This window comes from Arctopsyche grandis, chromosome 5 (assembly GCF_051622035.1).
Source record: "Arctopsyche grandis isolate Sample6627 chromosome 5, ASM5162203v2, whole genome shotgun sequence".
NCBI classification, from domain to species: Eukaryota; Metazoa; Arthropoda; class Insecta; order Trichoptera; family Hydropsychidae; genus Arctopsyche; species Arctopsyche grandis.
The window spans coordinates 30,764,596-30,836,684 of NC_135359.1; positions in this window are offsets into that span (position 1 = coordinate 30,764,596).

Sequence of the window (72,089 nt, forward strand, 5' to 3'; positions counted from 1 at the left end):
TCATATCAATTTTAAAACCAGCTTATTATTTATATACATTATTCAAAAATCGGTGCCACTTTAGTATGCGGTCTACCTTCACATATCTACTTTAGTATGCGATCTACCTTTATGTTTTTACTTTAATATGCGGACAGTGAGACTGAATTATACCGACCCTAACAACCTAATCTTAGTAAATGAATAGGGCCAACCTTAACTTAACCTAACCTAACTTGCCCCTTAAATAAATAGGTGTTGGCTGCTTATATATGTGTTATATCTAAGCAGCCAACACCTATTGATGAAACAAAACATATCTAAGCAGCCAAAATCTATTTATTTAAGGGTCAGGTTAGGTTAGGTTAAATTAGGTTTGGCCCTATTTTTTTTAAGATTAGGTTGTTAGGTTCAGTATTTTCTTCGCTGCTGACGATATTTTGATAGAAATACTTCGCCAACATTATGGGGCAAATTATAATAAACAGGTTGTTGCTACTATACAAATAAAAAAAATAGTCAACTGCGATTCAAAGGTAGATGGTAGACCGCATACTAAAGTAGCATCCAAAAATCTTAGGCACAATATTTAAATATTGATTTTTTATTTATGCTACACATTACTATATTACACAATAATATAACACTGATAATTCATTTTGTATTTTGCTATACGCAATACATAAAATAAAAATGTTTCCCAACAAACTTTAACTTAATTCGTCAATTCGACAAAGATATTCGTTTTTTTCCATACTGACTTCTTTTTTGCTAAGGAAAAAAAACTTTTACGAGAGATCAAATTAAATTTGTTCCTTTTGGTAGGAACAAGATGACGCAGATGTCGTGCTTGTCTTCTGATACGTTGAAAGCAACGTTGACAGTGAATTTCCTTGATAGTTTTTCCTCATGGGGGATCCTTTCAAAAATACATACGTATATTTGTGTCACTGTCGGGGATTTCATTTCTTTCTATGTGCGGCCGATCAGATTAAATGTGAAAAAATGATCGATCACATTACCCATTTTGTAAAATACCGGATTGAAATATTTACTCGCCTGAAATATTTACATTGTCATACAATATTTATATATATTTTTAACTTACAATTCAATATTTATATATAGTTTTTGGTATACATATTTACTTCATATAAATTTGTACATACTATGTATATGTATCAGTTTATGTTTGCTGTCACTGAATATACTCATAGCTGGTTCTAACGTTGCGGTTTGACGTAGATGGTCACACGTTTGAAAATTGGCTGTTTAATTGGCATCTAGAATTTCGTAGACGATCACAGATACTATGATGTATTCATGAATATCGAATTCATAAAGGAATATATGTTTGTAGTTGAGAAAATACACGCAAGCGGAAACTAGTTGGATATAATTACATAGGTGAGACTAAAGACAACTTTCCGCACAGTGATTTTCCACGGGAAATTCGAACTCTCATGGAAATTATATCACCGGTTGATGTATTTCAATTGAGGCTGTATGTTTTAATACGTCAATGTTGTTTTTTAATATTTTTATTGAAATTTAAATTGAAATTTTCATTTCGGTTTCATGAATTGCACTCTAACTGCATTGATGTATAATATAATACATTATTTATCTCGTTTTAATGTTATAAAATTGAATTTTTGGTTTATTATATTGTTGTTTGGAAGTTTTCCAATAATACTGCAATGAAGTGTTTAAAAGTTTTTAATTTGTTAATCCATTTAAGACTTTAACACGAGTAGTGCTTTCTGTAAAGCGATCTTAGGTGGCTTCTTTGCGAACCAAAGTTTGTTTTGTGAAAGTACTTGAAAGCGATCTTTGTATTCGTTGATTATTATTATTGAATACTATTTAGTTGTTATCTTCAAATTTTGAATAAATGGAATACTCTCCGTGTAATTCGTTTAACAAAGAACGTGGTTAAAAATAGTTCGCATAAATCGAGGGAAAGTTTTTGGTCGTAATCAACTAAGTAAAAACTGAGATAAAATAAATTCGCATCAAAGGAATCAAATCACTTTCGCACTTTATGAGTTTGTTATGTGTAATATATTTTATACATTTTTTTTTGCGAATTTGTGAAAATGAAATATATTTGCCGGAAAAAACATCTCGCAAACGAAATGTGACAAATTGAAAGGAGAGGAAAGTAGAAATAATAAAAAAATAAATAAATAAAACAAACCTCTCTCAGAAAGGAAAATCGCTTCCTTTCGATGCGATTCGCAGCGGAAATAAACGCGATTTAATTTGTTTTACACGCAATACCTCGTTCCTGAAAAATTAATTCACCTGCTGTTGAAATGCTCATGAATAAATCGATTATTTGTCGGGAACCATTTCGCCTAAAATATAGACGGAATAAAAAAATAAATCTGATTTACCAACCGTGAAACGAAATAAAAAAGAGAAAAACGAGCAGATTATGGTATCAATTTCAATGTTTGAAAAGAAAAGAAAGAAAACTTAGAGCTGCAGCAAAATCCCATATCGCTAACTTTCTTAAACAACAAACACACCTTGAATAGCGTACGTAAGAAAAGAAAACATATATTTTTCAGTTTCATTTTTAGTTTATCGTCCAATCCATACATGTCGCAAAACATTCATATAATAAATTTACAGTACATTAAACGTATTATTAAATAAAATAAGTTATAACATTACCATATTATATGTATGTAGATGCTTCAGATTTTAAAAATACATACATACATACATTCATTAAAAAAGGCTCTTAATATTTATGTATTGCAAATGATATCATTTTACACGATTTAATCTCTTAAATTTATATACAAAACGCAGAAGTTTGTAATACTCATAAAAAATTGTTTGAGATAAATTTTAAGTTAACTGTTATTTGAAGTCGCATTACAATTCCTTGGAATAATAAACATCAATAGTTTCCTAAAGGAAACTAAAACTCCATAAGAGTAAACGACTTGCAGTTAACTTAATTATCAGTTAGTCAACAACTTTTCGCTAATTTTCTTTAATAAAGTCTATCGTAAATCGAATGCATAATGGATTCGAGCGAGCACGTAATTGTTTAATTGAAAATGCTTCGAAGTCCTCTCGGGTGATCGGAATCTTTGATGTTGGGCTAGTTCGTGACTGTAATGAAAAAAAATATAATTAATATTTACTAAAACACCGTGAAGATTTCAATCGCTCATTAGTGAAATTCTTGTTGTTTTATTTATACATATTTTTATTATAATAATAGATTAAATCTAATACTCTAAACCGTGAAGTGGCTTTGTTAATTACCTCGATGCCGATGGTTATCGCGCTAACCGAGCCTGAAAATGTGTAAGTTTTTTACAGCACAATAGTTATATTTTATTAAGAGTCTATATATGTATACATATATATATGTATATATTTATCTTAATAAAATATACATATATATGTTGCCGGCAATGTGTGTAATCTTGCTGCTCAATATAACCGGAGTTTAAATGAGATAAAATGTATGCTTAAGTCGTTTGTTCAAATAATATTTGTATAAATTAAATTAACTTATATTAATACTATCAGCATATACAAAAATTATGCACTGTGAATTAGAATTCTAACTGATTATGTTATCTTAAATGTTGCATTTTTATATATTTTTTTCAAATGAGTAATTTATATATTTTATGCATTCATATTATTCTTAATCTAAAGAATAAAATAAATAGCGTTATTAATTATAAATTTAAATATCATCATGAAGTCTTTTACAACCCTTTTTATATCCACTTTCTGAAAAAGGTCCCTTTATTTTAAAATTTTTATAGATATTTGTAATTAAAATCACGCCTGCCTTTGTGTGAGTTTTTAACAAAAACGTATATAAAAATGACAATAATTTCATATGCATAGAATTTTTTATTTAAATAATTATTTAAAATTGGACTACATTCTTTAGATTATACGATGATTACAATTTATTGATTTTATAATTGAAACAAAAAGTAAAAAAAGTATTACAAAAATATTGAAACTGAAATAATTAATGAAAGGGTCACCAAACTTTTTAGGCCTTGGGCTGAATATAAATATTGAAAGTACTTAAAGGCCAGCTAGAAAAAAATTAAGAAAAATAAAAATAAATACTGCAATAAATTATATTATATATGTAAATAAATATGTACATGCGAATGATTAAATCTTTGAAGAAGTCAAGTAAATTTAATCAAAAATAAAATATACACATCAATATTTATAATAATGTAAATAAAAATTAGAATAATTTAAAAAATATAATTACCAAAAATAAATACAAACCATTTGCTTATTTTTTGGTTCCAATCATATATGTATACTAGTGTTTTTACCCGGATTCGCTCGTTATTTGTAATATAAACCACTTAAACATGGCCAATCTGATAGTAAACATTTTATTAAATTTATTTCAATAGTTTTATTTTGTTTAAATTTATTTGAATATTCATTTGCTTGATGACGTCACGGATTTATGAACCAACAATAGTTACATACATACATAGTTACATACAAAGGCTCTTTCGAAATTATATATTAGATATATGTAATCGATGTTTGCCACTAAATTAGTAAAATTAATTAACACATCATTATCTACATATGAAAATAAACGAGACTGTATTTTACGAGCATATCTTTGAATTTATATATGTATGTACTTTTGAAAACTGAAATTATACGTCTAATATAAATTTTTAGGAATTTACTGGTGTTTTTGTTTATCACTACACATTTTGTACAGAACTATAGATATGTATATAGGTATAATATCTAGACAAATTCTTCTCGGGTCAGATGAAACCGTAGTTTACGCCTACATATGTATTTTTTTGATTAATCAAAAAATCAAAAATCAATTAATCAAAAAAATAAAAAAATTGAAACATGCCTATGGTGGATATAAACAGTACATTCAAAAATAATTTATCTAGTGCCATAATTGAGGAAGGGAGAAGTCTAATACGTTTGTATGGACAAGGCGCTGGGGCCCAGCCCTCTTAACAAACCAAGATTTCTTTATTATCATAAAAACGTTATTGGTAGATATAATCGAAAACTACAGATTTAATTATGGAACGCTGATGAATTTAAAATGAGATACGTAGAACTTTATTTCACTAATTGACTTACATAGGTTCACTTTGTTCTGCTGCTGTGCTGACCGTCACATGCGAGGTCGATATTAATGAATACCACTCTCAAAGTCTCGATGGTGATGACTCTGATACTCTTGGAGTCTAATGTGACATATCTGACTATCCCTTTCCCGGAATTTGAATGGACTTGTTACTCACGTATATGAATGTGAGAAAGTGAATTTGATTACTGTGGGAACTACATACATTGATAAGCGAAGTACACATCAATACGTATAACGTAATTCTGATCGTCAACTGTGTCAAAGTATAGCAAAAACGACCGATATTATATAGAAATGTGAAAATAATTTTATAATCGTCAACTGATCTGTCTTACCCGTATCTACTATATTTTAAGTCCTCTTAATTAATTATAATACAGCTCAAACAAAGAGTTCTTTTGAGATACGATCAAATCCGATACGACGATTAGCAAACACAATGGAGCGATTCGCCCGCGGGCCGCGACCCTTCCAATTACTATCCGCGCACGTCTGCGATTATCCCACAAACCGTGAATTACTTATTTCGTCGGTTCGACTGACCGCCAGCCCTTTGTGCCTCGGCGTAATCAAAGCACAGCACGGAAAGGGTTAAGGGCTTAAAGATGTCCGGCCGAGATAAAGGTGAAAACGGCCGGGATGTTTACCCCCGCGACCCGATAGATACCCTTTGATATAAATCGTAATGCGTCTAGCTATCTTTCCAACTACGAGTGTATACACTATAATTAAAACAAAACAATATTTTGGCCCAAAACTACATATATTGGTTAATTTAGTAGTTAAGTCCACTAAATAAATTTTCACAAACCCATTTCAATCAATATTTTTAGGCCAGAAATTGGCAGGATGAAAATATCACCAAAATTATACGGAATTAGTTCGTTTATAATACAATATTATCTCTTATATGAGGAATTTAATTTTAAGTCTTGCATAGCAATAATGATGCGTTTTATCGATGATAAATTGTTGTTCTTGTGGCATACATATGTACAGTCAATATTTAGTATTGCGTCAAAGTTACGTGAAATTTTGTATGAAGTCTTTTATGAACGTTATAAATGAAACTATAAGCTAATTACAACGATATTTTCAAAGCAAATAAAAAGTAATAAAATAAAAAATGAATTGAACGAACCTTTGAAAAGAGTTTGTCTAATTTGTCTCCGGTATATTTTAATACTAATTATTTTTTTGTAACAAACAGTGTACATTGAAAAGATTAAAAAAAAAACTCATTTTTTTGTCTTTCATATATATTTTTATAGCTACTCAATTATAATAGCTACTTATAGAATAATCTGTATATACATATTATTCGAATTAAGTTTTTGGTAGAATTTATAGCATTGTCTTATTTTAATATTAGTATAAACAACATATGTAATAGGAAAAATGTTCAAAAACCTTTTATATAATATTTAAAATATACTTTAGACTTTAAATATATTTGATGATTGCAGAAATTTCATGCTTGATTTTAAAAGAACGTAAGCAAGCACGAAATTATGCAATAACATGATATTATTTTAATTGTTTTTTATTTTAATTTAGCTTTGAGTTAAGAGGGCTGTACACCCGAAACCTTAATTTTGTTACCGTTCCTTTCTTCGATATATATATTGAGTGAATGCGACAATATATATCAATATATATATTGAGTGAATGCGACAGTTGCGCTTCGACCAGATAAAACGTATTTTAAATTGACAAAATCGAGGTTTCGTATTCTCCTATTTTCTCCTCCAAAACTGGACCAATTTCTAAAAAAATTTCATCATCAGTATGAGAGAGATATTTTCTGTGCATTTATCGGCGTATTTTTTTAAAAATTGACCGTTAAATAAGCACGCTGGACTCGTTTCGTGGGTGTAAAAAAGAGGCGATTTTATAGATGTTTGGCGGCTTCTAGCTTCTATAAAAAATAATTAATCAAAAAAATAAAACGATAAATGCACTCCAATGGTGGATATCCATAGCATATTAAAAAATAATTTCTCTAGTGCCATAATTGAGGAAGGGAGAAGTATAGTACGTTTGTATGGACAAGGCGCTGCTGTCTAGCCCTCGCAAAATGAGTTGCATCAATATTTAAGCTTGTGTAAATTTAAATATTTTTTTTTGTTTATTAAATATCTACATACACATGTGTATATATATATATATGTACATACATATATTGAAGTAAATATTATATAAATATTATTTAATATAATATTTGTCACATCGTATAATCATTCCACGATTCTCCGTCTAAAAGTCGATACTTTTAACTTTTCGTACCATCACGATGATTGTGTCCATTCTGATGAACTTTTCAGCCTGTGAAAATTCCATCTAAAATAATAATATAACCTTAAAAAAAGGATTAATGATGGACGCCCTGTCGCTTAATTTTCCTCGTGGCCTCTAAAGTTATTATTTCTTTTATGATTCATTAGACTTTGAGGATTTTCCATCGCCGAAAGAAAACAGCGGACAAAAGAATAAAGCCTTCTTATGCATATTATATATGTACATACAATTTTTTCCACTAAGTTGAAGCTTTCACTCTTCTTCGCATAGCCCTCCTGTCCTTGCCGAAAGCTCGCGTCAAAATTATTAATTTAAATACTGTATTTTACAAAATCAAAATTCAATTTACCTATTTTAAATAATTATAATAAAATAATAATGAAATTTTCGTTCGAAGTGATTCTTTTCACATTTAACGAAGTTCAAAGATGAAATTTACACTATTTTCTTGACGCAAATGTTATTTTTATATAGATTTATCTGTATTAAATCAACGGCCGCGTCTAGACACCCCGCAGTGATAAATTTTCCACGTTCATCATACTCATCTTCAACGTCCGATATTTCACCCGAGTCAAAGCTTCATAAATAAAATAAAAACCACCCGATTTTGCACCAACTATCGACTTCATTTTGCCGCGAAAAAAAAAACACATCACTAACTGCCAAATAAAAAAGAGATTTACGTTTCGAACGCACTGTCGCAGTGCGTCCCTTCAATCAGGTGAAAATGAAACGAGACGCGAGACCGACAAAGGAACGCAATATTTCAACAACAACATTCACAATAAATTCGATAAATCAATAGTGGCATGAACTGCTCCTTTCTCTGCTTCGTTTCTTTCACATCGGCCCCGAGAGAAACGAGTTTTCCAGATTTATTTGTGAGAGCCCGCAGCCTCAGCCTTCATATGATTGCGTATAGTTTCCGAGCGAAATTACAACGGGCTTGTTTGTTTAAATCTGGATGTACCTAGATTTTTTTTTTAATTTAGCTACAAGCATTCTTCAATGTATGAACATATTAAGAGTAACCATGCCGAGAAGAAAACTGGTTAAATTTTGCTTCAAATTAAATCTAGTGAGAGATTTCTGGGGTACAGTTTTTGCGGCGGATGCACAAAATGCGTATAATTTAAAACTATAATAGAATACTTAAGAGGTAGGAGGAGGGAATTATTCAAGACGTTGTGCTTTCATTATATAAATTATGCGCGTATTTTACATAACCCAACTGTGGAAAGTAAATATACAAAACAAGCATTGAATAATGCAAAGGATATATTAAATTATTCAAGTTTACCGTATTTAAGTTTTATTACACTTCGACGTGTGTGCGTTTTAAGTATTTTAGCACACGTGTACACATTATGCGTATTTTTAAAATATTATCCCCGGGGAAATTTCGCGAACCAATGAACAGGCGAAAAATTAAATTCGTTCGGATCCAATACTCCAGTGGCATGTCGAAATAAATAAAACAATTACACATTCCGATAGAGAGAGATGTGTAAGGACTTAATCCTATCCTATCAAACGAGATAATTTTGTATTATATATTTATATATAAACATATGTACCTATACATACATATAGTTGTTAAATTTTTTTTCGAAAGCTAGATTTATCATCCTCATCCTGATTATCAGCTCGGGCGACTGCCAAATAATAGTTTTTCGGTAGCATCCTAAGATTAATTCCTTGGAATTTTCTGTATGTTATTAAAATGTCAGATGTTTTTAATGCCAAAACTATCACATTTTTTTAACTTCATTGCTAAATACACACACTGTTCGACAAATGACGACTTTTTTTTTTGGTTCAGAGACGAGATATGAATTTTCCTATAAATCTATGCCCAGTGAATACGAATCTGGTAATTAAAAATTTTGATTGGCTCGAGATCAGGAGATATATGTGTTTTTTAAATCACGCGATTTTTCTATATCTTGGTGTTGTTCGGTCGATGTCTCAAAATCTATCTGTGGCAGATATAAAATCTAATATTAATGTTTAAAGAAACAGTTTTGTTTTTTAGAAACCTGCCATTGTTTAATGTTTCAACAGAGGCTCAATGTTTGAATGGATATCAGTACTTTTTTAGACAATTAATAGAGAGTATAAAAAGTGAATCCACGCCGGATATATTGCTATTGTTGATGGCAACAAAAATTAAATATGAAGAGTTTGGTTGTGCAGCTCTAAAATATATTTGGTGTCTCGTCAATAGTGTGGATGCTGAAAGGTATTTTAGTAAATACAATATAATTGTTACCAATCGTCGCACGAATCTCAAAGAGAATCTTTAGAAATATGCTCTATGTTGAGTTTTAATAAATTTTAATTGGTATTATATTTTCTGTCTTTGTATTTTTTTATATTCATATTTTTTTAATTGTATATATGTACATATGTATATATATAAATTTTATTAAAATTTATCGAAATTGCAAAATGAAAATGCTAAAATTGACAAAAATAGATGCCCAAAATACGTGTCTCTAGTGATCAGTAATCGATTCTGAGTTCGAATCAGTCAAAATCTCGAGTTCGAATTTTTGCGTGGTCACAAAACTTCATCTATCGTTGCTACGTATACAGATAAAGTAATTACAATAAGAATATTACATACCATAGAGTGTTTTTTCAATTTAAATAATACTTTGAAGGTGTTTAATTGAACAAAAAAATGAAAAATTAAAATTCCTTTAGTTTTTGGGTATATATGTATTCTCTTGCATACAATACGGAAAATTCTGCATAGGTAGGCGCTTCGTTCTGAACGCATATATTATTCAATATCTGTCTCACCTTAATCGAAAAACTTTTGTTTTAATGCTCGTTTTGTTTAGCAGTCCTCAATTTCCCCCGTGGTGGCTCATCAGTGTCGTTTCGTTCGTTTTTGCAAATGTATAAAATCGCGAACGGAGACGGGGCAAAGTTACCCCTCGAAACCGGAACACGGGAGCCCCGATGGAATCCGTCGTCTCTTGCTGGGTTTCAAATTGGCATAATTGTCCCCCTTGCTGGGGAATTGACGTTTCTGGTACGTAATTAAATTCGAAACGTATGCAGATTGTATACGCAAAGTATCACAACTCAAAATCTAAAGGATGCCGGGTATATGAGCACCCTTGGGGTCAGAAGTAAATATAATTGCCGAAGTAAAATCTCACGGTTTAACCGACGTTGTTTATGACGTAACTGCTTCGCTTGGAATATTCTAATGGGGGTTATCCCCGTAATTGTACAAGTACATATATTGTATGATGTGTATGGGGAAAGCTTGAGGAATTTGAATAAATCGAGCTTTCGACATGGGCTGTAATTTGAGGTTAGTTTCAATGTAACGTATCTTCATTTGAAGTACCTTTTCATCGTTATTTATTATGCATAAAGTATGCCACGTTGTGTGATTTTAACTGTGAGAATATTTCTATTGTATTATGATAGGTGCTTTGGTATTAAAAAGGTCGAATTCGATGTTGAATTTTTAATTACATATATATGAACATCAATATTTAAAATTGGTTTCAATTACTAGGAATATCATTAATTTTCATATGATGTAAGTAAAATTCTTAATTAATATTTTATACTATTGAACGTGCTAAATTTGAACTATGAAATAAAAAATCATTTCAGCAACATTCCTATTTATGACCAAAAAATTATAATTGAATGACTCTCGACTTTGTAGAACATATTTTAGGGTTGAAATTATACAATAAACCCCAAAATATAAAGTGTATTGTTGTTGGGCAATCAAAAAAAATTTAGCCAACCTACATAAATAAATATTTATATATGCATAAATAAAAGTTAGTTAATAAATAAAAAAATAAGTGTTATTTTATTTGTTTGTATTTATTTTTGCTATGAAAATCTACAGTTTTCAATTGAGAATGACCGAATTTTGAGTAATGAAAGATGACTGAAAATATGCCAATTTTATTTGACGGATGTAAAATTTATTTCTTATATTATTAAAAAAAAAAGATAAATTGTTTGCTGTTTAATTATAAATTTATATTAATATTATAACCAGCAGTATAGCATATAATGCTTTCGAAAAGTCGCTACAGGCTCAAATCCCACCAATTGCTGCTGGCCAATCCTTGTTTTGTGACTCCAAATCGATCGTTTCTTATCAGAGTATGCCAATTTATCTGATTTTCATTCCAACAAATTGGCAAACTTGCCCATTTTCTCACAATTTTTGAGTTCTTAGCAATTTAAATTTCATTGATTTGTATAAAATTTCTGCGAATTTGACCATATATGTCGTGTTTAATGCAAAAATATACAGAGATACCTATTAGTTACATGTAAAATAAATAAATACATGTAACTAATATGTTTGACCACAATGCGGCATTGGACCAGTCTGTATGCTACTGCGGTATAATAAAATAAATAATATTAAATTTCAAGGAAAAACTGTGTAAACTTTTTTCCCAGAATCGATATTCAAATGAAAAAAAAACTGTCGCTTCAACATCAAATGATTCATACTACAGTGTGAGTGAGCGCTTATTTAATTACATTAGTACTGCTAATGCGTCACAATTTTCCAGCATTTCCTCGCAAAGTTTCCACCATCCCCTCCTCTTTCATCCATATAAATTATAGTCTTCTATTCACTGAAGCACTTCCTCACTACCCACTAATTTCTTCGCGACGACGCGTAAGTGCCGGGCCAATTACCACCGTGTCGATTTTGCAAAGCTCACGCACGCAAATTAGTCGAATTTATTACCTAGAAATTTATAATTTACCATGCAAATCCGATTTCGGGAAACTTCGACCCGAAATGTGCGAGTTTATTTACGATTCGATGGGCTTAGAGTTGATGTGTTTTCGGTCGATTCGAGTTCGTTCACATTGACGATAAATTTATTTAGAACACTACTAGCCAGATATGTAGATGGATAGATACATATATAAAGAAACGTTTTGTGGGTATGCTTTGATGTCCTATATACCTATACAAACATACGAAGATATGTATATATGTATATACAATATTATATTATGAAATAATGCGGCGCGGAGGAGAGCTCGCAGCTTTGATGAAAAGTTTGCGGAAATCGTCCGCAGAAAATATAAAACGTAATAAATTGAAATGAAAAAAGTTTCCATTCAGAGCGAAACTCGTTAAATAACATACAATCAATTCTATATTAAAAACGGAAAGTTGACGAATAATTCCATTCGACGAATTATCTCGTAAATACATATATTATATTATTACTAGCGTTGTGCCCGTTGATTTCATCGGGTGGTTTTGGAAAGGAATTGATACACGAATTAAAATTAACTTATATGTTATACATAAATATAAAATATAAGGTTATTTAAAAAGTAAAAAGTGCGTGCATTACACGCTCACTAATCCAACCCATTATATATATATATATATATATATATATATATATATATATATATATATATGTATATATATATATATATATATATATATATATATATATATATATATATATATATATATATATATATATATATATATATATATATATATATATATATATATAATAAATATATATATATATATATATATATATATATATATATATATATATATATATATATATATATATATATATATATATATATATATATAGATATATATATATATATATATATATATATATATATATATATATATATATATATATATATATATATATATATATATATATATATTCACATATACATACATATACATATACACATACACATACAATACATACATCCATTTACATACAAACATGCATATACACATAAACACATAAATACACATAAATTACTCATATATACAAAAATAAAAAATACTATACATATGTATATAAATAAAGATAAAACCAACATACATACACATTATGCTAAATAATAAAATTACAACATCAAAACAACATGTGTAAATATGTATGCAGCTAGAAGTCATTTAAAATATGCTGCCTGACAGAACAGTATGATGCAGTAGAAACATCAAGGCTCCCAGAAAGCAGGTTAAATAATCGAATGGCTCTTGAAAGGGGTGAGTCATCAAGCACATTAGTTCTGGCCCGAATAGGCAGGAATAGAGTTCTGGAGCGAGATTCTCTCAGTTTCTCAGGTCCCCTTAGTTTAAGATTACACAGAACTTCAGGAAGATGACATTCACACCTTAAAATTTGTATAAAACACTAAAGTTTGTTCGTATATGTATGTAATTATTTTTTTTGTACCTACGTATTTTTTGTCAACAGTCTATTGTTCTGACGTCATCGAACAAATAATTCATTTTTTCCGATTCAAAGGATTTGAAATTCCCGGGGGCGCAGACGCCGAGGCCGGAGCCCTAGGGGGCGCAGACCCCGGGGTGTGCATATATTTTTTTATAAGAGACTTATTATATATGTTTGTTTATTCGTAACAGTCAATTTAATAAAAAAAACAAAAGAGTATTCAAATAAATTTATATAAAATAAAACTATTCAAATAAATTTAATAAAATGTTTACTATTAGATTAGTTAAGTTTAAGCGGTTAATATTACAAATACCGAGCGAAGCCGGGTAATAAAGCTAGTATAGTATATATCATATGTATTTCATTGTATTATTCGCTTCCGTATAATTTGTTGCGACTGATGTTTTCACATTAGAATCAAAACTAAGCAAATCATTATTATTCGGTGGGGTTTAATTCGCGTAATCATTCAGAAGCAAGGTGCTACGTCGCTTCAAAAGGCTCTTTTGATAATTGCTATACAAAACGGCTCGATTTAAATTTTCAAAGGGTCAAAAAGGAACTCCCGGGGGTTGAATCTGCGCCGGGATTCGCGTGCCGATTTGCAATAAAGAGGCGAAATCTCGGCTATGCGAAAACGTCTACGATCATTTTCGATTTTGTATTGTTTCGCGATAGCGAAATATGCTCCGTTGTTTGTCGTTGAAAGGGAATTCGGTCGTAGCAGACAATTAATCTCGGAGCTTTGCGAGTGCGCCGCGCTAATTGTTGCGAACATTTAACACAAACACGCCCGATCGCGTTGCAAATCTTGTGTTTCTAAAAATTACACCATATACAAACGATCCTTTAATGGAAAATCAAATTTGAACTATTCACGTATTATTAAGTGATAAAATAATTCGTTCAACTATCAAATTTAAACATAACACAAAGCGACAAACTTACAGCTTATTATAACACGGAAATAAATAAATAGATAGATATTTTAGAATATGCTAAATATATTTTTTCAATATTATTTTAATGGATAATGATATATCATAATATTTAGTAATAACTTCTAAATAATGAGATACGTGTAACGTTAATTGCTAGCAACATTTAACAAGAACTCGATCGCTTTCCAATCTTTGTATTTCTAAGAATTCATTCCACACAAACATTTCTGTTATCAAATATTAAATTTAAACTATGTACATACGTGTTATTTCATACCATTATTGAACAATAAAATATAGTATGGAATAACGGCTCGTATACTAACCTTTCCAAGCTCCAAATAATACAAAATAAATCACTTAATTTATTTACTAACTGAAAAAGGATTCCGGATACGGAACTGAAAAAGAAATCTGGATTCAGAACTAATTAAAGAATCGGAAACAGGAACTGGAGAAGAAATACGGAACCGGAACTGAAAAAAGATTCCGAATCCGGAACAGAAAAAGGAATCTGCATACGGGACTGAATAAAGAATCCGGAACAGGAACTAAAAAAGGGATCCGTTACCTGGAAATGAAAATGGATTCCAGATCTGGACCTAAAACAGGAATCCGGAACCGGAAATGAAAAAGAAATCGGGAATCGGTACTGAAAAAGGAATCCAAAGAAATCGAAACGGAATGGAAATCAATTAGATTTTTTCGATAACGTCACGGATTCTACCACCTAACATACAAAGTTTCTTTCGAAATTATATATTATCAATTATCGATTATCAACTGTACTTGTGCAATTTAATTTAATTCAATTTAATTCACCAAAACTTGAAAATGAAAACTATTTCAATATGTTTAATATGGAAAAACATGATTTATAAAATATGTAAAAATATTTGAAAAAAAGGATATTTAGTAATTTAAGTTACATTATATTATTTAAGTCTAAGAGTATTAAAAAAAATGTAAAAAAAAAACTGCTTGCAAAAGAAAAATCTGATTTTTCACCAAGTATTGAATGTTCACGTATTGGTATTCTGAAATATGCCCTTCAATTCCTCAGATAAATCATTTAAACAAACTTTTCAACCACCACAGTGAGTAATCGGCTGAATTTTAAATCCAATAAGCAATTTTTCTTTGGTGAAAGTCTACGAGAAAGCGACTAAAAAGCGTAACGGTCCTGTGTAAGGGCCTTTGTCCCGTGGACGTAATCTTCTTCCCTTTCACTCGACTTACGGCCAACCCTTTGCCACAGCGGTTGACTAATCTAGATTTATCTGAGACAACGTCTGTGTTATGTTATTTTTACACCGGAAACATTCTGCGGCTTTGCCAGAACTAAGTGAGCTTTCACCATTAAGTAACTCGACGGCGAAAGTGGGTAAACTATGGTGCTTTATACGTTCCCCATAATACTTACATATCATACATATATACGTAGTGGTATTTTGGCCATCACTTTGTGTTCTGTTTAAATATAATATATTATCCTTGAGAATTAGTAAATACGAAACACGTCTCAGATTAAAATCGATACTCTAAATATATATACATTGTACATACAATATGCAAAGGATGAAATACCTATTTGAATATATGAGCCATTTAAATCCAGTATTCACGGAAGACGCTTAATTAATCTGAAATAAATATATAATGAATCGACTGTGGAAGCTTTAATGATGCATCACATGTGAGAAAGTTAATTAAAGACCTTAATTTTACACTTCGCCGTAATTACCGACGAAAACGAAGCCCTTCCTAGAATTATATTACAATTCAGTAAGATAATTGCTACAAACGTCACGTTTCGATCGAATTTTAGCCGTTTTTGATTGCACGTACCGTACGTAAAGTACGCGATACGTAATTGGGTCATATTGAATAGAAAGTTCGTGTTTGGGTCGTTTAGTTGACCACGGTCATTAAGAGTGGGTGTTTATTATAGATTAGTCCCGTGGGATGAGCACAAACAAGGTTATACTTTCAGCGAAGTTTATTATTACACTGTGTGAAGGCAGGGGTGGGTTTTTCGTGTGTTTATGTGTATGTATATTTCGTCGGAATGATTCGGTGATTCATTGCACGCATACGCAGAGATGAATTATGTATTATGTGAGACGTCTGATACATCCTTTTGTTAATAAATATGGCAGAAGGCCTCTCCCCACTCGAGATTAATGGAAAAGCGACTGATGCACATTTTATTTGCTCACCCTCGCCAACCGGAAAATGCAACGAAGCAGCGCCATTAATCATCCCCCATTTTCACGACTTATTCAGTTATTAAACGAGCCTATTGCCCACCATATTTTACTACACAGATCAAACTATGTTTTATATACTAAAGATATAACGTCAATCAAAGTATAAATCGATCATAGTCAATGTACACACACGTCTTGTAAATTCTTGTATGGATTTATTTACTTATATTTATCAAAATTGAACATTTATACACAATATAATGTACAAACATAGAAGAAAAATAAGCAGTACATATATTTCCACATCATATTTTAACATTACATGTAAGTTTTTATTGTTTACAATTTTAAATCTTTATTTTTGTCGAAAGCTAAGTGAAGGCTATAACATAATAAATACAACTTTTAAAATACAATATTCAAAATTGTATAGATTAATTTATTTTGTTTTCAATATTCAAATGCGATATTCAAAATTGTATTAAGTAAGATCATTTACTAAATATTAAAAATTTGATGATTCACTTTTGGAACTACCCTAAATTCTATTTTAAAATGGAGAATCTCAATCTTAATTTTTCTTGAATGTGTATGACAAATTAAATATTTATATACGATGATATAAATGACATATTTGGCCAAAAATCAATATATATATATATATATATATATATATATATATATATATATATATATATATATATATATATATATATATATATATATATATATATATATATATATATATATATATATATATATATATATATCGTGTATTACATTACATAAAGCTAGACGCCAAATTTGAAATTTATATATACATATGAGAGTTAAAACTATAAATATTTATATATTAGAGATAACGAGAACCTATAGAGCAAATTTTATAAAATATAGAGTGAATTATAGGCGTTTAAACAATTTAAATCTGATATGGCCATATCACGGCGAAAAGGTTGAAGTTAGATTATATTAGCTTGCCGTCACCGTCATAGACGGCACCGTATCCGAATTTGTGGATATTTGATACGCATTGTATTCGATATTTTATCTTCAACGTAATGGCAGACGATACATTAACGTTTATTGATGACCAAAATGAGCAATATGGCAAAGTATGAAAACGATCGGATAAGAGATAAAAATGACCACTTACACGAAAGCCATGTGAAACGTAAAGGAGGTATGTAAAAATAGCGTTTGTTGAATCTAAGCCCACAGTTTTTTTATACTGCTTTATTTTATACAGTCTGACTTGTATTACGCTTATATTGGTTTTGAAAGCGGTCGTATTTTTACTTTTCAATTCTGGTTAGAACGATTTAAAAGTGGAATTAATTTCTTCACATACATATGAATAAGAATTTGTCAAGTTAATTAATCGCATGACTGTATTATGTTAAATTTTAATCTTAGCTGAGATGAGATTTCATGAAAGCGTTTAGCCCTCCTCATTATCGAGCGAAAAGCTCTTACGTCACACATCTGACGCGACGGAGTGTTTGTTTTGTGAGAAAATCGGAAAAGCGATCGCTTAGTATCATACTCGTGTGATTTACGTTTAGTCGTTCCTGTAACGGCGTCATGTTTCCCTCGTTCCAACCGGGAAAACGTATTTGTCCTGCTGGTTTGGGGAAAAGCACCAGGGGATGGTTTCGGGGGATGCAATCGAATGGCGCGTGACGACGCCTTTCCACGAATCCTTCAGGTGTAGTGTTCTCTCCTGTCTACCCCCGTGTGCAAGTCCAAGTGCCACCCCATCGGTTAAGGGTAGCAGCATCTTCAAATGGGGGATGAATACTGATGAAGTAGATTGGATGAGGGTGAGGGTAAGTCGGCCGGCTCGTTATTGGACGCGTTTTCGGGACGAGTGTCGTTTTAAATCCCCTTCGAGGGATTTCGATTTTATTTGGGTCATCTTATTATTTCGATTCGCATTGATCGTAATCAACGTAAAACTGTATTATTTATCGAGCATTGTGTCTACATACATACATACATATAAATTTATTTTATTGAATACAAAACATGCAGACATTATTTATACCTTTAAAATAAAGTGTATAATATATTCATTCATTATTTGACATTTTTGGTAAATTAATTATGAATAATGTATAAATTTTTTATTTGATGGATAAAAATTGGAAGAAAATATACATATACAAGTCGGGAGAACATAAGATTGTATAAAATTCTTATTAATTTCAGAAACAACACACATTCTTTAGAATTTCATAGTCAATGAATTGAAATTATGCCATCAAAGGCACATGCAAATGATAACAATGGTGAAAGTTGATATCAAATTCAAAAATAATACGTAGTCCACAATATATATGCTATCGAGACAGTCATTTGGGTTATTTTAATATGTTAAGCATGTAAAAATATAAAATTCAAAAGCAATCAATAAGGATATACATTTTTATGTAGAATAATATAAAATATCAATATCGGTCAGTTGGAAGTCTCGATGCTCGAAGTCTTGATATATTAAATATAATTTTAAAATAGCTTTTGATTTACCTATATATTTTGTTTTATAAATAGGTCAAAAATTTGAAATGCAAGGCGATGCGGGGTATATCCTCAATATATCCAATATTTAATCGCCATAGTTATTTATCAACGCTAAATAAAATGAAATTATATCGCGCGCTCATATAACCATTATTAACCTATGCTTCACCTGTATGGAAAAACGCCTCGAATACTAACCTTTCCAAGCTCCAAGTAATACAAAATAAATCCCTAAAAATAATATATAATACACCCATATATACTAACCTTAAAAAACTGCATGCTATATATAATATTCCGTTTGTTACAGACATTACTAACAAACTAACCAGTAGATTCTATGAAAGAATCACTAATAACCATACTAACACACTTGTGAAGAGTCTCGGTGATTACAACGAAATGTCTATACCCTTCAGGTATAAACACAGATTGCCTAAACACAATCTGCTTTAGCTCATCGACTTTAGAGAGTCTTTAATTAATATTATGTATTAGATGTATTATAAACATTTATAAGGATTGTAAATAAGTTTTTGAGCTATTTTTCCTATTATGCTTTAGATTAACATTAGAATAATATAATACTGTGATTAATAACCAAATTAAATTAAATTGTAAAATAGAAAATGATCACCAGATCAGTAGCTATTAAAATAGATATAAGATGTATTGTGAACATAATTTCGTAATTATAAAAAGCATTTAAAAATCAAAAAAAAAAAAAATAGTTCAAAACCAAAACCTGGTTAACATACATATGTATGAACGTATTATGTATGAATATCTCTGGAATATTTTGATGGGTGATTTTTTATTTGCGTATTCAAATTGAATATATACTTAGTTCTTATTTGATTTATTTAAAACAGAATTTCCACAGGAATTTTGTACAATCAATTTACTATTTTGCGAAATTGTATATTTAATACAAACATGAAACAAAATATAGCCTATGTACGTAAATGTATTTGTTTACCAAAATCGTAAACCCATGTGTAACGTTAACGTATTAGATTAGACCCGTATTGTTTGCTCAACTACGATTTTATGTACCACATCGATTACTGCAAATTGATTTGTTTAGCCACATTTGCAATTTTCCATGCATACTAAAATTAAGCTATCACTTCACTTATCAAGCTGACGAAAGATACAATGTTCCATGGCTGTCGACTTACGATTAATTAGTCGACACCATTGGTATTAACGTTTCCACGCGATTTTCTTTTGCCATGGGAACCGGAGGGGGGAAAACCGCATCAAAGACGTAGTAGTGGCAGTAGGTGAACTTTGCCTTATCCGTTTAACGTGCTCGCTAACCGCAATGTGCGCCGTAAAATCTCGTTGTATTATAAATTTTATTCGTAAGCGCTTTTCGGCTCTTTTTAACCTTATCGGCGCGGCGTATCTTGCTTTGCGAGCGACCTTTAAAAGCGATCGAAAAACCTTTTCCGGGCCGTTTTAATTACGGCCGTATATATACATAAAGTTTTTGATAATAATTTTATGGGATTGTGGGTGTTGTTAAATAGACATTACGTTAAGAGCAACATTTGCGTTTAATTATGCGGGATTATTGCTGTTCGTGCAATTCGAATTTAGCACCAACCAAATGCCACTATTACATATAAAAAGAAAATGAACATTATTTTTTCTAAAATAAAATACACACTTTACGAATGAAAATTTTTAATGTGTTTTAAAATTTTATTTCCGGGAATTATATATTATAATTTATGTAACACACACTGTTTCGTTTACAAGAATAACATGAAGGTCGAAATATTCGTAATAAAAGTAAATCAATATGTTGCCATATATACATATGAACATATGTATATGTAAGTATGGATATGGCAACTCAGATGTTATCTTTTATATGCTAAAATATATTCTTTAGTTTTCAAATAGCTTCAATGAAATTAATTTCATGATTGACTGCTTAATTTTTGGAAATAATGCAATCATTGAACTTCGAGAATTTTATAAGTTTTTTTATTCAGCTAATTCACTCACTAATGACTTTCAATGATCATTTCGAATTGTTGTGGTATCGGCACGACATTGTTTTCAATAAAACTTTAATAAAAACTTCAAATCTTGAATCTCCAAACCTAATAGTTGAATCATAAGTTTTAGTATAGTTAAATATTAATAAAAATAATTAAAGTGAAAATATTCACGCATTTTCACGCATTAATTTATTTAAGTTAGCCCGTGAATAATATAGCAGGTGAAACATTCTATGTACAAGAGAATAAAATTCCTGTATTGTTGCTGGCGGTTTCCAATTAAATGGCATATTCCAATCAATATGTATATATGTAAGTATGAATATGGAAACTCAGATGTTATCTTTTATATGCTAAAATATATTATTTTCTGTTCAAAGAGCTTCAATGAAATTAATCTCATCAACTCGTAGATTGAATCCTTAATTTTTGGAAATAATACAATCATTGAACGTTGAGCAATTTAAAACAGTTGTTTTATGACTTGAAATCAGAGTCGATTTACATTGAATTCAGGTAATTAAACGACTAATGACTTTCAATGATCAAATTGGATAGTTAACTACAAGGGAATTGTAGTGGTATCGGTACGATATTGTTTTCCATGTATTAGATGAAACTTTAATAAAAACTTCAAATCTTGAATTTAAAAATATCTTCAAGCTTAATAGTTGAATTATCAGTTTTATAATAGTTGAATATTGTATTTTTTAAGATTAAATATTAATAAAAACAATAAAAGTCAAAATTTTCCTACATTTTCACGCATTACTTTATTCAAGTTAACCCGTGAATAATATAGCAGGTGAAACATTCTATAAGAGAGGAAAATTCCCCTATTGTTGGTGGCGGTTTCCAATTAAACGGCAAGGGGCAATACTGGCAAGGTAGACAACAATAACGTTACAGGGCCGAGCTGGAGTGTTGCCAGGTAGGAAGGACATTAGTTGACTCTACTTACATACATATGTATATACAAGATGCAACCGTTTAATAGGAGTTACTGCACTTCCTCGCCAATATTACACAATTTTCCTAATGTATCTTTAAAAAGAAAATACAAAAAATGTCCGAAATCGAAGTTTTGCGAGATGAAATTTTTATAGATATGCAGCGTCAGATTTTCGTATCGATTTTTATTTTTTTAACAGAGTAAAAAAGTACGTATCTGTGTATTGGGTTTCATAGAAAAAGGTTCTTCGTACAGTGGAGCGTGATGTTCGTTGGAAAATCGCCAAAAAACGTACACATTGTGAACTTACTAACTCGCAAATGAAAAGCACTCGTTTTCCCTTTGGTGGACTTCCGCTTTGGAATTGTTGTATAAGCAAGTTCGACGTACGATGTAATCGATGTAAAAATCTATCTCTAGAGCCTTACATAATGATAAATAATATAGGTATTGTTTCTAATGTTATATTAATCGATTACATTATTGAATATTGTTATTATACTGTCATACATATATTATGTTTAAGAAAAAGTATCAACTTTAATACTGAATTTGAAACAGAATCCATATCGTTTACGTCTTAAAAATTATAAAAAATATACTAATAATCTTATATCTGATTTGTATCGTTAGAAAATCTTTTAGTCATAATTTCAACTTATTAAAAAAATTTGATATATATTATAATGGTATATTAATTGTTTAAAAATTTATTTACAATAACAATTGTAATGAAGGAGGTATTTAATTGTAATCTTTTTAAATTATTTTTATTTTATTTTACATATTTTATTTTACATATACCAGGAAGGCTCGACAGGAAGACCTCAATAAGTCTTCCTAGACAATTAATTACAAACAATGCAGCATTTTATTATTACATAAATCACTGTATTTCCAGAAGCTGACGAACACAAAATAGCAATTAATTATTTACTTACATAATCAATCCGTTGAGACATCTATGGATTTAGATTTTTGTACATAATTTTTACAAATTGTACACACAATAAATACAGAAGATTTGTGACAACAGGAAAGATGATTTTTTGCCAATTTTGAGGAACCGTTTCAATAATGATCAGGTAAAATTGGCAAACTCTTATAAGAAACGATCGATTTAAAGTCACAAATACCCCTAAATCTAACCAGTAGTATGGCAGATCGAACCCGCTGATCACTTGATGCTAAACAAACACGCTACCATTAAGCCATACTGCTGGCTCAATATACATAAAGTTCAGCACTTATTCTGTTCATACTATTAATATACCATAAGCCAGCAGCGTGGCTCGGTGGTTGCGTTGATACTAAGCACCGAGAGGACGCTGGGTTCGATCCCACGAGCTGACCGCGATAGATAAGAATTTATTGAGTATAATCTTTAATGCTGCTGGTCAGACTTGGATATTTGTAACTTGTAGTTGATCGTTTTCTGTCACAGTTTGCCAATTTATCTGATTTCATTGTTCAAGCGGCTACTCCATCAATTTGGCAAATATCATCCTACCCGCTATGCCACCACTATTTGAATATGATTTAAAAAAATATATAATCTACCTATCCATATAACATAGATGTCTCACTTACATATAGTATTTGTATAATGCTAATAGGTCTGTATTCTTATATAATATATAGTATTTGTATTATGCTTATATATCTGGTCACAGTGACACGTTAGAATATTCTGTTTTGTCACTGTGGCAAAATATGTAAATACATAAATATACATATGTATGTATGCATGTATTCATATACATGCATACAGAGCATACAGAGTATGTATGTACATGCATAATCCTGAGCGAAAAATGCGAATTTCAGATTTCCATTGATAAACCTAGCGGGATAAGATAAGTCAATCAAGTTATTAAATTAAATAAATCCTTTGTAAATTCTGATCGTGAAAATCAAATATAATATTGAATTACAATATTGACGTAATACATGTCGATTTCAGGAAGAAGACAAGAAATATTTCGTTTATAGAATACGTAGAATGAAATTCAAATACTCATTTCCTGGTACTATTAGACTGAACGTACATAAATGATGTACATACATATTGTATCTAATATATAATTTCGAAAAAAACTTTGTATGTAAGTATGTAATTTTGGTTGGTCAACGTTTCTATGACGACGATTCGATATATATTTTTTTGATTTAAATAAATTTAATATAAAAAATAATAATATTTACAATTAGATTCGCCATGTTTAAGCTGTTTGTATTTCAAACACAAGGCGAAGCCAGGTAAAACAACTAGTATAATATAACTAAATATCCTCATATTTACTTGTATTTAAATGTGACATATGTATAATACTAATAATATTTGTATCAAATGTACAATGTTTATAGTTTATATAAATTAATTATAAATTTTAGAGTTCAGTATAATAATTAAGATGTATTTTTAAATTAGCTTGATAGCTTAAATATATATACACCAGCAGTCACATAAAACGGAACGCTTGTGAATTTTACGACTTCAAGGTCATTAAAGGATTATCCCTTTATGTGTAGGGTTTTTAACGACCAAATATTCTGAATATGATTGTTTTCTAAGATTTGAGTTCAGTTTAGTGTGGGTTTTCGAGGAGAAAGCATCAAATTCGAATTTTAACACGTCAACATGAAAAAACGAGCTCAGTTATCATTGCAGAAGAGTGTAAAAATCGCGACATTGGCAAGTTCAGGATTTTCCTTTCGGTCAATTTCCAAGAAAATGGGATGTTCTATATCGACTGTTTCGAGAATACTGATAAAAATAAAGAGAATCTGGAAGTTTTGATCGTAAGAAGGGGACCGAACTGAAAAGATGCACATCGGAGAGGCAAGACCGTGTAATAACCAGATTATCTTTACAGCAGCGATTCAAAACTGCTGTAGAAATAAGAACAGATGTATCTTCACAATTTTCCATGGAAATCAGCGACTCAACAGTAAGAAGGCGACTCAGAGAAGCTGGACTGTACGGTCGGAAAGCTGCAAAAAAACCACTACTAACCAAGAGAATGAAAAACAATCGATTGGAATGGGCGAAAGCACATGAAAATTGGAGTCCATCAGATTGGCAACGAGTGATACTTTCCGACAAATCAAAGTTTAACCTCTATAGTCCTGATGGTTTTCCGTATGTCCGAAGGAAAGTTGGCGAAAGGTATAATGAAAATTGTACCCTTAAAACTGCTAAGCATCCTCCAAGTCAAATGGTCTGGGGATGCTTTTCGTACCATAGCATTGGACAGTTGGAGTTTCTACAAGGTGCCATCGATGGAAAAAAATATAAAAAATTTTTAGAAGAAAGCTTCGTCCCATCGATGGAAAACCACCTTTCATATACCGATGATATAATTTTTCAAGATGACTCTGCTCCTTGTCATCGAGCTAAATTGGTGAGTATTCATTTTATTTGATAGCATTGAATATAAATTATAAAATTTCAATCAAAAAACTGATTTTTTTTTTTTACTTTTTTTTTGGTTCGGGACTATTTACAAGAAATGGGTGTAAAGACACTACCATGGCCTGGCAATAGTCCCGATTTAAATCGAATCGAAAATTTATGGATGGGTATCAAGTACAGGATAAGGAAGAACAATGTTACTACTCTTAAATCGTTGAAAGAAATAATAGAAAATATATGGTACGAAGACTTCCCAATCGAAAATTTAAAAACTTTAGTAGATTCCATGCCAAACCGAATAAAATAAGTTATAAAATCGAAAGGAGCCGCTACAAAATATTAATTTCTTTTTTATAAGTTGTAAATAATAATATGTGACTGTAATAAAATTAAAAATGTATATGTATAGTGTTATTTTCATTTCAAATTTCATTTAACCGTGAAGTCAACGCACGGTCGTAAAATCTACCCTCCATTAAATTTCTCCCCAACTCATTTTTGTCAACTTTTTTTTTTCACGTTTGGTATTACACGAATGCACTATGGTACAACCTATCATTTAAATGAATTTCGGTTTTGGTTTTATATAAGATTACCGAAATTTCACGCAAAAACATGTTTCGCTTAAGCGTTCCGTTTTATGTGACTGCTGCTGTATATATATATATATATATATATATATATATATATATATATATATATATATATATATATATATATATATATATATATATATATATATATATATATATATATATATATATATAAATAAAATAAATATATATATATATATATATATATATATATATATATATATATATATATATATATATATATATATATATATATATATATATATATATATATATATATATATATATATATATATATATATATATATATATATAAATAAATAGCTAGGAAAGCGCATTAGGGCTACCTGCTAGGATTTTCCGGTATATATTGTAGTGTATACTAAAAAAAGCCGCCGGTTAAGTGCAATCGGATTAGGCCGAGGCGCATCCCTGACACTGTGCAATCGCTTTAATTGGTTTCGAGGATTATCTGCAGACTAAGTGCAAGTAGGCTAAACAATGGCCACCGATTTGGTGTAGTGGCGGCATTCGGTCGCATTTCCGTGGAGTTTTCAGAAGTGAGCGATAGCGTGGGACCGAGTGTCGTGGGAATACATATCTAGTACGTGACCATAACAATAGGTAAACAAACCGGACGTCGAAGATGCCCTGAGAGATCTGTCCTTTATAAGGCGGTACTTTGGCGATATCAAGACATTCTGGATGGAGCACTGCCAGTGCGTGTATCTCCTTAATCACCAATAAATGCTATGAAACAACTTTGGCCTTTTACTTGGATCCTCCACCCACCTCTACGCAACAATATGTATATGTAAAATAAATTAATAAATTATGAGTAAAGACCAGTGGCGGCTCGTCTATATGGGCTGTGGGACTACAGCCCTGCCAGTATAGTACAAATCCATGCTATTTTTGCCGTCCATATGGACTGCAGGGCTGCAGACCTCCCAGTATAGTTCATATTCATGCTATTTTCTGTATTCGATCAGTCTGCATTCGATCACCGGTATGGCCAGCTTCAATAACTAGATTAATCTCTGCAGCCCCCCCTTTATGAATTCTTACGAGCCGCCACTGGTAAAGACACTTTTTTATGATTTAAAAGAGACTTTTGACTTTTGAGTGTTATTGAGATTTCGTGAACTATAAGAATTTTTGATATTAAGAAACATGGAGTAACGTTCGATAAAAGAATTAGATGAGCACCTCACATTGAGGCATCGAAATGGAAGGTGATGCGGGGTATATCCCCAAATATACCCAATATTTAATAGTTCCTTAACAACTCAAAATAAAATAAAATTATATCACGCGCTCATATTACCACTATTAACCTATGCTTCACCTGCATGGAATAACGCCTCGAATACTAATCTTTTCAAGCTCCAAATAATACAAAATAAATCTCGAAAAATAATTTATAACACACCCATATATACTTACTTGAAAAAACTGCATGCCATAAATAATATTTCGTTAGTTATAGACATTACTAACAAGCTAACCAGTAGATTATATAACAGAATCACATAGTACCATACTAACACACTTGTGAAGAGTCTCAGTGATTACAACAAAATGTCTATACCCTTCAGGTATAACACACAGGTTACCTAAACACAATCTGCTTTAGATCATCGACTTAAGATAGTCTTTAGTTATTATTATGCATTAGATGTGTTATGAGCATTTATAAAAATTGTAAATAGGTTTTTGAGCTCTTTTTCCTATTATGCTGTACATTAACATTAGAATAATATGATACTACGATTAATAACAAAATTTAATTAAAATTGTAAAATAGAAAATGATCAGTAGATCAGTAGCTATTAAATTAGATATAAGATGTATTGTGAATATAATTTCGTAAAAATAATGATTACTAACAAAATTAAATTACAATTGTAATATAGAAAATGATCAGTAGACCAATAGCATAATTTAGTAATAATAAAAAGCATTTAAGAATCAACATCAAAATATGAAGAAATATGTAGTCCCTTCCAAGTGCACCATTTAACAACCAATACTTTTTAAATGGGAGTATAGCTTTCAAATGTGTTCGGTTTTGATTTCAATAGACTGATAAAACGTATAAAAACGAACCGGAATTAGCTACATAAATTTTTTAATGACGTTTATAAATGTACTGTAGAGTTTAGTGGCGCCTTGGCGTCACTTTTGAACACCGTTTGCACACCTTTTCTCCCCAATTACCTGTTACAAAGTAAGTAAACATCTTGAGAGGAGTACGCATGCTCGACGAGCCCCCTCGGTACACGTGTGCCGGCACGCGACATTAATTAATTTCATTTGTACGATCCATTTTCCGGGGACAGCCGGTACGCGAACGCACGCCCGTAATTACTCGAGCGAGTCGTGAGAGCTTAATAAGTAGTAATTTGTCGTCAGGAAAATTTTAATTTACGACGACTTTCCAACACCGGATTTCGCTGTAGAGCCTTCCTTCCGCGGGAAAAGAATGCGCCGCGGCCCGACTTTGGCGGTGCAAGCCGGGAAAATCCTAGGATTTACAGCCCGTACAATTTTACAATCGGATGAAAATGCACGGAGATTTTCCCGTCCGCCGTTTGTGAATGTGAATCAAACGTGTGAGGAAAGCTTCAGCTTTCTTTACGACTATTCTATGCTATAGATGTGAATAGATCTGAGACGTGATTTGTCTATTAACTTTCTTCAATTTAGATTTACATACATATATACTGGTATATATGAACCTACAAAGTGTGTTTTATAAATAATTCATACATTTTTACTATACACCAAGAAGTTCAGTGTGAACTTTATTATATTATATATTGTTTGTCTGTCAGAATTGTATTATTATATAATCGGAAAAACACATAAAACATACATATGTAAATGTGAATGAACATACATATTTACGTATGTATGTTTAATTAATTAAAAAAAAACAAATAGAATATGAAAAACAAACTGAGCAATATAAGAAAATTCTCGTGAAATTTTTCTATTTGTTGTTAAAATATCATCCCAGTGCAGTAATTTTAGTTGTCTTAAATTTTTCATCTTTTTGGTATTTATTTATTCACAAAATTGCCATAGTGACTTGACAGATCAACTTCAAGTCGTCACTATGGCTAATGGTATGGTATAGATTTATTTGATGTTTTTTACGTTTAAATGCTTTTTATTTTTCATAAATTATATTCGCAATACATCTTAGATAAACTTTAACTGCTACTTATCTAGTGATAGTTTTATATTTTAATCTTTATTTTCCTTAGTTGTGTTAATGTGTACAGCTTAAGTAAAAGTGCTCAAATACATATTTATGAATTTTCTTTAAATATAATATAACCTTATAAAAATTAAACTTGCCAAGTGAAATCGAGGATTCTCATTTCTCGATTAATGAAAATTATCGAGAAATCAGAATGTCTAGATGCATCATATAAAAGGAAAAACAAATAAATAGATTATACCAATACCTGCTGGCCAGACCTTGGTTTATGACTCCAGGTCGATCCTTTCCTATCAGAGTTTGCCAATTTTTCTGATTTTGATTGAAACGATTCCTGCAAAATTGCCATATCCTTTACAATCTCTCTTGCAAACCTGTAGTTATTTAGCGTCTTGAAGTTCGCCAATTTATATATGTAATAAATTATGCAAAAATATATATGTAATAAATTATGCAAGAATTTCTCCACAGATGTCACTGTGGATGATGTTTGTTTGAATTCGCATCGTATAAATGTTTGCGTTTAATGTATTGTATATGTGTTATTACACTCGTCGTTTTGCAGCGATCTGTAAAGGCGAGTGTATGTACATGCACGATTGGAATTTTAATAAAAATAGCACATTATTAAAATATTGAATAAAGGATTAAATAAGTAAATTGAATATCAGATGTATTGAGTTTAGGCTACATATTTCACATAAATTTTAATTAAATTCGAATTAATTAAATAACTAGTTAAATTCAAAATAATCGCAACCAACTCATTAGTTAAATTAACACGTCAAATTCAGATTATTCTAGTGGTTTTACCCGGCTTCGCTCGGTATTTGTCATATAAACCGCTTAAACATGACTAATCTAATAATAAATATTTTATTAAATTCATTTGAATAGTTTTATTTTATATAAATTTATTTGTTTTTTTTTTATTAAATTGACTGTCACGAACAAACAAACATATGTATATACTAAGTCTTTTTCGAAATTATATGTATACCAGAATCCGGCTCCTTCGCCCCCGGGGACGTCAAATCCTTTGAAATCGAATCGGCGCCTATGAACCGAAAAATAAAAATTGAATGTGTTGTCTACGAACCAACCGACCAAGGTTACATACATATGTATATGAAAAGTCTCTTTCGAAATGATATATTAGATTAAACATATATGTTTGTATGAAAATAAAGCAGCTAACATTAATATGATTTTAATTCGTTGACAGATATTGAATATTTACATGTATTATATACGATCGTAATGTATGCACAATATAGAGGCGGAAAAAGTGGGGGAAAACCAGCTCGTTACACAGATAAGAACGGATACTATCAAGGACTACACTAAAGACTGTTTTGAAGATATTAATGACTTTTTACAGGATCGTCGCTCGGGCAACACGCGACAATGACACGGATGATTGATGATCCTTACCCTGCCTCCCTCCCCGCACTCCTTCGCTAGGAAAAATATATATATTTAGACCCCCATGGGGTGAGTAATAAACTTTGAGGTTTTCTTTTCGTCGTCGACGACGCCAACCTAAACAATTTCACCAAAGTGATTTAATACAGCTTTTTTCCCTCCGCCGCGGTATGCATAACGTAGCTCAATTAATCATACCACCTTTGGTTTCTCTGCTTCTTTTTCTCGGGACGAGACAAGCCTGTGAAGTTTCAAGTCGGATTTTTTCCGTCGTTTTAAACACGTCGGACGGTATAACTAGCTGCCAGCTATGAAGTGCAAGGGAAAAAGGAAGACAGTCGCAAAAAAATGACGAGAGGGCAAAAATGAGACGTCAGAAGAAGACATCTATTCATAGGGAGGTGTAGAAGAAGCATTTGTCTATTTGTTTCTGTTACGGCCTATATGGAAAATATGCATGTTTTCAGAAACGTGCAAGTGCGATTAATTCAAAGGGACCTGTTCCGACTTTTGTAATGACGTGTGGCAAACAGTCTTATTAACTGATTGTCGATTGGCATTATTGACGAGTTGGCATTAGTGTCGGCCCAAGCGGAAATACGCGACGGTCGACAGAGTCACCGAGTAGACGGCGTACGGACAGCTTGTGTTCCGTACGCTCCGCTGGCCCACCACGTGCAAATTTTACATTTCAATAAACTACATCAAACCATTATCGAAGTCTTTTCCATGATGGTCACTTCGAACCGGACACCAGTAACCTAGGCCACAACACCAAACGGACAAACCAATAGGAAAAAACGTGGTCGAGAAAAAATGGATGTCAATTAAGAAATCGGTATCGTTCCTTTGTTACTATCCATACCTTTCCAATACTAATAACATGTTTGCTTCTATTTCAGCAATATATTGATTGATGTACAGAGGTACATGACCGCGTGATTGACGCAGAAAATATATAAATAAAAACATAACCTACAAAGACGCATGGGACACAGAGGTAATCCAAAATTATCGGAACGATCACATAAACATCGTAAAGGATATTCAAGTAAGTGAATGTATTCAATCTCAGGCAATCTGTTCAAAAGGCAATCATGTGGGTAGGTCAGTTTTAAAATATGTTTTAAAGTATAACAATTAATTAACGCGATTGTATAAAATAATATCGCGCTACGAAGGAATGTTTCATCGGTCGCATCGAATTTCGTATTAAAAGTGTAAAATCAGATGTAGTGTAAAATTAGCAAAGCACGTGGAGAATTATACTTGTAGCCCCAAAGTGGATTAAATCAAGTACATACCGGTATATTCATATCGGTAGATCTTTGTTTCTTAATGTGTGTAGAAACACCCTCCCCCCCCCCCCTTCCACGATAAATGTGGAATTATACTTGTAGCCCCAAAGTGGCTTAAACCAAGTACATACCGGTATATGCATATCGGTAGATCTTTGTTTCTTAATGTGTGTAGAAACACCCTCCCCCCCCCCCCCTTCCACGATAAATGTGGAATTATACTTGTAGCCCCAAAGTGGCTTAAACCAAGTACATACCGGTATATGCATATCGGTAGATCTTTGTTTCTTAATGTGTGTAGAAACACCCTCCCCCCCCCCCCCTTCCACGATAAATGTGGAATTACACTTGTAGCCCCAAAGTGGATTAAATCAAGTACATACCGGCATATTCATACATCGGTAGATCTCTTTGTTTCATAATGTGTGATGAAACAGTGGTGATTTAAATTAAATCACAAGACTTGTAGCCCCAAAGTGGTTTAAATCAAGCACCCACCAATTTAGGGTTGTTATTTCTTCCAAAATATGTTGGATAGATTCTGGTGATAATAGTTAAAGTAGAATATTAAGATTCACGGTGAATCATTGAATATTATTACCTTATCTCTACGAATAGTTCAATTGACAGCTATAGTAGAGAATAACTGTATTTATGAGACGAAATAGTGCAACTTTCTGAAACAAATGTCAAGTGCTGAAAACGAGGAAATAGAAGCTTCGACTTCCCAGTCGCATAAAGGTCGAAATCCAACTAGGGACGTAGAACCTATTAGAGACAGGTCAAGCTCTAGAATACATCAGACTCGAAGTCAGACTCAATCGATAAAAACATTAGCGAAAGAAAATAAAGTAGAAGTTACAATGACGTCAATAGAATTAAGGTATTCGGGCGCGTTTAAAAGACTACAGGAGAAAATAGACAGAATCTCCGAAATAAATGAAGGACAGTATCAATTTATTGAAAAAGCATACGACTATCTCCAAAAACTCCATTATGAGTATTTAGACAACATCACAGATATAGAGCAGGCGGATCAAATAGACGAAGAGTTCTACATAATCACAATGACAATTCAAAATCTTAAAGCAGCATTAGAGAGACAATCCATTCAAGATTGTAAACTGAAGGTAGAGCAAGCAACAATTAAATTTGCTAGAGATAAGTTACCGACGTTAACCATTCCCACATTTCAGGGAGATCCATCTGAATGGCAATCGTTTCAACAAGCTTTTAAGAATATAATAGGAAACAAAACGGAATATTCGAATGTCACGAAATTGCAATATTTGCATCAATCCTTAATCGGTCCCGCTTTGGCAGCTGTATCAGGTTTAGATATTAGCTCAGACAATTACGAAATAGCTTGGAGTATTTTAGACAAGCAATATAATTTACCAAGACTTAATCTCAAAACTAGGATTAATTCACTTTGTGACTTAAAATTAATCACAAGAGAATCACATATCGAATTGAGAAATCTATTGAATCAGGTAACAGTGTGTATTAAAAACATTGAATCGTTGGGTTACGCGAGAGAAATTTTAGATCCATGGGTAACATGTTTAGTTCTAAGGAAATTACCTTTTAATATAGTAAGAGACTGGGAAATATCGCTGGTTAGCAGAGAAATGCCACCATATGAAAGTTTAGAGACATTCTTGCAGAATAGATGTAATGTATTACAATCTACTGCATCTGTAACTACGGTGAAGGAATTCCCTCATAGTCGTCAAAGAATCATGAGAACTCATGTCGCGAACAAAAACCCATCAAGTAAGGTAAACGCATGCGCATTCTGTCGAAATAATCATTTCATAGGCAAATGTGATAAATTCAAAGCAAAATCCAGTATGGAAAGAAATGAATTCGTTAAATCTAATAACATGTGTTTTAAATGTTTAAATTCATCGCATAAGATAACAAATTGCAAGTCTAACTATAATTGCTTAAGGTGCAAACAAAACCATCACACTTTGTTGCATCAGGACGATACATTTAGTTCCAATAATACGGGAAGGAAGTCAATTAATGCTCATTCTACTCATTTCTCTCAAAGGGAGATAATTTTACCGACGGTACAAGTAGACATTATAACGGCCAATGGAACGGTCGTTAAGGGTCGCACATTATTAGATTCCGGCTCACAAGTCAACTATGTTACCACATCTTTCGCTAAGAAGAATAACTTCAAATTAGAGAAAATCTCTCAAAAAATTGTAGGTATCGCTAATCAAGAAAGTAGCATTCGTCACATCACCAAGGTGACCATAAGGTCTTCAACCACTAATTACTCAACCAAAGTGTTGTGTTTGGTATTACCAGAAATTACTGGCGAAATTCCAACTGTGAAACTGGATCAACAGTTAATTTCAATACCAGCGGGAATCAAGTTATCAGATCCCCTTTGGAATAAACCGACGCCAATCGATTTATTGCTCGGCGCCGAGATTTGCGTTCATGCTATGAAAGCAGGAACCATCCAGTTAGGAAAAGGTATGCCTATCTTAAAGGATACCGAATTCGGATGGACAATAGTTGGTCCATATCCCGAGGTAAATAATGCTCCAGGGAAGAGCCACATAGGCTTAAGTCAATTAGACAGTCACATTCAAAACTTTTGGATGATAGACCAGGTTCCTATTGTAAAACATCAATCTCTTGAGGAGAAAAGATGTGAGGAACATTTCCAAGCACACACATCACGAGATAAAAACGGTAGATTTTGTGTAGCTTTACCATATAAAAATTCCCCGGTAGTATTAGGAAGTTCATTGCACATTGCGGAGAAAAGACACAAAACTTTGGAAAGACGTTTTTTAGCCAATAATAATTTAAAAATGGAATACAATAAAGTTTTAGAAGAGTATATAAATTCAGGACATATGTCAGAGTGTGAACCTCCGGAGGCACATGAGGTTCATTGTTATTCACCTCATCACGTCGTAGTTAAGGAGTCTAGCCTTACCACTAAATATCGTGTAGTTTTTGATGCGTCCGCAAAGACAACGTCCAATATCTCACTAAATAATATTTTGATGGTGGGACCTAGTGTCCAATCAGATTGGTTAAATTTATTTTTATTAAAACTTATTGAACTCATTCCTCAGACAATCTTCAAAAAATGGAAAGATTGCCAATTATCCAATACAGTCATGAAACTTTATAAAATTCCTAGATTGATAATACTAAATAATGCCATTAATATACAGGCACACGGATTTTGTGACGCATCCGAGAAAGCTTATGGTGCTTGTATTTATGTAAAATGTACTGATCAATTGGGAAATTCCAAATGTCATCTTGTGTGTTCTCGTTCGAGAGTCGCTCCGCTCAGTTTTGTAACTATTCCGCGTTTAGAGCTGTGCTCCGCTATGTTATTATCAAAGTTAATGAAGTCAACAATAGACCAATTAACAATTCATATTAATGAAAAATATTATTGGACGGATTCAACCGTCGCATTGCATTGGATTAGAGGAGAGTCATGTAAATGGACCACCTTCGTTGCCAATCGAGTGGCCGAAATCCAATCAATATCTCAACCCATTGAGTGGTACCATGTCTCCTCTACAGACAATCCAGCAGATTTAATTTCTCGAGGGACTCAACCATCAGAATTAAATCATAATTCGTTATGGTGGGACGGCCCTAGTTGGTTGAAATTAGACGAATCACGATGGCCTCGAAGACCTCCTGAGATCACAATAGATCTTCCAGAGAGAAGGGTAGTCACTAACGCTACCCTTGTGAGGGAAAATAATTGGATAGATAAATATTCTCATCTTCCAAGACTCCTTCGAGTTTTATCATATGTTCGTCGGCCACTAAGGAATAAACAATTAAACGTTAAAGAAAATAACGAACCGTCCGCTTTAGAATTAAAAGATGCTTTAAATAATTTGATAAGGTTATCGCAAATGGAATCATTTCCATTGGAATATCGTTTGCTGAGCAAGGGACATCCAATTCCCAGTAGCAGTAAATTAGCTAAATTGTCCCCTCTATTCCACGAGAATTTAATTTGTGTTGGAAGTAGACTTCCTCTGGGAACAACTCTATCAACGTCACCCATTATCTTGTCAAATAAGCATAAACTTACACACATGATTGTCCGAGATGCGCACTTGAAATATATTCACTTGGGTACTCAAGCCTTACTGTCGTTATTGCGGCAGACCTATTGGCCATTGGCCGGACATAATACTGTCAAAGGAGTGGTGCGTTCATGTGTCATTTGTTTCAGAAATAAACCACTGTCACACAATAGATTAATGGGATTACTCCCGCTTGAACGTACCACTGCGAATTTTCCTTTCAGTCATGTGGGGATAGATTTCGCAGGACCTTTTCCTGTGAAGAGTGGTTGCAATAAGAATTCTAAGATAATTAAGGGTTACGTTTGTGTCTTTGTGTGTTTTTCCAGTAAGGCAGTTCACTTGGAACTTGTCGGAGACTTAACGAGTTCAAATTTCTTAAATTGTTTAAGAAGATTCGTAGCCAGACGTGGCAGGCCCAATACGATATATTCCGACAATGCTACTAATTTTGTCGGTGCAAGTCGTGAACTCGTTAATTTAGTAAAATTAATTTACGAACGTCCTCATGAGGAGAAGCTACTACGGTATGTAGCCTCCGAAGGGATTCGTTGGAAGTTTAACCCGCCAAGGGCGCCTCACATGGGAGGGCTGTGGGAAGCAGCGGTTAAATCCATGAAGATTCATTTAAACAAGGTGTTAAAGGCCACCACCTTAAATTTCGAATCATTTTGTACGGTATTGACTCAAATAGAAGCTTGCATGAATTCCCGTCCTCTTAGTCCCTTGTCTTCGGATCCACTAGACCTTTTACCCCTCACACCTGGACATTTCTTAATTGGCAGATCCTTACTCGCTCTTCCAATGGAGGTTAAATATAACACTAATGTCCATGCCAATCTGCTTCAGATACAATTGACCACAGCAGCATTTTGGAAACGTTGGTCGGCGGAATATTTACATTCTTTGCAGTTACGACACAAATGGAAGAAGGACTCGAGCAACAATCTGAGTGTGGGTCAAATGGTCCTGTTAAAGGAGGAACACATGCTGCCAACCCGATGGGTCTTGGGTCGAGTCACTAAATTGTATCCCGGACCAGATGGCAGAGTTCGAGTCGTCGACGTCTTTACTGCCAGCGGAGAGTTTCGTCGGTCCAGTCATCTAGTGGCGCCATTGCCGATTCTACCACAAGGACCACTTGACAGGAAGGAAGATCAGCAAGAGGGAGGAGAAACAGCAGCTTCAATTCCGTCAACTTCGGTAGCTTAGTTTAACCCGAAGACACTACCCCCAACTCATATTATTTATTAGATGTAATCATGAGTTTAAATCATTCAATGTTAATAGTAGTACTCCGTAATTCACTTTAATTGTGTTGTGTGTATAATTTAAGCTATTTTCATTTTAACATTCGGCAGTATATATCTCCGAATTTAATCTAATCATTTTGTCTTTATAATATAAGACTTGTCTCATGTCATCACTCGGAAGGATTATATCCGAGTTTAAAATAAAAATTTAAATTTAAAAATTTAAAATAAACTGTTCAAATTTGACAGTTAAAATTAGATTCATGATTTGTTAATGTTAGTCTCCAAGCCACACTTAATGGAGCATCTTAAATTATTTCATGTCTACTTAATTATAACCTGCCGGGAGTCATCCGCAGGTCTTATGTTTCTTGTTATGAAAACATAAGTTAACTCTTACTGTTTATAGTATTTATGTGAATCATAGAATAAGTAAATATTATAATACTGAACATTTCAATGTTTAACGTAGAGACATCTATAATCATAGTTCACTTTCATTTCCTGCTTGTAGGAATGAATGAATGACTTTCCAATTTACTTTTAATTTAGCAATGTTTGTGTTACTTATTGATGAAATCAAGTTAACTTAGGAGCATTACACTCACTAATCAAGTTAAGTTGATCGGTAATAGCTGATCTGTATTGACTACTGTAATAGTGTCAACATTGTATTGTCTAAGTTAACATCAAGATGAGGAATGCTTAAGTTTTAAACCATATACAGTCCACTCTCTCTTCTTTAAAGTAAACTTATCTTGTAATGCTTATTCACAGCTTCAAAGGAGATTTCAAAAATTTTAATGTAAATAGAAACAACATTCACCAGAGGTATATCTATAAGTTGAAATATTACTGAACCAATAAATTGATTTTATCCTCACACTGGATGAGGCAAAGGTTTCATTATTCACCCTCTATTTAATTATTTGAAGAGCTATGATTTATTGTAAACGACTCGTCAGTAATGCTGTAACTCTGTAGAATAACTGTATTGTTCAACAGTTTTCCTATGTGGGACTATGTTCCGACTTTTGTAATGACGTGTGGCAAACAGTCTTATTAACTGATTGTCGATTGGCATTATTGACGAGTTGGCATTAGTGTCGGCCCAAGCGGAAATACGCGACGGTCGACAGAGTCACCGAGTAGACGGCGTACGGACAGCTTGTGTTCCGTACGCTCCGCTGGCCCACCACGTGCAAATTTTACATTTCAATAAACTACATCAAACCATTATCGAAGTCTTTTCCAGGACCCCATGAAGTTTTTTTTATTTTTAAACTCTCTCAATGTGTACAGAAAAAAACTAGGAATTGAACGTTCTGCTCGATAAATTCAATTTAAACTAAGTTCCGAGTGAATTTATTGAGCAAACTTTCAACTTCCGCAGGAAAATATTTGTTGAGTTCAATATTGTACACTTTGCTTGCTTCTTATTCGTCAACTTGAAATTGTGTGCTTAAAATTTAATAAAAAAAAAAAACACTAAAAGAATTGAACAAGTGAAAAATTAACCTAACGAACAATAAAGCATTTGAGGAAATTTTTTTGATACTTAACGGACTCTTAACCCTTTTTTACCCTCAATATTTTTTTGGAATCGTAACGTTACAAAATTTCTATTAAATCATATGTAACATATTTTTGATTTTTAAATGCTTTTTATTATTACTAAATTATGTTCACAATACTTACATATATCTATTTTAATAGCTATTGTTTTACTGATCCTTTTTTTTTTTACAATTTTAATTTAATTTTGTTAGTAATCATAGTTTTATATTATTCTAATGGTAATGTACAGCATAATAGGAAAAAGTGCTCAAAAGCCTATATATTAACTATAAACACGTAATGCTTTCGATTGTGTGGCCACGGGTTCCATCCCTCGCATTGTTGCTGGCCAGACCTTGAATATATATGTATACTCTAATTTGTATCGTTTCCTTTGAGATTTTTCCAATCTATCTGATTTCATTGGGAACGGCTCCAACAAATTGGCAATCCTGTCAAACATATTTCTTGCAAAATTTTACTATACAGCATTTCATAATTTGTTGATGCTTTAAAATTCTGCGAAAATGTATCCATTATTGTCTCTATGATGATTGTAATGTTTGATAATTGACGTTTATAATTTGCCTTTAATAATACATACATATGTACAATGTTAACCATATATGTCGTATTAATTCAAAAATGGATATATGTATACCTGTATAAATAAATGAATAAACATACATTTATGACAATTTTTTAATTTAGTTGTAAAACTGCTCCAAAACTTAATAATGTCATTGAAAAAGTTTTCAAAAAATTGACAATCCTATTCGAAAAAAATATATAATTAAAAAGACAGATCAATCATTGGCGTGAATAATCAATGACGCCTAGTAAAAATTTTAATTGCACGTTAATAAACTTAAAACTTAGTACGTCCTAACTTTAGATTCCTTGCGGAAGTAAGAACATCGAATTAATCCTAATTTTCGTACACTTCTTTATAAAATCATTGAAATAAACAATAATTTTGTTTTTTCCGGAAATTAAGGGAACTTAACGAATTTAGAATACATACACAGTTTTGCATCAAAAGTTTTGTTTGTGGCATTCAAAATGAAAATAGTTTTGGAAAATTGCACATTTTCCACAGAAAACTAAACTTGAAGAAAAATAAGTATAAACCCATTTTGAATGTAAGTCTGCATTAAGTTTTGAAAGCAAATTGAGAAAATTCAATGGCATCTACTTGGATTTGATCGTTGGAACTTTTTGTTGATAATTTATTAGAATCATTTATTCAACGAATGTATGTATTTATGTTTAAGTAGATCAAATAACGTTGAATGCATAAGACACTTGCATTAGTCAGTCGAACCAAAATTCCAGATTTATATATACATACATATGCATACAGAGGAATAATTTAATATGATCGCATACATCATCTATTCACAACAGCCAGAATCCCTTTTGGCAAGAGCAACCCTTGAAGCGGCCTAGGCGTGGTTAGACTGGGAGGAAAGGGGGATGAACGATGAGGAAATGAAGGAAGGAAGGGGCAATGCCTGCAGCATATCCCTTCGTTGGCCAAATTGCAGGCCGTATTGTTTCATGCCCCATAACTCAACTCGCGTACCTCGAGATCCGTCTTCAGGGCAGATCCAATTAGCGCACCCTTAATGGACGTCCCGTGACCCGTACAAAAATATGAGCCCTTATTCTCGGGATGGGAAATTCTTCGCGGGTCGTAATGTGCGAAAGACCGGTGGAAAAGCTCGTCGCGTACATAAGGGAAGCTTAATCGCCTTTTGATGTGTCGGACGAGTTTCGTGACCGAATAAATACCTACGTACAGGGTTGGGGATTTGGATTAAAAGCCAGGATAAAATTCACAGATTTGACTCAAATATACCGACGTAGAACTACGTCTATTCATATTATATAAGCCATATAAGTGACACGTAGAAATGTCGACTTTGACTTTGAGATTATCTCTCGAATGACAATACTATAAGTGACTTTCAATAGGCAGTATTGCTTCAACTTTATACAAAAATTTAGTATGATGTTTCGTTACGATTACTAAATAAATTAATCTTTGTAAAAAAACAAAACTGGTATTTAAATAATATATTTTTAAAACAAAGAATCAGATTAAGATATTGTTGACACAGCCCTGTTTAAATGTGTGTAAAAGTGTTTGCAATGTTAGCCTATAATTTTTGCCCGCCCTCAAACCGTTTCGCAGTGAAATAATTCCACTTTTTGAACTGTAATTTGAATATATTTCGCACTAAACTATTTTGGACTTTCAATTTTCAGCAAATTCCCAGTGATTATTCGGGTCGCAATGAAAAGGAAAAAAAATGATTTTCTTTGACGCGTTATGAGCAATTTGGGAATGTTGTGTGGGTTGTGATATTTTCTTTCCCGAAACAAACAAGTGTACTTAAGCGAAATTTTCTTTTTTCCTCGTATATAAAACAATGTTTGAGCATAATCTTTATTGTTCGTTTTATATGAATGTAGATAAATTATTTTATAATGATTTGCAAACATTTATTTAATCACATAAACAATTAAACATACATTGGATGAATATATTTTAATATTTTAGATAAGTCGATCACTTTTTTCGATAAAAAATTGAAAACTACGATTTTAAATAATATCAAATTTTACATGAAAGTTAAATGTGTGTCATATATATTTATTACACTTACACCTGTTTATATACCTGTATATAAAGTTAAAGTCTAAGGGGAGTAAGTTTAATTTAATGTTTAAATATAATAAATAAGTGTGTGTATCATATATTTACTACACATATTTTGTAAACATCGAAGAAGGGAGGAAAAAAGTTCATATTAATCAGAAATAACATCAATTTCGTATAAATCTTGTTTAGCTACAGTATAAATAGTATTTTTCTGGAATTCTCAATTTATGTACCTATGTATATACAAATTTCATCACTGAAACTATAGACAATCGTTTGGCAATACGCAACCTTTCAAGATTCATATCGTTGATGACAATGGTCGTTTGGCTTCCTTCCTATTATCCGGATTGAATTTTGATCTGGTTTCTCCTTAATAATTCCCTCTCGGTTTTCCTACAATTTGCGCCACGAGTAAAGGGCTCGATCCTTCCCTTGTCAGGTTATCCTGCAGGCACGTCCTTCCAGGGTGGGGAGGAGAGAGAGGAGAGAGATCCCTTCGCAAATCTTGGCGCATCTCATTAAACGTGGAATTCATTAACAATAGTGTGTCTCATTGCTTTCCTTGTGATACGCGTTTTCACCCGTTCACCACCCGATAGCGGCTTAGGGAGTAAGGCCATGGGTTTTCAAACGGTTAGCCTTTGATTTCAACAATAACAATAATATAAAAATGAGGCAATATGTATGTGATTTTTTTTCCATCTATGTGTGTATTGTTATGTACCTCGCTTATCAATCTAGTTCCCAAATTATTAAATTCATTTTTCACACGTTCATGTACGTGGATAAGAAATCTATAAAAATTCCTGTAAAAGGATATTCAGCTAGGTTGAGTTAGGGTTGGCCTTATTCATTTAAGATCATTTATTTTAAAATCTTATCATTTCGTTTTATATACTCATCATTTGGGTTTAATTACTGCTCATATTATTTAAATACTTATCTTTTTATTTAATAACTGATCGCATAGCAACTGATCAATACAAACTGATATTATTATATGATTTTATTATATTCACTGATCAATCCATTATTTTTACCTACCAAATGTCGACCTTTATAGTGCAAGTTAAAGTAAAACAGTTCTACGCGTCTCATATATATTAAAGTTCATTAAAATTTTTTATTAAAATTTTCCTTCAAATTATGTTTCCTAGACTGTGGCGTGTGAAATATTTTAAGCCAAGAGTTCGACTAATAACATTTTATATCATATGTACAGTCACTAAAAAGAATTACAAGAATGACTGGTCTCCTTTATTAATTCGTATTATAACTTATTACTGTCCATATTTTCATACTTCAATTTCAAAGTCTCGAGGATAATGTGTTGCAAACTATGAAAAACATTTATAAAGTTTTACACTTAAATTTTCATGAATCAAATGATTCCTTTTATGCGCTTAAATACTACCAAATGATCTCAAATATACATATGTACATTTATATATGAAATTCCCGTCAGGTATAAACACAAATTACCTAAAAACAATCTGCTTTAGATCGTCGACTTTAGAGAATCTTTAATTAATATTATGTATTATTTATTTATTTATTTTACATACATATTTTTACATACATATATACAAATATACCAGGAAGGCTTAACAGGTAAACCCCAAATGTGCCTTCCCGGTCCACATAATTATTACATAGATACATGTAAATCTAAACAATATCTGACATCTATCGTCAGATATTACAAATATCGTACTAATACGATAAATAACGATGAATAACTTTAATGTAACAATACGAATTTTATATTCCATAAACAACCACAGAAACATCTATGGTGAGCAATATGGCGAAACCTAAGATATAACAATAACTAAAGGTTCGCAACAGAAAATTGGGAAGGAAACGCCAATTTTACAGGAATCGTTTCAATGAAAATCAGAAAAATTGGCAAATTCTGATAAGAACCGATCGACCTTGACAAATCAAGGTCTGGCCAATAGCGAGACTTAGCGGGAATCGAACTCGTAACATCAAGTACGAGATAATTGAACATTCACCACTAGACCACGCTACTGGTTAGATGTATTATGAGCATTTGTAGGAATTTTAAATAGGTTTTTGAGCTCTTTTTCCTATTATGCTGTACATTAACATAAGTACATATAATAAAATACTATGATAACTAACAAAATTAAGTGAAAATTGTAAAATATAAAATGATCAGTAGATAGATCAGTTGCTAATAAAATGGATATAAAACGTATTGTGAACATAATTTAGTAATAATAAAAAACATTAAAAAATACTATTAAGTAAGAAAACATATCATACCTTAGAAAAGTGTCGGAGAATATATCGATTATTTGATTATATACGTAAAATATTTCAAATTCAAACATTGAAATGAACAAAATGAAGGGTGATCTCTTGCAGCTTGAAATTTGATTAGAAAATAGATATATGTATAATAGGCCTGCCACAGTTTGGAAACCTGCGAGTTGGGGTGCTGAAAATGCTTCAGAATTTCCATCGTTTACATGGTTGTATACGTGTGTCGTATAGTAAGCGCGTTTTCTCGAACGGAAAAGCGTGTTTTTTAATCTGTTCTCGAGTGCATTTTTCGTCCCACCCGCCGTCAAAGAAACGCGTTCGGAAGCACGGACGGACCTTAATGGCTTTTTTGTCCTTTTCGGCTCTTATCCTGCGACCTAATATCCACCCTAGAAGTCGGCCATAAAAGTTTACAAGAGTCCCGCGCGGATAAATCATTTTTGAAAATGGCCGCAAACATCACGCAAAGCTCTCTCCCCGACTTAATTTGAATATATATTTAATGGCGCTCGCCCGTGACATTATTTTGGGCCCCACACTCTTACATTCACTCTCTTTCATACTCTTTTTTAACGCCTCGAATACTAACCTTTCCAAGCTCCAAATAATACAAAATAAATCCCTAAAAATAATTTATAATACACCCATATATACTAACTTGATACTAAAATTATAATAATATTCCGTTTTTTACAGACATTACTAACAAACTAACCAGTAGATTTTATCACAGAATCATTAATAACCATACTAACACACTTGTGAAGAGTTTCGGCAATTGTAACAAAATATCTATACCCTTCAGATATAAACACAAAATACCTAAACACAATCTGCATTAGGTCATCGACTTTAGAGAGTCTTTAATTAATATTATGTATTAGATGTATTATGGGCATTTATAAGAATTGTAAATAGGTTTTTGAGCTCTTTTATCCTATAATGCTGTACATTAACATTAGAATAATATAATACTATGATTACTAACAAAATTAAATTAAAATTGTAAAATAGAAAATGATCAGTAGATCAGTAGTTATTAAAATAGATATGTATATTATGTATTGTGAACATATTTTTGTAATAATAAAAATCATTTTAAAATCAAAAATCAAATAATCTTTTTTATCAACATAGGCATTAAAACAATATACAAATTTAATTTTCATACCAACACACATTGTTCTTAAATTTTTATATTTTTATTTTCGTATCGTATTTTTTTTACATTTTCACATAAATTATGCAGCAATCTATAATCCGTAACAATAGTGCATATGTATAGGTATAATATATAATACTTTAAGATATTATATCATCATTCGTCTCTATTTTATGTATAAACTATCATCCGTCTATAGATCATATAATTAATATCTTAACTTATAATTCAAAAATCATCTTCTAGATGTTAATAAAATAATTATCATTTGTAATGCCAATTTGTGTCTATAAGGCAATCGGGAATTAAACTCAAATAATACATCGGGTCAGAAAGCGTAACAAAATTTGAACGAATATTAAAATATTAGCCCTAATTTTGAAATAATGGTAGTGTCTTGAGAAGTCTTCTACAACCCCATTTGAATTAGAGGTCCCAAGTCTTTGTATTCTAATACTTTTAATAAAAAATTATTGATTTTTACTTTCAATCTACAGCACATTTTAAGATATTTGATTAGGATTCTTTTAAAAGTTTCATAACATCTTGAGCTTTCTAAGACTTAAACTAAATAATTTACACCTTACTATTCGATATTCGATATTTTTGGTAACCCAAATCTAGACGGATAGAAAAAATATTAATTTTGTAATGGCAATATTTTGTAAAAATATATGCGAGTTTTAAAAATATACATTTGAATTTTAGTTGTTTTTACCAAAATATGAAACAAATTGTAAGAATTTGTAAATATTTCAAATAAAAATTTACAAGAACAAACATACATAGATATATTATTACTCTGTAATGTCAACAATAACAGAAATATATTTTTGAATACATATGTACATATGTATATTCAAAATACTATTGAATGCTTTAAATATGAATTTTTGATACTTTTAATATGTTAAACAAAGTATAAACGTTTGTTACTAAAGTTTTTGCCTTTTCTGTATTACTAAGAGGCAATAAAAAGGCATGCCATATTGTGATTTGCTTACGTTTCCATAAAAAGAAAAAAAATACTTTTAGGACCTTATCGCATGTGAAATATTTATAAACATGAAAGAGACTGATTTCGTTTCATATCGGAGCATTTATAATATATTTTTTATTCGCGTATTTGGTTCCGTATTACGCTTAATCGCAACGGTGTGTTTATACTGCGGTTATCGCGAGCGACATTAATTTTCTTTTTAATATAAAATAATATTTCGAATTTGTTCGTCGGGCAATTAACGTGTGTTCGCACGTTTATTTATGGGGCGCTTTTTATACTAATGTACACTTTTATTTTTCCAGCTTTATTTTTTGTGGTGCTTTCAAAAGAGTCAATTTGGGTCGATCTTCGTCTGCTCCTTTGAGGTAAACTTTGTCGGCCAGCGGGTTTCTTGAGCTTTTTGGCCACCGCAAATTCAATTGGCCCCAAGCTTGATTTTTCATTTCGGACTCTTTTGAAGTTTCGAAAATTTTGCACAAGGAAGATTTCTCAGAAGGACTTAATGCCGCCATTGACGCTTGGCTTAGCCACCATTCGAGTACTGAAACACCATTTTAATGAATCCTTCTGGAAATCAATAAATAAAACGCTAGTTCTGCTTTCAATTTCGTTTTATTAAAGATACGTAAATAATTACTTTTGAGGGCTCCTCGTCGTTATTTGGAATAAATTATTTTACTTTCATTAAAAATAAATTAATTTTATCTAACTATATATGTATGTACATATGTATGTACCAGAAGCGTGCGGTGACTTTTCAACCAGCTGTCCAAAACACGATCATTTTATTTTTTGACATTTTATTTTATTCTTCCAAACATTGTCATATTTATATTTATTAAAATGTCTTTGCTATGTGTTCGTTTTTGAATGAATATTCAATATTGGTGTGGGTTTTGGGCTCTTGAAAATAATCTCTTTTTCACTATATGGTAGAGAAGCAAAATGTCCTTTTTAGTACATTTTAACTAAACATTTGCAATTATTATTAACAACGGCGATAAATTCACTTGCATTGTTATTTTGGCTTTTTATATTTAGGGCCATAATAAATAATAATTTAGGACTTAATAAATTACAATAAAATAATAAAAGTAAATTACTTAGGACGTAACGTACGAAATATCAATCAACGAATCAAGTGAAAGTCCATACATAAAAGACGAATCAAATTCATACATACGCAAAAGGAGATTTTTCCTCCAGAGCAAGTTTGGCGCGAGCGAGACGACTGTAGAATCGTCTCACTCATGCGCATACGCAAGAGTGACAGCTCGCTTGTGCGCATGCGCAAAAGATTTGTAGAGAACTTCATACGTGATACGTGATACGAGCTTGATGGGAAACAAGCACCGGTCGCGCTTACGGCTACGGCCTTTCAAGGGGGATGCTCTTTTATGTCAATTTTGGATCAGACAAAAGATCGTATGTATATATCATAATTCAGAAAACAAATGATATGAAAATATTTTTGACGTAAATTTTAAGGGATGCGTAATATCCACAGCATCTATGGACAGCACGCCACTGATATGTACATATATAATTATTGTGTAATTAAAAAAATATTTTGATATTTAAAACTTTCAGCCCGGGATTTAAACCCAAAACCTATCAGTGGTGAGTATAAATAATATATATTATTTATTTATTTCAATCAATCATGAACACTCGTCTTAACAAAATGCTCCAAAGCGACGACTGAGGTATACAGATTAATAATTATTAATTATATATACCGGTATACATCCATATATTTACAGTAAACACGACATCTATGGTCAAACATTGTACAGATGTATTGTAAGAAATATACAAAGCAAATAAAAAGATCGATTTGTATGTACAAATTTGCAGTATTTATACAAATCAGTGAAATTCTAAGTGCTGAAAAATTAGAAAAACGGCTAAATATTGCCAATTGCCAAAAAAATCGCATAAATTGGCAAACTTTGATAGGAAACGATCGACCTGGAGTCACATATCCAAGGTCTGGCCAGCAGCAACCAGTGTGATTGAACCCGTGACCATTTTGTTCGAAGCATCAAATGCTAACCACTAGTTCATGCTACTGGTTTATTATATTTTGGATATGGATATTTTGATAAAAAAATTAACAATTTAATATTTTAAATATTTATAAATCGATACAGTGATATGAGCCGTTATTTTTCGGATAATATATTCGGATGCTTTTTTCGAATATATTATCGATTAATAGTGTCGTGTTTTTGCATTGTGTGTAGTGTTATTGGTGTTGCTTTCATTTTTGATAAAAATTTTGCAATTGTGATTTAAATACAGTGGTTAAACTGATTTCTGAAAATATATATCGATAAATTATTATATACTTAGTACGGTAAAAAATAACAAAAGAAGAAAGAATAAGAAAAAATTGTCATTTGTTATTTTTTTTATTTGAATTTTTACAATGGGCGATTGTTGTTACATGTGGCGTGAACTATGTGTCAATGCAATTGATCGTATTGAGAAAAGATTTTCATCCTTAGAGCAGTTAATACGAGGCTTGAATTCTCCTGTACTTATTAGAAGTGTTGTGCCTTCTCCTTCTGTTTCTCTCGTTGCTGATGCAGCCGTGAAGATGGGCAAAAAGAAAAGAAATAGACGTAAATCTGGTCTGCGAATTAATCATGAAAAACCTGGACAACCCGCATTACTTGACAGACCTTCGGCTGAACAACCTCCACTTAGACGTAAATTTGAGGTGGGAACAGCAGCTTCTGGAATTATTGTTTCCGTCAAAAGGAATGTCAATATACATATATGGAAGCTCTCATTGGACACTTCGTGTGACGAGGTTTTGACTCACGTTAGTGCCATCTGTGGATTAAAGGATGGCATTGTGGTTTCCCCTCTTAATGCACGAGGATCTTATACATCCTTTAAGGTATCTGTTCCTGCTTCTGTCGCTGGCCTGTTATTTTCTGCTGGTTCTTGGCCTGCTGGTGTTCATTTTGGTAGATTTAAAGATTGGGGAATGAGCATTAAGAATAAAAAATCGAATACTAATACTACTTCTATGTCTGCCACTGACGTTGTTTCATCATTAGAGCTGCGCCCAAGTGTTTCATTTGCTGATGTTTGTACGGGAGCTGCTAGATGTTTGAAGCCTGATATTAAAACTACGTCTGCAAGTATTAGTGAATCTTCTATGGAAACGGTCGCAGTGACGTCGATGTTTGCCTCTTCTCCTACATCTGCCTGCTCAAATGGTCCTGATAGTCGTGATTCTGTTGTGACTGTGTTGGCTTCTTCTTCTGCTTCCTCTTCCGTTTCGTCTCCATTGGCTCAACCTCCGTTGGCTCAATCAAAACTGCCATTTCTTGTCTCAAAGAAAGTCACGCGCCAAACTGGGAGACCGAAAATTGGTAATTTATTACCAAAATGCACGAGGTCTCAGGACAAAGCTGGCTGCGTTTAATTCAGCCGTTTCTACTACATATTTGTGATGATATGGTAGCACTAACGGAAATATGGTTGACTTCATCATTTTTTGATGCTGAACTTTTTGATTCTTCCTGGAGGCTGCATCGTCGCGATAGAGTAGATCGACGTGGTGGTGGTGTATTATTTGCTTGTCGTGATTGGTTTCGGTCAGTCCGGATGACAAATTTTGAAACTCTATCTGGTGAGGACTTATAGAATTCATAACTTGAAAATCATAATCGAGAAAGAATATTACGAAATACAAAAACCTTGTAAACATAGAATGAATGCAAGACGATAAACGATATATAATAATAATAATTATTATTTTTAGTTGTTTGTGTATATATATGTTTTGTTTTTGTTATGTCTAATTTATTATTTTGTTTCTTGTCTTTTCTGTTATATTTTTGACCATTGTGGCGCATTAGGAATTCCTGTAATGCTACAACGGTCCAAACTTTAAATAAATAAATAAATAAATATTTGAAATAAGCAGAATTTCAATTTTCAGTTTCAAAATACTATTTCTGTTTGATTAAATTCATAAATTGTTATCACTTATTTTAATTCAATATTCCCAGAATCTCGGAATACTAGAATAAATGTATTAAAGGCTACCAGTATTTTTTAAATATTGTTAAACGCAAAACATTATATTTAATGTTTTGTGAAATGATAAAAAGTGGACTCATGCCTCTTTTAAATACCTATATAACGGCTCAGTGTATTTACATACAAAATACTAAAATTGAAATTGTACAAAAGATATTCTTCAGTGCGGTAGTGCTCAAATTAAAATACCAATTGAATAAATTTCCTTTGAAGGTCATCTTTAATGTATGAACGAAAAGCTGACAATTCATTTAAATAATAACTAAATGATAATATTATTCCACAGAACATACACTTTTTGTATAATGATTAACCGCAATGTGTACTGCGATGTTCGGTTTCTAATATTCGGACGAACAGTGGACGAAGGGCCACCGTTGAATCGTTTAACCGAAAATTTACATTCATATATATTCGCACACATCCGTATAATAATACATTTTAGCGAAATCGAATGAATAACAAACAGTGTTGTTTTGGAGGCGGTTGTTTTTGTAGGTTTCCGGGCCTGAGCCGAGCTTTCGCATAACCCAGTCAAAAGCGCGCGGCGACAAACTGTTGCCGAACAAATCCCTACCGAGGGTGTGTAGAGGGAAGGGGTGGTTTCCAAGAGTCACCCCTAGCTCGTGGTTAGGGGTGACCCTCCCGCCTTGGCCCTCTGAATTGCCCTCCCTTGGGAGAAGGGGATGCGCGATACGCCGACACCGATTAAAGTAGACGAACTATTTCCATAACTTCGGTATTGCGATAATAAGATGGTATGTTTACACGTGTTTATATTACAATTAGTGGTATTGGACTCTCTGATGTCTCGTTGTACATATATGTTGGAGAATATTCAGAAGAGGAAAATCGACAAACTTATTGACTTTGAGTTTGAGCTTCAACATCTATGGAGATATGCACACTGATATAATATACTTTTCATGTAATATATAAATAATTATTTATATTTAGGTAAAATAGTTGACACGTCAAGTAGTAAAGAGAAATAAATAAAGAAACGTATGAAATTATTGTATTGGACATTGATATAATATACTATTCATATAATATATAAATAATTATTTATATTTAGGTCAAATAATTGACATATCCGGTAGTACAGAGGAATAAATAAACAGACGTATGAAATTAGGATGGATAACAAACTAACACAGCTGGATAGGGAAAAATACACGTAGATAAGGCCAAACTAATATTCAATAGTTATTGCATGCCTGATAGCATCTCATTGGATGAAAAACCAGTAGAAGTATTAAATAATTATTAATATTTAGGTCAATTAATTGACATGTCCGGTAGTAAAGAAAAATAAATAAAGAGACGTATGAAATTAGGATGGATAACAGACTAACACAGCTGGATAGGAAAAGTAGGAAATTAGGATGAAAAATTAACGTAGATAAGACCAAACTAATGTTCAATAGTTATTGCATGCCTGATAGCATCTCATTGGATGACAAACCATTAGAAATAGTAAATAATTATTTATTTTTAGGTCAAATAATTGACTTGCCCGGTAGTAAAGACGAAGAGATAAAGAGACGTATTAAATTAGGATGGACTGCATTTGGACGAATGAATGCGGTTTTTAAATCGAAAATGCCACATTGCTGGAAGAAAAAGATTTTCCATCAATGCCTTTTGTCAGTGATGACGTATGGATGTGAAACTGGAACATTGAACGCCAAGTTGCTACACAAAGTCCTATGCACTCAAAGAAGTATAAGTACTTTGTATGCTTGGCATAACGAGGAAAGACAGGAAGCGGAATACGTGGGCGAGAAGTATGACGAGGGTTGTAGATATAGTGGATAGAGTGAAGAGATTGAAATGGCAATGGGTAGGCCACGTGGCTAGAAGAATGAACGAAAGGTGGAGAAAAGAAATGCTAGAACGGTACCTAAGAGAATGCAAAAGGGTAAGAGGTAGACCGCAGGGTAAATAGGTAGGAAATTAGGAAAAGTGTGGAGTGAAATGGATGAAAGTTGCGCTAAACAGAGACGAGTTAGATAGGTCTATACTATCACAGATATGCTCGGGTTCGAAGTAATAAATGGTGTATAAAATGTCACTTTTTCAAAAAACTTCCCATGAATCCTAAATTATCTAAAGGACACTTGGCCCATGAACGTTATGCCGACGAACGCTTTGCCGAACAGAAATTAGGCAGATAGACTTTTGGCTGATTGTGTATCGAAATTACTCAAAACTCACCGAAAACAGATTGACTAAAATCTCTTTGACCTCATTAAAATTTTATAAATTTATACAATTAAAAATTTCAAATATCCGGCCAAATGTCCGTCAGTCTAATGTCCGTGGGCCAAGTTTCCATTCGGCCAATAGTCCATCAGCCATTTTAAGATCTGGTATATGAAAACTGTTGATTTGTGTGGATGAAAAAAAATATTCATTGTATGAAGAATTAAATCAAAGATGCACGAATCGGTGTCAAAATTAAAATATCGAGTTGTATCTCGGCAAAACTCATTCAAGGTAAATAAACGTACACGGATTTTTGGCCAATGAACAATTGGCTGAAAGGACATTTAGCTGAATACATTTTTAAATTGCTTTAGTGTATTTCTTATTATCAGTGGATAGCAAATGGCTGTGAATAATGATGAAAAAAGGGTTAGAAAAAAATGCAATAATGATATTGACATATACTTTTGTTAGGTCCCGCGAGCTCATTAAGTGCCTTAAACATCGTTTTTATCGTCTATTATTTATGTAATACATAAATACAAATATAATTTACAAATAATTTTTTATTTTGATCTATTTTGAAAAAGAAGTTAGATTTTTTTAATATCAAAAGAAAAAAAAAATTGTGTATTGAAATTATTCAAAACCCACTAAAAATAGATACATTATGCAAAAATCACAAAAGAGTTTGTTCGACCAAAAGTCCATCAACTGGAAATAAATTCTGAAGTCATTTTCATTAATTTCTTGAAAATAATACGTAACGAACGATGTTTTATTACATTTGAAACTCTTCGATTATTATCAAAATTACGTATTGAAATTTTGCACCAAGTCGCAAATTCAATGTGGAATTTAACTCAATAATCACATAATGGATGGTATGTAGTGCCAAATGAAATCACAGAATCATTGATTTGAACTATAATTAGTTGTACGCAAATCCTTCAGAGAGAACGAGCATCACAACACGCCAAATTGGAAAATCACGTAGTTTGAGTTTTCATCAACGAAAGCTCGTTAGCCGAACTCTCATATGACATCGAAACACACCGCACTTTCCACAATCAATAATAAGCACCATTCACCCAAATTAAAATCTAATTTATCCTTTTTAGATACACACAATCATACAAATCTTTAACTACAATGATATTGAGATGAACTTGGAGAGGGTTGAAGTAATCTTTTAATGTTGACGATGTTAGTAATATTTACATAAAAGCTGCTTACATGTGTCGGTACTTGATATACATATGTAAGTTAAAAAAACTTTGCTACTACATTTGTTACTATGATTTAATAATTTGAAACGTTCTAAAGTAAACTTAAATGTATTATTCGAAGTTCTACACTGAAGGATGGATGGTATAAAATTTCTCAAATACATTATTCCAGACACTGTCCTAATGAATTCACTAGGTTTTTATTCCTTAAAGTCGCAAAAGATTTTACAAATTGCTTATTTTTGGTAGATATAGAATTAAATGAAGAATTGAGTTTTAATGTACGAAATTAGTTTTTTCCACCAAATTAATACTCTAGTCTGATTTCCCGTTCTTAAATGACCCAATCAGATCGATATCAATATTTTAATTTTATTTTTACATACACATATCCCAAGAAAACCTAACAGGAAAACTCCAATGCGCCTTCTTAAACAATTAATGACAAACAATACACAAATTTGTACATATTGTAATGGTTTTTGCCAATATGGGTTTGTAATACAAGATGAGCTCATTTAATAATATATGTAGAGTACATTCAGCGTATATAATGTACATGCAACCTGTTTATATCTGTTATATGTATATGTAAGTATATAACGATGATCCTCAATATATTTGGCAGATATGTCCAGAATCTCGGAAAAGCTGAATAAACGTATTACAGGCCACCAGTATTTTAAATATTGTTAAATGCAAAATATTATATCTAATGTTATAAGAAAAGAAAAAAAGTGGACGTATGCCACTTTTAAATATAACGGCTCATTTATCGGTATTTGTTTTCTTATGTGCAGTTTACTAAGTGGTTTGTTTAGTAATATAATTGCAAAGTTTCATTTTTTTGCTATAAATAAATAAATAGCCTATACAGTCATATGGAAAGCTTCACACGTACGTTAATAATGGATCGCGCTCAGCACGTGTTGATTTTATTTATTTTCCGCTCTCGCATAATTGAATCCGATAGACGAGAGAGCTTTTACTGAACTCTAGCAGCGCAAGATGTTAATAGCGTGTGTGTTTTAAAAATTTACAAAACGCTACTAAGAGGTGTATATTTTAGGGGTGGACGTGTATAAGAACATCCCTTGTACTTTCTGGCTCGACCACCCCCACCTATGCGCATAGAATCTGCGGCAGTTTCACTCGGACCACCGCGCATGGAGCACGCGCTTCGCAATCCAACCCTCCACACCTCGCACATCTGACAAGTGCACCACCCTAATTCATCCCTCAATTAACCTTCAAATCCTCTTCTTTGTTTCCGAACAATTAAATCAAAATAAAACTAGACGTTAAAAAAGTTATCAGTCTTCGAAGCAGCCAGTAGGTGAAAATCCGTTCCGTGCGCTATATAGTGAACTTTTTCAATAAAAAAAATCGTCTAGGCCAAATTGTAAAAAGCCAAAATAAAGACCGATATATATTCAAGGCTTGTATATAGTGAACTTGAATACAGTGTTTTTAAAAAATATGTTAGATTCGATGAATCGTTTCGACTTACGTGCTGCGAATTTCCACGGTGATGTTAAACAGCGGCCGACCACTTAATTGTAAGTACCATACATATATACTAAAACATATTTTATTTGCTGTTAAATAATGTAGGGGTGTATTATATTCAATTGAATGTAATGATATATAAGAGATTTTCCGCTTTGGGTTTTTCCTTCGATTCACGGAAAATGAAAAGCCATCAGGATATTATAAGCTTGATTCGGATTATCGCAATAGAATTCTACATTATATATTGACAACGTGCTTTTTTTTGCGATAAAAATAAGGTTGCTTCTTTTGTATCATTTATTTGCGAAAAGGTTATTATTTTTTTAAGAACGGCCGGCTTGGAAGAATTACAGGGGAGTGATTTATGAATTATTTATTGTACGTGAAAAAATATGTTTGAATCTGATACGTAACACGCAGTGCAATAATGCTGTAAATTATTTGCCGGCGAATCGCATTGCTTATAACTTAATATCGTCGGGCAATTTTCCGAAATGAAAATGCTATTACGATTCGCTATCATTTTGCTGTTATTTAATTGAGAAAAGTCGGAGAAAAAAAAAATTGCGCAGACTCAATTTAAATTCGTTACCGTAAAAATATTTTACACGCACCGACAGCTTTCCATTTTTCACGCACGTCCATTAATTTATAAACGCGGAAAAGCCAAACAATGAAAAATAATTCATTGCCGCCGGTCGGTTGGCTTTTTTTATTATTTTCATTTATTTTTCCGTGAATTTATGAGCTTTCGATTCGAATGGAAAATCAACAGACGACTGAATGACTTTTATCGCATCGAATAAATTAATAATTTCACATTCCGAATTTTCAATAATTTCACATTTCGTATATTCATACATACATATAAATATATGTATATTTGTTCTGCTATATGGATTCGAAGAAGTTTAAATTAACATATGCATTCAAATGTTTCAAATTTCTTTACAAACAATTTTTTTATTTTATTTCACCTATATGTACATTTATATATATATATATATATATATATATATATATATATATATATATATATATATATATATATATATATATATATATATATATATATATATATGTATATATATATATATATATATATATATATATATATATATATATACATATATACATACACACATACTTTTCTTTTATAAAACATTCGCTTCTTTGTTGTTTTTTATAATTTGTAATTATTATTATTATTGGTTGTTTGTGTATATACATATATGTATATATATGTTTTGTTTGTGTTGTCTAATTTCTGTAGTATGTAGTATGTAGTATATATATATATATATATATATATATATATATATATATATATATATATATATATATATATATATATATATATATATATATATATATATATATATATATATATATATATATATATATATATATATATATATATATATCATCATCATTTACAGCCATTCGCCATCCACTGCTGGATGAAGGCCTCTCCAACACGCTTCCACTCGTCTCTGTTTTGCGCAACACTCATCCATCTCATTCCGCACATTTTCCTAATTTCGTTCACCCATCTTCCTTGCGGTCTTCCTTTTACTCTTTTGCCTTCTCTCGGGTACCATTCAAGCACTTCTTTTGTCCACCTTTCGTCCATCCTCCTAGCTACGTGACCCGCCCATTGCCATTTCAATCTCTTCACTCTATCCACTATGTCCACTACCCTTGTCATATTTCTCACCCACGTGTTCCGCTTCCTGTCTTTCCTCGTTATGCCAAGCATACAGCGTTCCATACTTCTTTGAGTGCATTGGATTTTATTTTGCATCTTGGCGTTCAGTGTCCAAGTTTCACATCCATACGTCATCACTGGCAAAACGCACTGATCAAAGATCCTTTTCTTCAGGCAGAGTGGCATTTTTGATTTAAAAACAGCATTCATCCGTCCAAATGCACTCCACCCCAATTTCATACGTCTCTTTATCTCTTCATTTTTACTACCAGACATGTCAATTATTTGACCTAAATATAAATAATTATTTACTACTTCTACTGGTTTATCATCTAAGGGGATGCTATCAGGCATGCAATAACTATTGAACATTAGTTTAGTCTTATCTACGTTAATTTTTAATCCTACTTTTCTACTTTCCCTGTCCAGCTGTGTTAGTCTGATAAGTAGGTCAGCTGAATCACGAGCTACTAAAACTATATCGTCTGCGAACCGAAGGTGACTCAAAAAGCGACCATTGATGCTTACTCCGGCTGTATCCCAATCCAATTTCCTGAAAACTCCCTCAAGCACCGCATTGAATAACTTGGGCGAGATTGTATCTCCTTGTCTTACTCCTTTTCCTATGCTAAATCTATCTGTACCTGAAAAAATTTTAACTGAAGCTGTGGCATTCTTATATATTGTAGCTAACAGTCCCACATAGGGTTCCGGCACTCCCTGTGTTTTTAGAGCGTTAAGTACTGCATTATGACTAACTGTATCGAAGGCTTTCTCATAATCGACGAAACCTAGGCACAGTGGCCGTTGATATTCGTTGGCGCGCTCGATTAGTTCGCCAACTACTTGGAGGTGGTCCATTGTGCTGAAATTTGCCCTAAACCCTGCCTGCTCTATAGGTTGGTTCTCGTCGAGGATATTCTTCAGCCTTTCTGTAATAACCTTCGTGAAGAGCTTGTAGACCGCTGAAAGTAGACTAATGGGTCGGTAGTTCTTGATATCGCTTTTGTCGCCTTTTTTGTGTATTAAAATGATAGTTGCGTTATTCCATCCTTCTGGTATAGCTTGGTTCTGGATGCATTTGCTGAAAAGCCTAGCTAAGATATTAATTAGGGGGGGGCCGCCACATTTTAGTAAGTCGATGGGAATATTATCTTCCCCTGGGGTTTTACCATTCTTTGCAGTTTTTAGCGCGGCCTCTACTTCGCTAGGCAATACTGCAGGAACCCTTTGGCCGTGTGTCGATTCCAGAGTGGGGAATTGGCCGTTGTCGTTCTCGTATAGTTTTGCATAGAACGTGTAAACTCTGTCTATGATTTCTTCTCTATTCTTAATTATTACTCCGCTCTCTGATCTGATTGCGATCATTTGGTTTTTGCCTAAGAAAAGATCCTGTTTGCACTTTTTCAGGCTACGGTTATTCTTAATGGTATTTTCTATTAGCTTGCTGTTAAAATCCCTGACATCCCTGACTATTCTCTTCTTAATTTCCTTATTTACTAGATTGTATTCTTGCTTATTATTATCCCTATCTAAATTCCTTTTATGCTTAATTAGGTTTTTTGTTTCCGCTGAAATTTTGCTTAATTTAATCTGTTTCCTGAAACCACCTAATTTCTTACCTGTTGAGGTTAGAACCGAACTAATTACAGTGTTCAATTCCTCGATGTCTGCTTCTGGGTTTAATTTCCCGTATCGATTTCCAAGTTCGAGTTCGAATTCCTTTTTCCTAGACCTTAGTTGAGCGAAATCTGGAGAGTTACTGCATCCTTTTATTAATTTCCTACGTTCGCAATTTATATTAATGGCCATCTTGGCACGGACTAATCTGTGATCGCTGCCTATATCTACTTTACTTAAAACACTAACGTCTTTAACGGAGTGCAGGGCATTTGTTAGGATGAAATCGATCTCGTTTCTGTCTCCTTTAGGACTCTCCCAAGTCCACTTATTGTTGGTGTTTTTCCTGAAAAATGAATTAGTGATGAAGAGCCTGTTGTGTTCTGCGAATTCTATGAGGCGATCGCCTCTGTCGTTTCTTTGGCCGGTACCAAAATTGCCTACTGCTCTTTCTGTGTTTGCCTTTTGTCCTATTTTTGCGTTAAAGTCGCCCATGATTATTTTAAAGTGGTGGCGGCTATTATCGTATGCGCCCTGTAGTTTTTCGTAGAAGTCTTCTATTTCCTCGTCTGGGTGGCTAGATGTGGGGGCGTACACTTGGAAGATTTGACAAGTGTACCTGCTCGAGATTCTTAATACTACATAGCATATACGTTCCGATATGTCGTTTATTTCTATAATATTTCTTTCTATTCTCTTATTGATAAGAAACCCTACTCCTCCTATTCTACCATTTGGTAGCCCTCTCCAGTAGAGACAGTTACCACTTTTTAGGATTATTTGGTTTTCCTGTTTTCGTCTTACTTCGCTAAGTCCTACTAAATCCCATTTGATACTTTCTAGTTCATTCTCTAATGCAAGCACACTTCCTTCACTCGATAACGTTCTTACATTGTACGTGGCTAAATACAGGTTTCTATTAGCTAAGCTATCATCCATCGTCACTCTTACCTTGTTGGAGGTTTGGATATTATTTTTCTCGCATTTATCCAAGATGTGTTGAGAAAAAGGCGGTACTTGAGAGAGATTTCCATTCAAGGAGTGAGTTCTTACCGCCATAAACTCTTCTCTGTGGTCAGCTTTGACATATAGTCATCCTAGGTATCACTTGGATCACTTATGAGTTATTACATGCCATTTAACAGGGTTACTTTGTAAGTGAAAGTAGTTAGTTATGATAATAATAGATTAGCAATTGTTATACTACTTTTTTACAGATCTTTATCGTGAGACGCCTCTTTGGAGACAACGGATTTATATATGTGAGTGCGGTTTGCAATTTAATATTTTAATAATAACTTTAGTAAAGTATATAAAATTACACGAATTACTTTAATATAATTTAAATATGAAAAAGAACTGATAGACAGTTGGGAAACACCGTTTCTGTTTGCTATTATTCTATTAAGTAAAGTTCGTTAAAGATTTTTGGCTGGAAGCAATTATGTGGAAGATTTATTGCTTCTGTGGGACCGACTTGGCTGGCGAAGGACCCTTTTTTTGTATTCAGGTAGGGAGATGTATCTCGTTTGACACCGATTTGACACAAAAATTAGCACAAAATTTTTCGAAATAACTGATATAAAACCGCTTTTTACGACCGATTTGCTGTTTATTTTTACACTTAAATTATACTAGGATGCAATTAGTAAAATAAGTGATTAGATGGTTAAGTTAAATTTCGTGCAATAGCCGGGTTTAAGCGAGTAATAGCGGGAGGAACGCAGAAGCACGTCCTCCTCACATGACACGAAAGACCGAACTCATATATATATATATATATGTATATATATTCTGCACGCGCATATTAATACGGGAAGAAAAGCCTGTTCCTCTTGTTCCTGTTGTATCCTGCTCGCGCAAATTAAGTGAGTATGTACCGTTTACCATGCACCCTTTTTTTTGATCTTTCGACTTAAGATCTTTCGATTTTCGAATTTCACATTCCGGCCCGTCACGGAGACAGATTTAATATGTGTACATACATATGTATGTATATTTTTATTCACCGTTTATTCTTATTTTCTCATGAAGTTTTATATTTTACTATACATTTACGTTTCAAAACGTAAATGTAATTTAACGCAGGTTTTATTTATAAAATGAATTCACACGCTTTTGATGTTAATCCTAAAATAGCACATTATTTACGTTAATTCAACTCGTAAATGGTTTTCAACTTGTAAACATATCGTCTCCTCTTTTCTTAAGACACAAGAACAATAGAATCGCTTAGAATAACAATTTGAAACAAGAGGAAACTTTATAAAATCAAACCAACAAAGAAGTTTAAATTGAATTTATAAGTCAAACATCATATTAGCATTTGATCTTATGTATCTAGATTTAATGATATCATATCAAATATATAGTCTGAAATAATAAAAGATTTCCCCTACTTTGACTCCGAAGATCTTACCTATTCGAAGAATTTACTGGTATAACGATATAAATAAATAGAGTAGTTTAATCTGAATAAAAATCTTTTATCTTGATTTACTTATGTAAGTGTTTTTACCCTCTTCAACCGTAAAATATGAGCAAAACAAAACTACACACACCACTTCATTTTATCCGGTAAAATTACAGTTCAAATACCATAATGTTCAACTAACCGAGTTACCCGGCGTTGCTGAAGGCTACAAAAATAGAAAAAATCAAACTTCATCAGAAACATTTGTAGACTACGATGGAAGTAAAAGTATCGTGATATCATAAATATATATATTAACTTTACATGTGAACAGTCATAGTTTTATTTTGAGTATTTTTGCCACTAAATGAAAATTCGAAAGCATTCTTTACACATATACGAGGAAATTTAATCCAACGCAAAAACCACATAATCCACTAATTTTCAGCTGACTTAGCAAATATAATTTTACCTCCCACACTAGTCACAACGAAGCGTGCCAGAACTTAATCAAAAATTTTAATCTGGAGTCGTACGTGTAACCGAGCAGGTACGGGGTTGGGTATTATTTTTCCATCAGGTCCAGTCCTTTGTCCTTTTTACGGCGTATTAATTTATGACCCAGCCCGGTCCTTTATCTGGACTTAGTTTCGTTGAATTCACACATACATATCCGAACTCGAGTCTGTACACAAAAGTGCGTACGTAAGGGTCCCAGATGTGTCGCCAATCCTCGATATCAGGGTTGGCATTAGGGCCCGACGGCCACGTACTTTATTTAGGGTCCCCGACCTTTGATATCTCAGTCGAGTTGCCCAGGGCTGCCCCTCATATTTATGCTCGCGATTGTACCCCATCCTTCTACCTTATTTTCCCACCGTCCTTCGCTTTTCCGGGGATATTCCCTATCTGCGACTGTTTTCCCGGATTTTCCGTAATGTTATTAGCGATTTATACCTCGCTCGCTACTATTGAGTTTTATTTAGTCGAAGGTACCCGAACCGGAATAACCCCTTGACACAATAAAAATATATGTTTGTATATATTTTCAAAAAATCTGATTATCATTTTGTAATTTATATGATAATAAATAAAAAATTCAGTCAAATTTTCGGAATTATTATTGGTGACTTACACCTTGCTGGATATAATTAAGTTTCATTGTCGAAAGTACCCAAAATAGAAATTATGCTTTGACAAAATATATTCATACGATGTGAATTTCCGAATAATATTATTTTAATAAATAATGAGAAGTTATTGGAAAAATTGTTTATTCGTACATAAAGAGATGGAATAGCCGATGGGCACAAAGGAATTGACTTATATAATAATAAAATAACTGTATAACAGCAAAAATAATACATGAATAACGGAAATATACTAAAAATACGAAAACTGTAATAAAAAATCGAATTTTAGGATTTCAAGTTTAATTTTGAAAAGCTTTAAATTACTTAGAGTTAACAATTGATTAGGCAAACTATTTCACTTTATTTAAATGGGATATACATACATATATATTATGTAACTTTTCATATGCGTTTTCATTTAACGTTAAGATTTATATTTAATTAATTATGGAATATTAATATTTAAAATTTTGAATGAATAATTTAATAAATTTATAGCTTTAAGTTTGAATATATAAAAAAAATGTGTACAATTATTAAAGAAACGAAAGCTGAAAATATTGAAATTTAAATTATATGATACCCTTTCAAGGAGTATGAAATATCTAGTTAAATATTCCAACAGGCTCACTTTAAACTGAAAACTCGTTTAAGATCGTGGACCAAGATCAAAACGAAATACTTTCACTAAATTTTGAACGCAAAGGAAATGCTTTCAATCTAATTAATTTGATCTTATAATAATTCCATTGCGTTAACCCAATTCGGCGACTTACTTAAACAGCCTCGTTTTTTCTAAGAGCTTCTTATACGCCCTTAAAATATTATTATATTAAAATCTTCTGAAATAAAATGGAACTTAATATTAATATATAACATATTTTGCGTTACTTATGTATGTATATTCATATTTATATTTGCAATCTCATGACGAATTTATAATTATTACACACAGGTATGCTTTGATATGTGTGACATCAAATAAACGTTCAAATTCCATTATAAGTTTTAATTTGAAATAAAATATTTTAACTCATGTCAGTAAAATACTTTCCAGTCGAGTATTAAAAGCTTGCCCAGCTTTTCTAATACGGTTAAAAATACTGATGATATATTTCGCAATTTAGTGCAGCGGTAAAATTTGAGACGTACTGTATTCGATCACTGTTTCGACGATGAAATATCGCTTTTCGAGCTCTCGAATAAATTTTATAGTGGAAATCCTCATTTCAGCGTAATGGCGTATAGGAGAGGTTTTCAGATTTCCTCTGAGACTGGAATTTTCCTCACAAAACCTCTCGTCCCTGACAACGAACCGATTCGCGGGTTTGTTGCTAGCCAAATGCCATAAAATCAAATCCCCAACGGAGTTGCAATAACCTTAATCAATATTAACCAATATACATAGAATTCTAATTTATATTAAAATTCGTGCGATGTATGCCTTTAAAATTCCAAAAGAAAGTATTATATGAGTACGTAAATTGTACTTCTTCATATTTTAAATGGAATTTAAAGCATTTTGCTCTCAATATGTGATAAAAAGGTCGTCAATGTTTTATAGGGAAAAATAAATTTCGGCCTCAAATTCAATGCAAATTTCATTTTAAATGATAATGAAATTTTTTAATTTATAAAGTTTAATAAACAATGTATCAAGTACATATTTTTTAATACTGAGAGTATTATAATAAAGTACTATTAAAATAGTTTTGATTTGAACTGAAATACATCTAATATATCGGTGACCGGAAAAATGCACTCAAGAAAGCACTTTCCAGACATCCAAACTTTTAAAGATGCTCAAAGAGAACTAACGCAATAGAATTCCACAAAAAAGCGTTAAGGGGTATTTAGATGCTATCCAAAGGTGCTAATCTATTTTTTGTGGAATTGCGCAAGTATTTGAGCGCCTTAGAAAATTATGACTTGCACTATTATTCGGTGCAATATAGTGCATCTTTCCTGAAACCAATATATCATACACGAATAGATATTCAATGCATATTAAATGCATATTGAATGGTCCATAATTGATTGAAGACAATCAAAGTTGACAGAACAAATTGGTCCGTTATTTACGAGCCCTATACAATCATGATAAGTATACAGAAATATAAATTATTATCTTTGAATATAAATGTTTAACCTTCTTAGAGTAAATGAATACGATCGTAATTTTATGAGGCATTAAAAAAATGGTGGTGAAAATATTAGCAATATATTTTGATACTGCCATAATAAAAAAAAATATAATTTTTGCGTATTTAATTCTCGCTGGCTTATACTCGGTATATTGGATTGAGTTTAAGTTGGAGCGCGCAATCGAACGACACTCGAATAAATAAACAGAAGAAAAAAGAGCTTTTCCGACAGTTTTCCAGCTGTGATGGAAGTTGAAAGTCCGCATTCGACATCCAAAACTCTTCGGCTCGAAATACAAATATTCGTTTAAGGTTTCGCGGCCAAAATCCGGCTTTATTTCGTCACGAACCGAACGCTAATTCAATTTGCTCGTATCGCCGTATATCGAGAGCTCAGTATTTCCCACCCTGACTCGACACAATCAATAAAGCCACGTCTCGGCGGTTGTCGCACCGAGAAGCCTACGAATGTATTTACTTTTGCTCGCTTTTCTCCTTTGGGCGGGAAAATTTTCCGAGGAAAAGTCGCCTCTTAAACGCCCGTATCCCATTAATCATCCCGTTCAACCCTACAGTCGTTTACTCGGTCACCCGTACACCCCTCTGCCGTATTGTGCCTTCATTAATTGTTTTTAGAAATGTTTCACGTACATATATACATATGTATGCTTATAACATATATCAGAGAACGATTCACTATAGAACAGTATTAATCAAAATCTACAATGAAATAAATTAACCGTACTCGAATGAGGCAAACGGTGGTGTTTTTGGTTATTAGCTTCTGTTATACTCCCAATTGTATTTTATATTTAATAACTACTTATATACACATTCATTATATTATATTTGTCGAACAAAAGAATGACTATTTCTTTCTATACATGTATATTTTTACGTAGTGAAATGTAATTGTCCAAAAAAATAGAGTATATTTTCTTTGTTCGTTCTATGTGTACATATACGTAATCACTTCCCGTACAGCTAGTTTATGGAACTAAACTGAGCAAGGTTAAATAAATGAAAACCGTCCAAGGAGTGAATTTATTTTATTGTATTTAGAATAAAGAAGAATTGGAGATAGTTTATTTAAGTATTTTTTTTAAGTATTTCCACATTTGCTACCGATAATAATTATTACATATTTTCAATTTATGTATTCACATTTTTAATATAATATTTTAGCAATCCGATTTTTTATTGTGTTTAATTCTTTATTTATATTGAAAAATAATCTAGTATATGCATAGGTTTGAGATATAATATGTACGTATATGTATGTACAATACTATAATAATTTGAAAAAATAAACTATTTTTGTAATAATATAAATGAATGGTTTGATGCAACTTTTAATTATTTGCAATATAGATAAAAAAGCATTAAATTTCCTTTGAATAGATAAAATTTAAATCAAACTGTAAAATTATTTAAAATTTAATATATTTTAATCCAAAAAAACTTTTCCTGCCTTCTAGGTTATATGTTCATATTAAAAGTCTTGTGCGTTTCATAGTAAATATCATGGTCACGTTGTTATACATTAGGGAATGTCGAAAATTTTGCAATTTGGAAACACTTTAAATTGGAAAAAAAATTCTGTATCATGGATGATCCGTAAAATTATACAATAAAAATTCTAAAAAAATATTTCCACTCTTGTCAGCCTATTTAAATTTAAAAAAATCGTAAATTTTACCTATTTCGGCAGGTTTTTTTAATTTATGGTCAGTCTTAGTGGCTTATTTTGTTTAAATCACCTCAGTATATAAATAAAATAATTTAAAATTTAAAAATCAACTTTGTCGCGCTTACTTTAAACGCCAGAATTAGTTTCAGATTTTTTTCGTACTTTAATAATGTGAAAAAAAATCCCATATAAAGTTTATTTAATGTGCAATTAATCTAGTTATATGATGAGGTAAATAAAAAAAAAAACCAAAACTAAGCATAAATAAAAAAAACGATTTTCTTAAACTCAAATGGGCTGGCGACAGTGCAAATATGTTTTTTAGAATTTTTATTTTATTTTTTACGGTTTTCACACGATACAGAACACCTTTTCCAATTTGAGGTGTTTCCAAATTTCAAAATTCCCTGTTTTCGCTGTACCCTAATATACTACATACATTTCACTGTACGTATGTTGAAAATAGTGGGTTTCTCCTAGCGTATTGTTTAAGCTTGACTTTGATATAGAACCTTATCATTTATGCACTTTGTATTTTTCATGAGAGCCTTTAGAGTCCCACAATACATACAAAGTATCCTTTGTTTCTGTTTTCCTCCCCCTTTTCCACATTATTAAAAGTGAAGGGGGGTGGGCCATTCGTGTTGACGATTCCACAAACACACCCATACGTATTGTACAAACACCATAAAATTTAAAACAACTTGACATAACCTTAGTGGGGTGATTCTCACCCTCGTCTGTAGGAATTTCGGCATACTTTCATCCGTCATTCGTGTTCCTTTTGTCACTCGGCTCTAAGGCATTCTTGTGCGAATTTCTCTCGCCTTTTTCTCACTAGTCGTTCGCACGCACTTTGCATATTTTAATAGCCAATATAGCACCTGTCTCTCAATGTTGCGAACACGCAGAAAATTGAACCCGAACCCTATTTTCAATATATATTATGAATTTAGTCCCAATTTTCACGCGTCAATCCAACAAACTGACCCACGTTATAAATTATTCACCCTGGATAATACACGCTATTCCATACACGTATAATATATGCAGATAATATACGGTATGTTGAAATAATATTTGATTTTTAAATGCTTTTTATTATTACGAAATTATGTTCACAATACATCTTATATCTATTTTAATAGATACTGATCTACTGATCATTTTCTATTTTAAAATTTAATTTAATTTCGTTAGTCATCATTTTGAAATAATATGCTATTATTCACAAAAGTGAAAAGAAATGTCGTTTCGTTTAATTAAAATATATAACACCCATCTTAGACAAAAGCTTTTTAATTAAACGCTTCTAATAATAATATAATTAATGTGTTCTAATTACAATAAAATACATATGTACATATGCAGATACATCTTATTGCAGATTTCATATATTTATTGGTATGTTTCCTATCAAAATACTATAAATACATAATTGTTTGGATTTGGCAACACTTACTTAATAAAATTTATAATTAAAGGCTACTTGAAGATTGCTTTAAAATAACCGAGCATAATTTTTTAAATAAATTAATGAATTAAAATTTCAAAATGAATATAATACATTCAAATCATGTCTTTTTTATTGAAAAATTATAGCAGATTTGAATATTGATTAAAATGGAAAGCCGTTATCTTATCTTTTAATCGTACATTTATCGAAATTAATTGATCGACCAGTTTAGTAATAATTTTTTTTATTATTCAACCGACATGAATTTTTATTATATGTACATATACCAGTTTTTCAATTTGTAATTTGAAATTATAATAAAGTGAACCAAATTCACAATCTTTCAACTTGATGTTTAAATTCTTAACAAAAATATGTTGATGAATTTCAATCTAATAACATGTAAAGTATCATTTCATTTTTTGAATCACGCTCTATTTACCATGGCTATAACAAATGAAATATATTTTACATTCTTTGAGATTTGCTCTCGTGAAAATTTATTAAAATTCTGTGACCGAAATACTTACGGAAAAATTCTCCAGAATCAAAATAAAATATTCCAATCGCGTTCCCTTTCTATCAATATTATATTCACGCTTTAGTCTTCTTCGCAGAAATAAGAGCCCATCTAAAACCTTACGATATTATCCAAATACATGCGACTGTATACATTGTACGTGTATACAAAACAAACTTTGCCATTAACCTCGACGAGTAGTATTCGATAATAATGCTAAAATCGACGTCAAAATAGTTCCCAAATTGGATTATTGGTCGATATTGTTAACACGGGAGAATTAGGTGAACTTTAACCGGCTGCGACAAGTTTCCCGATAACGTGGTTAGCCGAGTTCCCGGAGACGTTGGTTAATTTTCGCCAATATGTCATGATTGGTTTAACTTTTACTTTTTTTCTTCCTCGTCGAAGACGAAACGAAGGTGGACCCCTTCGACTAATTCTTGTATTTGAAGTTCTTCGGCGATAAGTCTTAATTAATTTTGCCGGATTATCGGGTAGGTGGGTTCGTGCGCCCGGTTAGACCACCATAAATCAACTTCAGTTCGTTAACGAACTAATAGAACTCGCTAATGAATTCCGAGTAGTGGTTCTGGACCGGTGATGAATTGCGAATGCGGACGCGCAAAACCGGCGGAATGATCGCGGATCTGTTAATTAAATTTGTAACGGTGTCCATTGAACGGGAACGCGACGTAAATTTCCCACCGACAACAATAACCGTGCGGAGAGCAAACAGCCTGCAATTTGTCGAGGAAAAGCTCAGGAGGGGAAATTCGATGGGAAATTAAAAAAATTAGCTTTCCGTCAAGTTGTTTCGTTAACACGCTTTCTGTAGCTGTCAAAAGAAGGCGGAATTAGCTTTAAAGACGTCATAAAGTTGTGCGTCAGGACAAATGTAAATCCTCTTCGTTTGAATCGTTCGGTGTGCTTTGAGCAAAGCCTTTAAATTCGCCTTTTAACTTTCGTTTAGAAGATGAGCTTTTTTCGCTTCAGTGCTTGCGAAGTATATTCATTGTTAAGCGAAAATTCGGTTTATCTTTCAATTCTATTCTAATATGATATATAGATTTCTTCGCAATGCAATACCTTCGATGCTAAGCATCGCTGCTTCGCCAATGTCAAAAATAAAATTTTTCCATGAAATAAAGTATATAAGGATACCTTCTAATTACTTCCACATTTTATCTTTAATTTATACCAGGAAGACCTAGCAGGGCCTTCCTGGTATGAATTAAACTTTTGCACATTTCTTTTTCGAATGGCTCCTATTCCAAGAGCTATTCGACTTCTTAATGAAATCGTTGCTGCCGAGACTGAATGTGATATTTTCCACCTCAGTGAGCGTAAATTGTCGGATATTACTCTAACGCATTTATCTGGTAGTCTGCGCTCATCATTGTTTTCATGATTGATTGTGATCTATGAGTGGAATTTTCATTTTCATATGTATGTATATGTATATATGTATATATATGTGTGTATGTATATGTATATATGTATATGTATGTGTGTATGTATATATATATATGTAGGTGTGTATGTATGTATATGTATATATGTGTATTTTTATATTTATGAATGTATGTATCTGTATTTGTGTATACGTGTAAGAATTTGTGTATATATGGATGGTATACATATATGTTTATATAATTGTCTTTGGCCAGGAAGGTGCATTGGGTTTACCTGTTAGGCCTTCTTGGTGTAAATTAAATGAAAAAATAAAAAATAAAATAAAAATAAAATAAATAAAATAAAATTTACTCTCTTCCATTTGGGCCTCACAGGGATGTTTTGTTTTTGCAGTTGGTTCTTTTTTATTGGAACTGGCTGTAGGTGCAAGGCATTCTTTATGTTATACTATATATTTGATATTTTTACGTATCTGCTATTATTTTTATGATTATGTATAAATGTATTTTTGTCTGTGTATATACAAGTGTTTATATTTATTTTTCTTTCTCTTTTTTCTTTTATAAGACATTCCCTTCTTTGTTGTCTTTTATAATTATTATTATTATTTTTATTAGTTGTTTTGGGTTTGGTGCATCCGCTCTAAGATCGCCAGATAAACGCACGACAGATTAACAAAACAGCAGCTTTAAACGTAATTCTCGTTTTATCGAATGATAGATTGCACATCAGATGACGAGTAACCTTTCGATGTGCACAGATGCAATTATTAAAATGGTAATTATTAAAATTGATTTGGATCTTTCTGGCGAGTTTAATAAGGCAAGATTCGATAAGTTCCGAATCTTGCCTTATTAAACTTGCCAGAAAGATCCAACTCAATTTTAATAATTACCATTTTAATAATTGCATCTGTGCATATCGAAAGGTTACTCGTCATGTGATGTACAATCTATCATTCGAGAAGACGAGAATTGCGGTTAAAGCTGCCATCCAGTTTATCTGTCGTTCAATTTGTCTGGCGATTTTAGAGCAGATGCACCGCTTCCGTTGTTTTGTATATATATATGTTTTGTTTTTGTTATGTCTAATTTCTTTAGTTATTATTTTGTTTCTTTTCTTTTCTGTTATATTTTTGACCATTGTGGCGCATTAGGAATTCCTGTAATGCTACAAATGGTCCAAACTTTAAATAAACAAATAATAAATATTGATGACCAAACCGAGCAAAATGGCATAGTTTGAAAACGATTGGATAAGAACCCAAATATCTTCTGACTTGAAATCTTAAGTGAAAGTAAGAAGAGGCTAGTAAACGTAGAAACATTTTCAATAACGAGTTAGTTGTACATGTTACATTTTAATTCTTCAGTTTTATCATCAGTCATCCATCCGACTGATGAGACGTTCAAACAATTTAATTAGCACACAAACCGGGAGAAAATGGCACACTTTTCCCCACACAAAGTGGAACCTTATCTCGACTGGTGAAAAACATCACTTTTGCGGAAAACATCGTTAGACGTTGTTTGTACTTTGTGTTGTGTGTATCTTCATAGTGGTTGTTGTTCACAACGTTTGCGACTCGAAAACATAAAACGGTGACAGCGGTAGCGATTCATAAAGTGTGGTGCGCGCACCCCCACTCGACTCTATATGTATCTACATCGTAAAACATGTGCACCAAACCACCATAAAATATAGGTTAAGCACGTTGCCGACTTCACAGTTGCACTTGATGTCGTTTTAGCCGTATTTTATGGTCGGTCGGTTTCTCGGTTCGGCGTAAAACCACGTTGTCGAATTGAAAAGTTGATACATTGCGGTCGTGTTACGAATTGTGCGAAACTTGCCAATTAATATCCGTCTATTCTAAAAACCCTTCATATCATGTTCACATTGAAATTTTGCGAAACCATGAAACCAATACTCTCAATTAATCGTGCTACATATTCGATTTACAAAATTTTGGTTAAAATATTTCCATTGAATTGTATGTACCGATTGTATTGTTTCTTTTTCACCGGTTATCTCCCAGATTACTAGAAAACAGTCGAAATATATTTATAAAAAATTTCGCAAAAAAATTATTATAAAAGTAATACTTAAAAAAAACTCTACTTTCTCGACAAAATCGCTTTTTAAACTATTTCCAGTACCAAATATCGATGACATATTTAAGCAAGCTTCCATTATAAAAATGTGTAAAGAAAAAAATAACAAAGAATATCAAGAATTTTATAAACTAATGAGAAATGGAAACCAATTTATCACACCAAATTTTAAAACAACAAAAATGCAAAACCATTATATTTTCCAAGCCATAAATAACTATAATAATATCCCTTCTGAATTGCGCTGTATTGTTAACCAAGCAGAACAAGTAAAAAAAATTAAACACTTTTTCAAAAAAAACTTACACTGAAAAATTTTAATGTAATTTTTATATAAAAAATATTATAATAGATTTTAAGAATTTATAATAGAATCATAGCTCCCTTATCAGGCACAAGAGCTACTCTTATCTGATAAGGAATACATGTCCAATTTTGAAATAAACATTATATCCTGTAAATATATGTATATGAATAAAAAAAAAAAAAAAAGAAATAAAAATATATATAATTCCCATACCTAAGCCCGACAAAAGCCCTAA